Source organism: Rhinolophus ferrumequinum, chromosome 4 (genome assembly GCF_004115265.2).
Source record: "Rhinolophus ferrumequinum isolate MPI-CBG mRhiFer1 chromosome 4, mRhiFer1_v1.p, whole genome shotgun sequence".
NCBI lineage: Eukaryota > Metazoa > Chordata > Mammalia > Chiroptera > Rhinolophidae > Rhinolophus > Rhinolophus ferrumequinum.
The window spans coordinates 92,310,866-92,382,954 of record NC_046287.1 but is presented as its reverse complement, the minus strand read 5'-3'; the positions used below and the strand labels follow the sequence as shown (position 1 = coordinate 92,382,954).

At 36.2% G+C, this 72,089-nt stretch overlaps 1 pseudogene; it reads right to left on the bottom strand.

Annotated features, from left to right (window-relative positions):
* Positions 1 to 27,863: 27,863 nt before the first annotated feature.
* On the bottom strand, positions 27,864 to 68,394 carry LOC117021219 (voltage-dependent calcium channel subunit alpha-2/delta-1-like; annotated as a pseudogene).
* Positions 68,395 to 72,089: the final 3,695 nt, after the last annotated feature.

The following is a 72,089-nucleotide window of genomic DNA, read 5'->3' as shown; positions in this document are numbered from 1 at the left end:
CAAAGAAATGTTCTTGGAAACAGAAAGACGATCTATCACATCCCTTTCAGCTGGCAGGAAAATTGCCAGATAGGGAGACTTTATACGTGGGAATATGTTCAGAATACTTATTGGAAAATAGCCAAACTAGTGTCTGAATTCCTGAGAATTTATCAACATGTTAGTTTCTGCTCTGGAATAAAGCTGTTTCACATTCTGTAAACTTTACATGTATAATGGGAAAAAACCCCTTCCTCTATCACCCACATTTTTTGAGGTTACTCAAGGTTACATAAATAGAGCCAGTGTTGGCTTGTTTGTTTATGAGAGAAATAACTATAAAGGAAAGGAATCTTTATTTACTGTGCTAGAGACTCCCTTTTTTCTTTAACTGAGGAGTGTCCAGTGTGATGCTCTCATTCATTTATATCTGATCTGGACCTAATAACTATAAATCAAATAATTAAGTCAAGGCTTTTTGATTTTCTGTGCTGCCGTTTATTTATATTTGATAAGAAATAAACGAAAGGTTATTTTGATTTCAAATGATCACAGTAATTGTCAGGAAGAAATAGTTAATAACCTATGCCTCAGCTATATGGATCACTTAAACATTATTCTGAGAGAAAAATAAGTTGCCTATTCCTATTGAATCTTTTAAAAAATTTTTTAATTGATTTTATTGGGGTGACATTGGTTAGTTAAATTATATAGGTTTCGAGTGTACATTTCTATAATACATGATCTATAGAGGGTGCCAAAAATATGTATACACATTTAAGAAAGGAAAAAACTGTATTAAAATTGTAATACTCAGTATATACTGATAACAAAATGAATACAAGTCATGTGTATACATTTCTTTGGCACCCGTGGTATATACTGCATTGTGTGTTCACCACCCAGAGTCAGTTCTCCTTCCATCACTATATATTTGACCCCCTTTACCCTTTTCTACCACCCGCCTCCCCACTGATCCTCTGGTAATCACTAAACTGTTGTCTATGTCTATGAGTTTTTGTTTGTTTGTCTACTTCATTTGTTGCTTTCAGTTTTATATCCCACATATAGTGAAGTCATATGTTTCTCGATTTTTTTCTGACTTATTTCACTTAGCATGATAATCTCAAGATGCATCCATGTTGTCACATATGGCAATATTTCATCTTTTCTTATGGCTAAATAATGTTTCATTGTATATATGTACCACATCTTCTTTATCCAATTGTCTATCGAAGGATACTTTGGTGTTTGCATGTCCTGGCCACTGTGAATAATGCTGCAATGGAACTTATAGGTACATATATCTTTACAGATAAATGTTTTCAGATTTTTTTTTTTGGTAGATACCCAGAAGAGGGATTGCTGGGTCAAACGATATTCTATTCTTAAATTTTTGAGGAACTTCCATACTGTTTTCCACAGGGACTGTACCAATTTATATTCCCTATTGAATCTTAGCTTTTAAAACCTTTGAGAATTTTGAGTTAAAGGAAAAGAAATGCAGCTAGCACAAGAATTTTTATTTTGAATCAAAACAAAATTGCTATTCTCAAAGAGATACGGGAAAATAACCTAGAATATTTTAAAAGTAGAAGGAAAGTACTACAGACTAAAAGAGATCCTGGAAATGGAAAACACTAGGAAGAAATTAAAAAATTTAGTAAAATTTTGAACATTTTAATGAGTTTTTATAGTAACTAAAACAAAATGAAAAGGAGATAGAATATAAGAGCAAGGATAAAAAAATAAAAGAAGTACATGGTCAACTACAAGATCTAGTATACAACTAATTGCAGTTTCAAAAAGAGGACAGACATGGACAGAAAAAAAGAAGACATAATACAAGAAACTTTCACATAACTGAAGTCATGAGTATCTAGATTGAAAGGTCCTACCAACTATTCAGCACAGCCAATGAGAAATGATTTATGCTGAGCCTTATCATCATGAAAGTCCAAAATACCAAAGAGAAATTGAAGATCCTAAAATATTCCAGTTAGAAATAAAACAGAATGCATATATAAAGGAACAGGAATCAGAATAACTTAGACTTCTTCAAAGCAACAATAGTAATTGATTAAGTCTGTCATGGACCATACTTTTCAACCTAAACTCAATATTTAGTTAAATTATCATCACATATGCCGCTAGAATAGGACAATTTGAGATGTTAAAGTTCTACATAATTCTATCTTCCAAGCACTCTTTCTCAAGAAATGAACAGAAGATCTTTACAACAAAAGGAAGGAGAGGAAGACAAAAGAGGATGATCTGGGCTCCAGGAAATAGAGCGTGCAGGAGAGAGGCTTTGGAAATCCTAGGATGGTGGCAAAGAAAAATATTATGGCAACAGCTGAGTAGCAGGCATAGTGTGACAATACACTGTCAGAGGTGGGAGTGCTCCTGAAGCAACATACACAAAAATCAAAAAGAACTGATGGGTTAGGACATATGTGATTATATCAGCAGGTGTTTTATTGTTCTCTCAGAGAATTTGGGGAAGAATCGGGGAAGTGATAGATGTATAGAAAACAAGGCAAAAGAAAAATGGGCAATTCCAGGAAATACAAAATTTTAGTTCATGATGTGGTCTGCTGTGGATAATGTTTGGGACATGCTCCTGCTCTCATTTTTGCTGTGCTTCCTCTTCCCAGTATTTCAATACCACACATGACAATTGGTTTAACATTTCCCAGCAGCTGGCAACACTAAAGATAAGAGAGCCTTCAGATGGCTACACTGGGTTGAAGAGAATCAGCCTGAGAAACCTTGTCAAGTTGTTTTATTTTCCTGTGCCTCAGTTTCTCTCATCACTTTTTCAGTTCTCAGAGATGATCTGGAAATCCTCTCTTAGAGTTGCATCCACAGAAAACTTGTTGTCTGTATAGGAATGAAAAGACTTTGACAAATATAAATTTATCTCTCTGACTAGCTCCCTTCCATTGTGAAAGTGTGGTTATACCAACTTTGAAGACTTTCCTTGGAATGGTACAGGTTTAAATACTTCGAATATTTATTTGTATTATACAGAGAAGAGAAAAGAGCAAGAGGAAACATCTCCTTTCAAAATCCTAGTGTAGAATTTTAGATGCGCATTGAATTAAATGAATGAAAATTGTGTTAAGTAATATATGACTTTTACTTTTATTCTTCTTGATCACTTTGAACAATTATTAAATGGATAAGAAAATCTTAAAAAAAAAATAAAACAGCAGAAAACAATATCCTACTTGGGTAAGCATGGAAACTGATAAAATTACCACTACATAAGTATAATCTAGAGTTTATATTTGAAGTTCCTTCTAGGTTAGATGCACAAGCACATTCAACGAAATTGTTAAATTGCTGTTTTCTGCAGCAGCCTGGGATTTTCCAAAAGGGGAAGAAAGTCCATAGGAGAAAGTTTGAAGCTACACATCCTCAACGATGTTCTCTTTTTGCCAAGCACAGAAAATTAAAAGTTTAATGAGATCACAGCCAACAAATACGAAGTTAGGCCAAATTAATAAAATGTGGTAAGTAACTATGACTCATGCATCACCCCTGATCTGCAGGAAATAAAGAGGCAGATAAAGTGTTAAAATGAACACAAGAAGCAGCTGCTAATTGACAGGAAATGAGGGGCTGGGAGGTCTTTTTCCAGAGCCAAGACTTCTTGTAGTAGATGCAGGAACACGCAATCATGAACTTCTTTTTCTTGAAATTAAAATGAATATGACTTTAATTTTTTATTTTCAGTTAGCAAATGATTACTATGTGTGTTGAACATGAATATAATTTTAAAGTTTTTTTTATTATAAAAGTGTATTTGAAAAATGCTGATGAGCGAAACAGAAGAAAATCACTTCCAACCCACTGTGCAGATATAACTACTGAAAAATTTAGTAGATAACTTTTCTGAACATATTTTACTCAAAACCAATTTTTATCAAGATATATGCATGACTATATAGTATTTATTACTTTTACCTATCTTTTTTACTTTTGAATGTCAACTCTGTACTTTAAGAACAAAGCTAAAACACTACAAATGTGACATGTTACTAGAATATCATAAATGGCTTATTTATGAGGTTATTTGCCTTGTAATACTTCAGAGGCATTTTTAATTTTTTTTAGGATGGAACATATTTCTAACCAAGCATAATACAAGATTTCTTTGTGATTTGTAATACAAATAAGCCAAGAGCAAGCTATTTATCATTCCAGATGTGGGAGAGTTTCAGAAACATTTCTGAGATCTATCTTATGTGAATATGATACAAATAGCTTATTATTTATTCAAGTTACAAACTTGATTAAGGTTGTCTCTGCTCCTTAGTGGAATCAATTGGAGAAGAGTTTTTATAATCTGAAAATAAGTTTGATATATGAATATATTATTAAGAACTTAGAACATATGTGCTTTATGGACTCCCAGCATACAAATGGTTATTGCTTAGATATCAACACTGGGTGAATGTGTTCTCCAAACACCTCTTTCCTGAATACTGAGGCTCTTGATTGACCATTGTTTTTCTTTGAAATGAAGAGCAATAACAAGGACAATGTATTCTGGGATGCAAAAAAGCATTGATAAAAATCACATTTTTTTACTTACAGAGCTTTTCTGGTTATCCATCTTTACCTTCGTTTGCAGAGTGATATAGATGGCATTAGTGTGTTGTGTGCATGTGTGTGTGTGCATGTGTGTGTGTGTGTGTTTTTGTGTGTACGCATAGCTGAATGAAAAAATATCTCTTGGGTGATACCCTCTCTGTTTTCTACTATTTTCTTTCTCCTTTACCCAAATTACCTTTACTTCTCTCTGCATTGATAAGTCTGGATCATGTGTGATCATTCATTCAATTATTCATTCATTAATTTAACAAATAATGATTGAGGGGTATGTGCCAGGTGATCCAATGCTCCTTTGAAGGAAAAGAAAAATAGCCAAATAGAAAGATAGCACTTTTAATCTCTATTCTCCTAGGGTGGTGAAAAAAGAAACAGCATGCATTTATATTAAAATTAGTAAAGGAATTGACTGTGTGAAAATTTTCATTTTATATTAATAGCAGCAAGAAGTAGTTTAAATAAACTCTTCTTAAATTAATGACATTCTAGACTATTGGATTAATGAAATATTAATTTATATTATTTATATTTGGATTTTTATGAATAGAAGTATCAGAGAAGTAAATATGTTTTAGTTAAGTCTGATTTCAGTAGACTATATAATATATCTTTCAATCAGAACTACAAAGTTTAGTGTGAGGTATTGTTTATTAATATTAAATATATAAAGGACATGCATTTATTGTTTTAATCAGTTCTTTAAGTATTTAATATTTTTAACTTTTTTAGTATTATTATTTATTTCTTGTTTTATTCATTCTTTAAATTTATTTATGTCTTTCAGTTACAGCAGACACTCAATATTATTTTATGTTAGTTTTAGGTGTGCCGCATAGTGGTTAGACATTTATATAACTTATGCTGTGATCCCAGCGATTAGTCTATTACCTATTTGGGGCTATACATAGTTGTTGCAGCATTATTGACTATATTCTTCATATTGACTTTACATCCCTGAGACTATTTTGTAACTACCCAATTTGTACTTCTTAATCCCGTCACCTTTTTCACCCAGTCCCCAAACCCTCCCATTTGGCAACATCAGTTTGTTCACTGTATCTATGAGTCTGTTTCTATTGTTTGTTCATTTATTTTGTTCTTCAGATTCCACCTTTAAGTGAGATCATATGGTATTTGTCTTTCTCAGTCTGACTTATTTCATTTAGCATAATATCCTCTAGGTCCATTCATGTTGTTGGAAATGGTAATTTCATTTGTTTTTAGGGCCAAGTAATATTCAATTTTATATGTTGCACTTCTTCATTTTCCAGTCATTTATTGATGGACACTTAAGTTGTTTCCATATCTTGGCTATAGTAAATGGTGCTGCAGTGAACATAATGGTGCATATATCTTTCAAATTAGTGTTTTGGATTTCTTCAGATAAATACTCAGGAATGGAATTGCTGGGTCACAAGGTAGTTCTACTGTTATTTTTTTGAGGAAACTCCATGCTGTTTTCCACAGTGGATGCATCAACTTGCAATCCTACCAACAGGGCACAAGAATTCCCTTTCTCTGTATAATTGCCAATATTTTTTGTTTGTTGATTTATTGACGATAGCCAGTTTGACAGGTGTGAGATGATATCTCATTGTGGTTTTAATTTGCATTTCTCTGGTGATTAGTGATGTTGAGCATCTATTCATATATCTATTTGCCATCTGTATGTCCTCTTTGGAGAAATGTTTATTCAGGTCCTCTGCCTATTTTTTAATTAGATTGTTTCTTTTTGGTATGAACTTATATGAGTTCTTTATATATTTTGGATATTAACCCCTTATTGGATGTATCATTGGAAAATATATGCTACCATTCATTATGCTGTGTTCATTTTTGTCATGGTTTCCTTGGCTGTGCAAAAAATTTTTAGTTTGATGTACTCCCATTTCTTTATTTTTTATTTTCTTTCCTTGCTTAAAGAGACGTATGCAAAAAAATATTGCTACGGGTAATGCCAAAGACTTTACTGTTTATGTTTTCTTCTAGGAGTTTTATGGTTTCGGGTATTACATTTAAGTCTTTAATCCATTTTGAGTTTATTCTTGTATATGGTGTAAAATAGTTGTACAGTTTTTTTTGCATATACTGTACAGTTTTCCCAACACCATTTATTCAGTAGACTGCCTTCATGCCACTGTATATTCTTGCCTCCTTTGTCATAGATTAAATGACCATATATGTGTGAATTTATTTCTGGGCTCTCTATTCTGTTCCATTTATCTATATATCTGTTTTTATGCCATTACCATACCATTTTGATGACTATAGCCTTGTAGCACAGATTGATAACAGGTAGTGTGCACCTCCAACTTTGTTTTTGTTTCTCACTATTGCTTTGGCTATTCAGGGTCTTTTGTAATTCCATATAAATTTTAGGATTATTTGATCTAGTTCTGTGAAAAATGACATTAGTATTTTTATAGGGATTGCATTGAATCTGTAGATTGCTTTGGTGACTATGGACATTTTAACAATGTTAATTCTTCCGATCCATAGCGCAGTATATTCCGTTAATTTGTATCTTCCTCAGTTTCTTTCTTCAATGTCTTATAGTTCTCCAAGTACACATTTTTACCTCTTTGGTTAAATGTATTCTTAAGAATTTTATTTTTTAATGTAATTGTTAATGTGATTGTTTTCTTAATGTATCTTTGTGATAGCTCATCATAGATGTATTTCGGAATATTAATTTTATATCCTACCACTTTACTGAATTCATTTATTAGTTCTAATAGGGTTTTGGTGGAATCTTTAGGGTTCTCTTTATATAGTATCATGTCATCTGCAAACAATGATGGTTTTACCTCTTCCTTTCCAATTTGGATGCCCTTTTTTTTCCCTTGTCTGATTGCTGTGGCTAGGACTTCCAATATTATGTTGAACGAAAGCGGTGACAGTGGACATCCTGGTCATGTTCCTGATCTTAAAGAAAAAACTTTCAGCTTTCCCCAGTTGGATGTGATGTTAGCTGTGGGTGTGTCATGCATGGCCTCTATTATTTGGAGGTTCCCTCCATCCACCCTTTGCTGAGAGTTTTTATCAGAAATGGATGCTGGATTTTGTCAAACTTTTTTGCATTAAGTGATATGCTCATATATATATTTATCCTTCATTTTATTTACGTGTTATATCATGTTAATTGATTTGTGGATATTGAATCAAACTTGCATCCCAGGAATAAATCCCACTTGATCATGACATGATCTTTTTTTGGATCAACCCATGAAAAGTATGGTGATTCAGTATCATCAGTCTCTTTGAGGGAGAATACTAGACTTCATGCCCACGTAACATTTTTGCTACGGAATATGCAAATGTGGTTCTTCTACTTTCTACACATCAGTGTTCCAAAGTCGCTAAAACATTTTCTGAGTAGCTTTTTATGTTAATCGTTATCAGACTTCAGTGTGCATAAGATCACCTGGACAATTTTTTTAAAGTGCAGGTTTCTGTGATTCACTTAAAATTTTCTGTTTTGGAGTTTGAAGAGTGAGGCCTATGCATTCGCACTTGAACTCCCTACCTGATGCCATTGTTCTGTGAGGCAGGCATTGTGCCACGTCAGGTGGTGCACATATAATCATAAATGTTCCTTGCTCTCAAAGGACTTAAATAATTTCAATATAATGTGGCAACAAACTCCAGTATTTCATGTGACTCCAAGCAGAATATTTATTTTAAATTAAATTAAAATAAAATACACTGTGTAATATAAGTACTTTATTGCACCTGTATAAGCTTTTTTGCTAGACCTTTATTTTAAATGATTCTGTCATTATTATCAGTTGTTACTGTATTACACAGATGTGGGATTATATTACCATGTCATTTCTGAAGTTTTTCAGTGTTTGCACTAAATGAATTTGGAATCTCACATTTGGTGGCTGTCCCATTATTGTGCCTTTATTTTTTTATTATTGAAAAAAATTTAAATTTGTTTTTCAATTACAATTGACATGTAATATTATGTTAGTTTCGTGTGTATGACATAATGATTAGACATTTATATACCTTACAAAGTAGTCACCACTAAGAAGTACAATTAACAGTTATAAAAATAATCATAAGGATGTAAAGTACAGTATAGGGAATATAATCAATAATATTGTAATGACTATATGTGGAGTCAGATGGGTACTAGACTTATGCGTAGTGTGCCTTTTAAAACACAGTAATTTGTGATCTGTATTTGCTTACCGGTGGGTCTGATTGATTATTATCTTAAACATTCAAACATTTTAAGATGTCTCATTGAGACCTGGCTATGTTACAAAGATAGGTTAATGAAGACACAGAGTAGCTTGACAATTATGTATTTGATTTTCTTTTCCAGTAAATTAATTAGTTACTTTACCACCTGAAATCTCGTTATACTCATTCTGAAGAAATTTTCTGCACATTTTGATGAAAGAAACATTTTTGTTCTGTCATGACTCACTCAAATTGGAAGATGATAGAATGAGAAATTTCGGACTAAATGAGGTTTTAAATGCTGTTCATTTAAAATTCCATGGAAAAATGTTTCTATTCATTAGATACAAATTGATGATCTCATCACCAAGAAAAAAATTTCCATGTCTATGAGGCTTTGTTTATTTGTTTGTCTTGTTTCTTTGTTGCTTTCAGTTTTATATCTTACCTATGAGTGAAGTCATATGGTTCTTGACTTTTTCTATCTGAGTTATTTCGCTTAGCATAATAATCTACAGATCCATCCATGTTGTTGCAAATGGCAGTATTTCATATTTTTTTATTGCAGAGTAATATTCTATTGTGTATATGTACCACATCTTCTTTTTCCAATCATTTATCGAAGGACACTTTGATTATTTCTATTTCTTGGCCAATGTAAATAATGCTGCAATGAACATTGGAGCACATATGTCTTACAGATAAATGTTTTCAGATTTTTGGGGTAGATATCCACAAGAACTTAGTGGTTATTGGAGGGTTAGCGGGGACGGGGAAGGTAGAAAGGGAAAAGGGGTCAAATATATGGTGATGGAAGGAGAACTGACTCTGGGTGGTGAGCACACAATGTAATATATAAATGATATGTTATAGAATTGTACACTTGAAACCTATGTAATTTTACTAATTATTGTCACCCCAATAAATTTAACTTGAAAGAAAAAAGAAAAAAATTTCCTTAGTGGGAAGAAAAATCTATTTCTATTTCTGAGGAACTCTTCATTCAAATGCCTCTACAGAGGACCTGGCCAGCTTAATGCAAGTTGGAATAATGAAGTTTGATTAGTGAGTGAAGGTGGGTGATGGAGAAAAATGTCCAAACATCTGGATAAATGTGTCTGGGAAGTGAATAGGTAAAATAAAATGATAACAATAATTCCACCTGTTTAAGAGAGGAGAGTAGCAAGAGAGAGCAAATGTTTTAGAACTGATTAACTGCATTTTGATTAAAACTGTGTTACTTTCAGACATAGTGAGCTTTGTTCTTATTGGCAGAGTTGTCCAGAGGCTAGAAGAGAGCACTGGAGCCATTGCAGGACGGGCAGTGGCCTGCCTGACTCTGGTGCTCTGCGGCCTAGCGAGCTGTGGGTGAACATGTCTGATACTGAAGGATACACCTTATGTAGATAATCTGGAGGTAATTAATAGCATGAACCAATAACACATAGTCTCAGTTAGAATTCAATGCAATGTTTCTAAATAAGATATCTTTGAAAATTCATTATTAAATTGTCAGTCCTTTACTTGTTAATTAACAAGTTCACTATTGAACATGGAACGGTGTAGGTATTAGACATATTAAATTGCAATCGTCTCTCCTCCACCCCAGTATCTGGTTCTAAAACCCATTAGCTATAGAGTACAGGTCCATTTCTGCCCTTGCGTTGAGCTTCCCAATTGAATGTGTTGCTTGCTTCAGGGATCAGTGAAAAATGATGTAACAAGTCCTTGGGGATTAAATCTGTCCCACAACATTATTGTTAGCCTGGTTGTCTTCTTATTTTTACTTTGCTGGAAGCTTGGCCTCCTTTAGGTAATTCTTTGGCAGAAAATTCTGATTGCTTTTTAAATGCAAGAAAGATTCTAGATTATTATAATTTATTTTGTACTTTACATCAACATAAGATTCTTTCCTTGATGGGGAAGAATATATAACTAAGAATTGAGAATATAACTCTCAATTCTATTTTAGTCATTTTCATGGTGTGGTTTAATTATTGTTTTCAAGGTAGTGCCAATTCCAAAAATGTCAAGCATACATACAAAGGTGAGTACAAAAGGACATTCCAAATTACAGTGGGGTATCTGGCATTTTGGATTTTTAAAAAAAATGTATTGGATTTATTGGGGTGACATTGGTTAGCAAAATTATATAGGCCTCAAGTGTACAATTCTATAGTGCATCATCTATATATTGCATTGTGTTTACCACCCAAAGTCAATTCTCCTTCTATCACATATTGGATTTTTTTATGCCATGGCTTTTCTTCAGTAGTGTTTGAAATCTAGTCTTGGCCATAAATGTATATATACAAACTTTATGTATTTGTATTCTTTTAATATACATTACAGTGAAGCATATACGAACAGCTAATATATATTATGCAATTAACTAGTTACACAATCTTGCTCAAGTTACCTAATAATTCTATCAGGAAAAAATTTCAAAAATCTGTCAGTCATTCAAATATTTTTTTCAAATTGTTTAATATTGCCTATATTTGACTGGTGTGACAACAATTTTGGAATTATAAATATAGGGTATACTTTGAAGGGTTTTCAAAAATTAAGTAATTCATAAAAATAATGCTATTATGAGAGTATTCTAAGGGAAACTGAGGCTCAGAGAAATTAATATACTAAAGTTAAACACTGACAGTCTGAGACTTTAACACCTTTTTTTTTCTTGAATCAAAATGCTGTAATCTTTTCTATTTCTATCTCCCAGAGCTCTCCAGAATTTTATGAGCAATCAAATACTCAGTAAATACTCATGATACGGTATCTGTGTGACTTTAGGCTTAAATAAAAGAGCATGTTATAGCGAAAAGCATTCTTGATTATTTTGGTCGCCATTCTTATCAATCTCAGTATATCAGTCTCCTTCTAATTGTAGCTTACTATGGGTTTTGGAGGAAGACAGATTTTGGTTTGGAACCTCCCTAACTTCATTTACTCCTTTATAAAATGCAACTAAAAGGCACTTTGTACAGCTTTTGTGAAACTTAAGACATTGTTCATAAAATTATTGAATCGAACACCTGTTTTGTTTTCCTCTACCACTGGCTGCCATTCCCAGGTCCTTTCTCAGAAGCTCATTGCTCCTCTCGGAGCCTGAATTCATCTTAATAAGGCAAAGAGAAATCCATTGATACTCAAAGAAGTATTATAGGGAGTAATTTTCTGTGCTTTCAAGAATATTTGCATTTTAAAAGATGACAAAATGGCATGGGCATTTAAAAAAACAAAAACAAAATCAATTGGCAATGGTGGAATACCCTGTTTCTACGAAAATAAGAGCTAGCTGGACCATCAGCTCTAATGTGTTTTTTGGAGCAAAAATTAATATAAGACCTGGTATTATATTATATTATATTATATTATATTATATTATATTATATTATATTATATTATATTATATTATAAAGACCCGGACTTATATTATAATAAAATAAAACTAGGTCTTATATTAATTTTTGCTCCAAAGGATGCCTTAGAGCTGATGGTCCAGCTAGGTCTCATTTTCAGGGAAACACGGTAAGAAGAACCAGGGAGATGAAGTCATGTAGTGAAGTTTTGGTCAACGAGGGGCTGCATGTATGACGGTAGTCCATAAGATTATAATGGAGGAGAAAAATTCCTATGGACTAGTGACGTTAGTCATTATAATGTGGTAGCATGATGCATTACACATGGGTCTGTGGTGATGCTGGTGTGCTGCCAGTTGTATAAAAGTATAGCACATAAAATTATGTACAGTACGTAATACTGGATAATGATAATAAATGACTATGATACTGGTTTACGTATTTACTGTACTATACTTTTTATCATTATTTTAGAGCATACATTTTCCTACTTATAAGAACGTTTGCTGTAAAACAGAATGCTGTGTTATACCTCTCATTCATTTTGTGTTTTATTGTTTCTTGATTGCATATTTTTCTTGTGCTTAATTTAATCTCGTGTTGTTTTGTAAATTTAGTGTAGCCTAAGTGTACAGCGTTTCTAAAGTCTACAGTAGTGGACAGTCATGTCCCCTAGGTCTTCACAATCACTCACCACTCACTGACTCACCCAGAGCAACTTCCAGTCCTGCAAGCTCCACTCATGGTAAGTGCCCTATACAAGTGTACCATTTTTAAAAAATCTTTGTACTGTGAACAAAAAAGGAGCTACCTTAGTAAGCCAGACCAGCTCAGTAACTGAAAGTAACCAGACAGGATGTTTTAATCCTAAAAGAAAATTCCTGAGTTTTAATGGGAAGCCGTGTCCTAAGGCCTATATGATAGATTAATCATTATCAAGTTCTACCATTGTTTTTCTGCATCTAGAATAACAGACTTAAAATGTGAGAATGATCTCATCTCCAGACCTGTGAAGATAAACATTCCTGGTACTGGGACAAGATAACCCCAACATTCCTCATGATTATCTTTCACCTGCATACCTCTGTAAACCATATATGTTAAACGTTAAGAATTCTGCACCCACCAATGTAAAAGAAGTATTTCTCTATTTTACTTTTTATCCAATCCTAGAGGCTTCCCTTCTTTACTTCCTCCTTAATCTACCACAAAAGATTTAAAGATTTCATGTAACCCTTTTTACGTCTTCTCCTTTAATTCTAATGTATAAAATAAACTGTAAAACTGCTATTCCTCGGAGCACTTTCTCATTCCCGTGAGAGTTTGCTTCTAGGACTAGCTCTGAAACCTGCTCAAATAAACTCTTCAGATCTTTAAGTTTGGAATCTCTTTCATCAACAATACCATATTTTTTCTGTACCTTTTCTATGTTTTGGTATGTTTAGATTGACAAATAGTTTACCATTGTGTTACAGTTGCCTACAGTATTCAGTACAGTAACGTGTTGTACAGGTTTGTAGTCTATGAGCAATAGGCCGTACCATAAAGCCTAGGTGTGTGCTCGTATTATGCTAGACCATCTAGGTTTGCCTAAGTGTACTCTCTGATGTTCACGTAATGACAAAATCACCTAATGGTGAATTTCTCAAAACATATCCCTACTGTTAAGTGGTGCATGACTATAATAGGCCAGTTTTTCCTTTCTAGTGTTTTCTGAATACACTAAGCCAGCAACTGAGTCATCTGTCGGTACAAGTCAACCCTACTTGGGGTGTAATGACTATGATCAGGAAAGCAGCAAATTGATAGCACTTTTTCTTCAATTTAAGGAAACCAGAAGTTTAAGTGACTCTTTAAGTTATCTAAGTAAATGCCCACACATAGAAGCAATATAACAGTTCCTTCATGAGCTATATTCTTAGAAAATATTTTGGTTGTGTGATTCACTAGCTATTCAAACCTTATAAGATTATAAAATCTGCTACATCCCTCTCCCATCTGCGAATGTGGGCATTCTCTGATTCTGTGAGGCTCCCTGGTGATTTTACTAGGGCTACATTTCTGATATCTACTAATCCGTTATTCTCATGTCTCAGCATTTATTTTGGATGCTAAGCTTTGTGTACCATTCAGTCTGTTAGTGGTTGTTGAAAAATCCTTTCAGCTTTTTGAGCTTCCTTTCCAAACTTTTGGTGTCTCTTTGTGTATTTGGTGGTGTGGTTTACTGTTAGTAAAAAGGAATTCAGTAGTTTGGGGCACAACTAGAGTTGGAATATGACATTTGTTATATATAGATCTGGTTTTCTGGGCTGCCAAATACACTGTCTTTATCTCTTCCAAACATTGAATGTAATGGTAATTTTATGGAAAGCAAATAAATCCAGAAACCAGAACAAGCTCATGAATATGTAAGATAGGATTTTAGATGATAGTATCTATTGGTGAAAAGTGCTTATTTTAACTGGAAGCATTTTTTTTTTTTGCATGAATCATTTTGAAAAATATTGGAGTTACCATTTTTTTCCAAAAAATTTTCCAAAAGTATTTTTGCAAAAGTTCTACCAAGAACTTGTATGTGTATTATACTCATTTCCATTATGACGGGAAAGCACACAATGGGTTTGAAATCCAAGGCCAGTGGAAATGACTGAAAACTTGCTTTGAGTCAGACAAACGTGGGCTTACTTAGGACACTTGTATTTTTGCTGAAAGGTTTGTTTACAAAAATCTTCCTATTATAGCTCTGTTCTCTGAGTTAGAGAATTTCTAGGTATTCCAATCTGGTTTTCTTTAAAATTTTACCTTTACACAGAGCTCGCAGTAGAAGTCATAGAATCCTTTTCTTCCCCTAATTAGAGTCAAGTGTTCCATGTCATTTTAGTTATGTTTTGTGATTGGTGGAATCTTGGAAATGATATTAATAGAGGCAGCATATTTATGGCTCAAGGCCTTTGGAGTCAGGCAGCCTAAGGCTGAATCCCAGCCCCGTCTCTGATAAGCTCTGTCACCCTGGGCCTCATTTGGCTCATTTGCAAAATGGAGATAATATTTTGTACCTCCCAGGATTTTTATGAGAAGTAAATCAGATCCTTCCTGTCAAGTATGTTGTGACTGGCACACATTAATTCAGAATGTTAGGATGGTAATAATAATCTATATTAATATGTTAACACTATAGACTGATTACAAGTTTGTGGGAGCTATATTTCATTACATTTTCTGGTCTCCCAAGACACAGAATTCACTTAGGATGGTAATAGTGAATGATTTGCAAATGCAAGGTGACACATGGTAAAATAAAACATAATCAATTTGTTTTCATATATGTATAATAAAGGGCCAAGTCTTAGCTTTTATTTATAAGTATTTAATATTCAGGCTTTTAAGAATCTAGCATTATTAAGTAGTACACATAATTTCCTTTGTCAGTATAGGAAATAAGAAGTTTCAAGAAGTTAAAAATGTAAAGAAATCATATGAAGGTTTAAATGAAAAATTATTTTTTTTGCAAAATTAAACTTAGTTAAGAGGTTCAATTTAAAGCAGTAAAGGGGAGGGGAAGAATGAAATAATTACCCCTGAAAACAAAATCAAGTTAGTTCTTCAGGTTCCCAAATTGCCTTTGTTACTTAGCAGCTCTAAAGACCAAACAATACCGTCTGCCTTTGCAAACCAGGAAAGTACTGCTTAACTTTCTTTGTGTCGAAGAACTTGGATTAAACAAGAAAGTTACTGTTTAAGATCTGAGACAGAGACCTTTGGAGAGAGAAGTGAGTCCATATACCTGGGACTGCCACTTCCCACTAAGTGCCAGATATTTAGTATTGGTTGAATCAATTATAAAGTAGGGGTGTGGACAAAAAAAAGGGGTTCTTTAATGAAACTGACAATTCCAGTGATAGATGATCTGATCATAAATTCCTAACTGGGCAAGTCATGGTGGGTAGTCATGCTCCAAGCATACAACATTTTCAGTAAAAGGTTTATTTTTGCCTTAAGCAAGCCTGGTCCATTGTTCTTGTGTATCTAGGTTAACACACCTTGGAAAGGCCAGAGTAATCCTGTTTTTCAGACTCCTGAAGCATAACCACCCTTAAGAGAAGCATACAAGTGTATCCTCTGTTTGGCTCAAATAAACTCATAAAGTTTTCTACAGGTTTGGACATTCTTGTGTCCACAGGAGTGTAAATTTTCTAAAAAAATTAAAGCACCAGTTTGGTAAAAGTGGTTGAGATAATTTTGGGCAAACAGAGATTAAGAAACACACTTGCCATCTTTCTGATTTATGTGACAAGCCAATCCCGCCAGCATTTCTTAGGAAAATGACTGTTAAATCTGTAATGAATTAGTGATTGCAAAATGATTCTGTTTGGGTAGATAGTGTTTATTTATACAAAATGGTATTGCAAGTAAAACATAAATACTTTGTAGTGTAATTTATAATCCTTTCAAAAATACTTTATCTTAATACTCTGTTTCCTTTTGACCACAGGAAAATTATTTCCTTTACATATGGATAATATACTGGGTTGACTTACTTAGGCCAAATTTTTGTTCCTTGAAACTAAAAAAAAAAATAATTCATAACTATTTTTTTTGTCTGACTCAAAGCAAGTTTGTCTGACTCAAAGCAAGTTTTCAGTCATTTCCACTGGCCTTGGCTTTCAAACCCATTATTTGTTAGCATTTTGCTTGATCCAGGTATTGGAAGCCTGTTCTGTGAGACAATTGGTAAAGAAAACCCCATAGTTTCCAAGTCTCTGAAAATGCCTCATCATCTAATGCAATCACCTCCTGCCAATCTCGCCTCCATTTTGTGCCCAAAGCCAGCAGACCGAGCTTTCCATGCAACAGTGCACACATGTCGGACTTACGAATGTTATTATTTGTACCTCTCTTTTCCTTTAACGGTTTTCACACAGCCCCCTGCTTCTGCCAAAGTGGTTACCTGTGCTCTAGTTCTTGCTCTATACCTTGTTCCCACACCATTCCTCCCTCCCTTCTAGGATGTTGACATTCTCCCAGCATTCCAATCTGGTTCAAGGTTACTTCTTTCAAGATACTTTCCCAGATTTCCCCAGACCCACATGATTCATTTTTCCTGATAACCTCCTTTTCTAAATAATGGAAACCGTATTGTCTCTGCTACTAAATTGGTAACTAGCATTTGAGAGGGAGGGTGTCAGAAGGAGGACAAACATCTGGCAGGTATCTGTCCTGAAGCACTACATATGTGTCAGCAAATTGTCACCAATTGTGGAAACAGAGGCTCAGGAAGACCAGGTTTTATATGGACATAGAGCTGAAGTGGCTGAGTCAAGGTTTGAATCAGTGGCTGATTCAAAGTCAGTCATCTGACACTAAAAATCATATTCTTTTTATAATATATACCATCTTACCCAGTCACCCTGTTGCCAATAAAGTGGTGAAAGAATAGTTTATTAGAAGAGGTAGGACACTCCAAAGAAGTAGGAACGGATCCGAGCAGCAGAGAATGGCTCAAGGGCCGTTATTAGAAGAGAAGAGAAAGTACACTCCGAAGAGTTTGGAGCGGGCCCCAGAGCAAAGGCAAAGCTCAAGAGGCTCAAAGGCGCTGACCTGTGAGGACTTGGAGTTTTTCATCCCTTTTTACTCTAGAATGGGCTGTTCCTTTCCAGGAGTGATTGACACCTGTGATTGATAAAGGGCTATTACCTCATCTTTTTAAACTGCGTGTGTTCCCTCCCAGAATTCAGTCTGTTATAATGATATTAATGAACTTCTGGGCATATGCATTATATTATAATGATGGTATAATGAGGCCCAGGTGAAATGAAGGTCATTGTGGCCTTTATTGCACAGGTGTGAGTGACTGTTTAATCTAGTTGGGTATTTTGTACCCATTTTTTTCCTCATAGGGATAGATAATTACAATGAAAAGGGAAAGTTTTGGGTAGAAAAGGAAGGTCTTTTGGGTGGTCGCATTCTGTGGGTTGTGTTGGATGTGCAAGAATGCAGAGACCCGATGTCTATCTCTACCTGCCTGCCTTGTTTTCCCCTGAGAGATGTGATCTTCATAAAATCTCTATGGGAAGTTGACGGGCACAGGGGTCTTTTCTTCTGTATCTGCTTCCTGCTGGGCAGGGGCGTAGAGCTGTCCCTACCTATTGGGGGATTCATGGAACTCTCGCCCTATCTGGCCTTAGATGAGAGGAAGGGGTCTTGAGAACCGCCTGGAAGACTGTGCTGGCTTCTTTGGTTGGGACTGGCAATCTTGTTGGGGTATCCTCTGTATCCCCAAGGCTCCTAGATGAGGAGAGATAGATTTTGGTTAAACAGAGTTAAAAGTATTGGCTCAAGAAGCGGGACCCAAAGCCATCAACGCCAGGTGACTGTGTGATAGAAATTCTGTTTAGCTTCGTGGAGCCTGTGGTCTTTTCCTCTAGTTAATCCGGTCATTCAGGTGGCAGTATTCACCCAGGAGCTGGACCTGGAACGGCCTCAAGCAGGGGGCAGGGGACTTCCTAGGATTCAGGCTAGGAACAATCTTCTGTTTAAGATTAAAAAGCTGATTTGAAAGGTGATTAAGATCAGGAACCAGGGAGGTAAGAAACCGGGGGAAAGGAAACTTAAAGAAACCGAAACTTAAAATCCCTACAGGAAAGAAAACTTAAAAGATTTTCAGTTGGGGGGGCTACTCGCTTGGCCCGTATCTACCCAAATACCAAAAATTGAGAATAGGGGCTGTGCTTTTGATTCTGAATTTCCACTAATCATTCATTAAGCCAGTATATATTTTTTTCCTTCTTCCACCTCCCCACTCCGGTTCAAGCCATTGTTTCTCAGTCTAGTTGTGGACACAGCTCTCTGGCCCATGCTGGTATTCTGAGCCTTGCACTCCCCCTGGCTGAGGCAGTCGGTTGCTGGTCGTCGGTTGGCTGGCCAGTACATTTTAATGAGCTCTTATTATGTGATAGACACTGTTGTATATACTTTGGTGGGATTCAGATGATGAGGATGATAGTAGTAGTTAACATACATATGCCAGGTACTGTTCTAAATAATTTTCATTTATATGTAATTTCTTCTTTGCAACAATTCTTCTTTGCAACGAGGAAGAATCTAGCATTAACCTTTTTCTACATGAGGAAGCAGCTGTAGAGCGGTTAAGGGATTTGCTTGACATCACACAGCTCATAATGGGCAGCACTGGATTTGAACCCAGGAGCCTGGCTCCTAAGCATAACACTCTCTCAAGATGACAAGATAAGTGTGTATATGTTTATTCTCATTCTGTCCATGAATAGCTACGTAGGACACGAAGTAATAAGCATAGATGTTTTATTATTTATTTTGTAAGATTTGGATTCAAGACTTTCTTCATTCTTCTGTATTTGTTAAATAAATGATAATTTAAACAGGTGTCTTTTCCCTCAACCTCTAAAAGGCCAGACATCACATCTGAATGAGATGCAAACCGTCCCTAGGACATCATTTGTCCCATGCCCCTGGCAATGCTTGATTAAAAATTGGTTATTAGCTAACATCAATTTCCTTCAAGTTGGCAAAATCAACAAATAATGTCAGAAACAACCTGTTCTGTCATCTAATTTGGATTAGATCAATGATATTCATTAAGCCTTTTTCTGAGTATGACTGTGTATTCTCCAAATTGTTTGCTTGTATTATCCAATCCCAACCAAAACAAAGATTGACTAAAAAGGCAGTTTGTAAAATGCTATAAAATAATGAATAGCTACATTTAGCAAACTTTGTAGAGGACACATGCCTGGTGAGTTCTTTTTCTCATGGCTTGAAAGCTATTGAAAAGCAGAGAGATTTTTTTTCCTCTTGGCTGCCGAGAAGTCTGCTCACACATGGATAAGATGGTAGCCAGAGCACGACTCTCAAGGTCTGACTGGCCTTAGTCACATACTCCAAGAAATGTGAGAAGGATACTACTGTCTTTCCAAATGTCCTCAAAACCCTCTTCCCACCTCAGTGTCTGTATCTCAGACGCAGATGTTTGGGTGAAAAATATTTTTGTACTCATCTATATGGTAGTAACAAAAATACTTCCAGGAGAAAAATGAGTATTTTTGTGGGTATGTTGTTCTATATTTGGAGGCCATTTTATTTTTTGTGTTTTAGAGTTATGGCCCATTTTGAAGAATAGCCTGGCTGGGCTTTGAGCAGTTGGGCACAATATGGCACCCCCACCCCCATCCATTTTTTTTCTAGAAAGAACAGTCCTATCAGAGGTGCCATTTTTATTTTCACATCTACCATCAGGCTCAGTAAATGAAAGGGGCAAGTAACAATTGTTAAGCATAGGTAACTGCCATAAATCAGACCAGCGCTTAATGAACGTGGCTTTATTTAATTAGTCATAGGATCTTATGTGATAGGTATATTATTGTATTCATTTTATAGAGACACAGCATGAGTCTCAGAGAGTTCAAGTTGCCTAAAATCAGCATATTTGTGGCAACACAAATCTAATCCAAATTAATTTTCACCAAATTAGAGAGTTTGGGACTACGTGTTCCTGGCGAGGAGAGGGATGGAACTGAAAACAAGGACAAATTGATTCAGAGTCATGAATGTTTTCTTTCACTCTCATCCCCACTCTCCCTCTTTCTCTTTCTCCAGCCTATATCTCAATTGCATTTTCTTTGGTGAGTTGGCCTCGTTCTTTTCAACTACCGTGTTTTTCTGAAAATAAGACATAGCTGGACAATCAGTTCTAATGCGTCTTTTGGAGCAAAAATTAATATAAGACCCAGTCTTATTTTACTATAAGACTGGGTCTTATATAATGTAATATAATATAAGACCCGGTCTTATATTAATTTTTTTCTCTAAAAGATGCATTAGAGCTGATTGTCTGGCTAGGTCTGATTTTCAGGGAAACACGGTATACGTGGGCTTTCTCCATAAAGGGCAATTGATAAGGAAGGGGCTGGAGGCTGAGTTGCCATTAACTGTGTGAGACGTTTGTCAAAGCTCTCTGTTCTCTTAGGAGCCTTGTCTATAAGATGAATGATGGAACTGAGATGACCTTCCCGCTCTTATTTTTGGATGCCCACCCAGGGAGCATATACAGTTTTTTTTCTCATCTCATCTTGCTCCCATATATTTCCTCTAATAATTCCTGATTAATCTGTAACTCCAGGAACCAATGCCAGCAGAGAACTGAGCTGCAGTAGCCTGCCCACAGTTTCCTATTGAAATAAAAAAGCAAAGCTCCAAACCTGAAAGGGAAAACAAAATCCCGAATACAAAAGACTACCATCAAATACCTAACAAATCATTGCCCCACACATCTGTAATGGGGAAATGTTGAAAAAATGAAGACAAGTCAGACAGCTGAGCTGCAATTTAAATTTACTGCTTATTTCTAGGTGGCTTTGGCATTGCTCTTTGATAAACGGAAATGATAATTTCTGGGATTATTTCAAGTTGAGAAGGTGGCAAACGATCTACACCTCGATCGTCACCTGTTTATACCTTCTCCAACTGAGGCCATCTGGGCAGGTGGCCCCTTTCAGTTTGGCCACTCCAGAAGAGTGTTTCTCTTTTAATGTCTGAAAAAATCACTTCAGAGAAATGGCTCTGATTGACCTGCTGGAGTTACTTGCCTCTTTTTGGAGCCATCACTGCACTCAGGGTCATAGGCTACCGTGATTGGTCAGTCAGGCCTCGGTTAGGGTACCCCTGCTGGGCTGTGTTTCAGGGAAAGTGTATGTAAAATTAAGACTGAAGATAAATATTTTGAGCTCCAGGGACTCTTCGAAAAATAGCTATCCATAGGAAATGGATAGCTATCACAAAGTGTCTAAAGATAGTGATTGATTTGTTATAAAAATGACTGATTCCAGCCATAAGTTACTGCTCAAGGAAATTTTTAGAGTAAATAAGTTATCTCCTCAGGCAAATATGCTTTGTTTGGGATGCAGCACAGATCAACGCAGGAAAAATTCAAATTGAAAAATTCTTCTGAGAGGTAACCCTACTCTAATTTACAGGAAGAAAATGTTACTCTGTGGATCATTCATTATAACAAAGTACAATACATTTCAAAAAGAGTCATTATATACATATTTTTCAATAAAGTTATTTTTTTCATTGACATTTAATTTTTAGATAGAAGGACCTAAAGCATTTTTTTTTTTGGAGGAGGGAGAGTAATTTCGGATTATAATTACTATTATTATCGATGCTTCTCATGTGCAAACTGTTTTTATCAGAACCATGCTCTAACCAACTGAGCTAATCGGCCATCCTGTGCAAACTGTTTTTAAAAACGAAGTCCTTGGGGTGGCCGGTTAGCTCAGTTGGTTAGAGCGCGGTGCTCTTAACAACAAGGTGCCGGTTCAATCCCTTCCTGTGCCACTGTGAGCTCTGCCCTCCACAACTAGATTGAAACAACTACTTGACTTGGAGCTGATGGGTCCTAGAAAAACACGCTTAAAATAAATAAAAGTTAAAAAAAAAAAAAAGAAAGAAAGCCTTGTCCTAAGATTTCTTGTTCAGAGTATGTAATTGAGTATGAAAAGAGAAGGAAGGGACTGGTCAACATCCTAGATACTCATGTGTATCTTGAAAATAGGTTTGGCATCTTTTTAAGTTTTTTAAAAAGTACAATTCTTGTTTCAAAAGAATGTCATAAATGACCAATTTGATATGCTTTGATGTGATCTCAGTAAGATTAATGCAACATAAACTTCAAGTGCAGGAAACTAGTGGGTAATTAATGTAAAATAAATAAAAGTTTCCACCACTTTTTGTCAAGGCAGGATATTTTTCTGTAAAAAAATGACTCTTCAGCCGTGGTGAGGAGAGTGCTAGGAAACCAGACTCTGACAACTCAGACTGCTCTGAAGAAATCATTAACCAACCCCGGTTATAGTGAAATTGAAGATAGAGCACAGCTTTGTCCAAAACTTGTATCTGAGCTGTCTGACATATATTGTCAAGGGAGGGAGTTGTTCCTTTAGAGCTAAGATTCAGAATAGGCCTTGACTCTAAGCTATCTACACATACAAGCAAGAGCAAGATGGACTCTGACTTAGCTCTGTGGGATCTCATCTGGTTCTATTACTTTAATGGTCCCCTGAGTGGACTTATTTCTACGATAAATCAATTATTTCATTTAATAGATCTTTACATAGTAACGATTTGTACCAAAACTAAGCATGGGATATACAAAGGTGAATAATAAAGAGTGCCATGGATCTTAGTCAGTTCACACAGTACTATCAGGCTCTATTCTAGGAAAAAAAAAAAAAGAAGACCTGCTCTCACAGAGCTTATGTTCCAGTGCAGAGCAGTAGAAAGCAAACAAACAAATGATCCATATACAAATATGACAACATTTCAAGTGGTGATAAGTAATAAGAATTAACATCAAGCAGTGTAAAAGGATGGAAAGTGACTTGAGACAGTGGTGTTTTAGGTAAGGTGATCCCATGAGGTGACATCTGAATTCAGTGAAATGAGCCACATTAACATTTGGGCAAGACCCTTGACAGAGGAGAGAACAAACACAACAGCCTTGAGGCAGGACCTTTTTGGGTGGATTTGAAAAGCAGCAAGGAGGCCTGCATGATTGTAGCAGGATCAATAGCAGTAGAAGGGGAAGAGGATACCTGAGAGGCAGCCAGTGAGCAGATTGTGTAAGGCTTTGTAGACTGAGGTAAGGGCTTTGGTTTTATTCAAAGTGAGATGGAAAAGCATGGGAGGAGAGAACGTGACATGACTTAGGTTCTGCACAATCTCTGTTGGGTGCGATGGGGGTGGGGAAAGTGGAAGTAGGATGAACATCTGGCAGCCATTATCCTGGTACAGGCTAAGATAACTCACTTGTATTAGCAGGATCAATGCTGGAGTGGGAAGACGTGGTTGTATTTAGAATATATTTTGAGGGTAAAGCAAGATTTGCAGATGAGTTGGATAAAGGATGTGAGCAAAAGAGAGGATTCAAGGATGACCCCCAGAATCCTTTTTTGTCTGAGATGTGAAGTTATCATTTGCTAATGAGAATAAGACTGAAGAGAGGCAGGCTATGGGGGGATAATTAGAAATAGAGTTCAGTTTTCAATACATCATTTGCTCACTCTCATGTGCACACACACACATGCATACACTTAAGTAGAGGTGTTTGCATGACCGTTGGATATTTAAATCTGAAGTTCAGGGAAGAGGTAGAGCTGAAGTGGGAGTGGTTGGCATGTAAGTGGTATTTAAGGCCATGGGACTAGATTAGGCCACTAAGGGACCCAGAGGGTGAATTTTGCAGGACCTTCAGATGCAATGCACTATAAGTAAAATAACATGAGAAGAATTTTTACATCAAATCGAGAATTCATTCATTCATTATCCTCCTACTAATATTTATTTTACAAATATATACTTAGTGTCCAGCTAGGCACTATACCAAGTACCAAGACATAGTGAGGAAAAACAGTGACATACTTGCTTGGGCAATTCTGTGCTATAAAACCCATCTATAATGTACTTCAAAGTAGCAAGATCATTATGATACCAATGATAAGCTTTTAATAGATAATTTTACTTCTAATTCCTATTTCTTACTGTTAATCTATTTGTTCCTAAATAATAATGGTAAATGCCATGTTGTTATAAATGCAAAAGCAGGCATTTATAGCCACGTATTAAGTATCTGATATATGGCTATAAATGCCTGCTTTGCTTATATAATAGAGATAGCCCTAGTAACTGGAGTGGAAATAAGATTTTTAAAATTCAAATTTTAAAGCTCTGAGGGAATTTTAGTTTTTAAAAAAATATTCCTGGTACTTTCAAATCTTAGAAAATGGCATATACTTCTTTTGGTCTCTCATATAGAGAATGCTGAGTTTGGAATCCTTTACTGAATTCCTTTACTGAGTTTGGCTATCTTTACTGAAATAAAATTCAGGGGGAAAAAATGAATTCATTGTAGTGTAGGCCAGAAGTGTCTAAAAATATGTTAACTGGAAATTTTCCACATAGTTTATAAAATATGGTTTCATGACTCATGTGACAAGGTAAGTTCTAGTAAATCCACTGTCTTGAATAAACATGACTTTCTAGAAGAACGGAGTTGTGGAGATGGAGTAGGTGGAAATGCGAAGGAATGAGAATAGTGATGTTTGTACCTGCAGTTTCTACAAGTTTGATTGAACTTGACCCATACAGCTTGATCTTTTTCTCCTGTAATGAAGATGGTTTCTCTAGGGATACCCGATCTGGAAGCCAGAGTCTCTCCAGTCAGAGCTTTGTTTCCTGGCTCGGAGAGGCTGCCATCCTCTCCAGTCCGGAAAGTGAAACATTAAAGGCTCTTCCTTTGAAAAGTTATGAAAATTACTGGAAAGAGAAATTGGACAGATGTTCGTGTCCTTTTCACATGTTTACAAAACTGAAGTCCAGTTAAGACTTCTCCAGCAATAAGTTCTACTGGATAGGTTAGAAACCACTTTCATCTGATTTCAGCTGCAGGCCATGTATCCCTAATTTTCTGTGATTTAAATCAGTTCAGGCAGCCAACCAATCATTTCAGTGAGGGGAAAGAAACACAGCATACACACAAATACACAAAACAAACAAAAATGGTCATGACAGTTTTGATTTATTTGCTTGGACATTTGTTTAAGTTTACCTGTGTGCTGCAGGAGGTTACAGTCTGTCCCTGTGGTCAATGTTGTGAGGAATAGGTCTCCAGACTTCCTGCCATCCAGATGATTCTATACCATTCTGCCAGAATAATGGTCCTAGAATATTGTCAAACCTAAGAGACACCAACTAAGAGATCTTTGGTTCTTCCCCATTACCTACACAATAAATTTATACTTCTTAGCCTGGCCCCTAGGTACTTTTTATTTATTTAACAATTTAGTTCTTGAGCCTCTACTATATACTAGGCATTGTGCTTGGAGCTGGGTATAGAGCAATGAACTAGAGTGACACGTCCTCACGGGATTTTATAATCTACTGTGGAAGAACAAGAATTAGACAAATAGTCATACAAATGATTAATTACAAAGTGAAAACAAGAACATACAATGAAAACTGAAAGGGGCTCTACATCTGGTAGATTGCTTGTCTCCACTTTGTTTAGTTCTTTTTCTGGAACTTTGTTCTGTTTTTCTAATTTGGGACATGTTTCTTTGTCTTCCCATTTTGGTTTTCTCCCTGTGTTTGTTTGTATGTTTTAGGTAGGGCTGCTATGCCTCCCAGTCTTAATAGAGCGGCCTTATGTAGTAGGTGCCTGATGTGGCCCAGTCGCACAGTCTCTAGTCACCTGAGCCAGGTGCTCCAGGTGTGTCCACTGTGTGGATTGTGTGTACATTCCTGCTGAGACTTGGTTGCTGTTTGCATGTCAGTGGGAGGGACCCTTGGGCTAATTGGTTGTGAGGACTGCCTATGACTACAGTGGAGGAGGTTGTGAAAGGGTTTACCCTAAAGAGCAGGGTTTGCTTTAGTGGGGCTCCGGTGCCTGCCTAGTCTGCCCTTGGTGTGTATCATTCTTGTAAGAGGCCAGATGATACTCTGGGTTGGTCTGAAGCTGGCCACCAGGTATGCCAGTCCTGGGGTCTTCTGGGAGGGAACCCTCTGCAAGCTAGATTTAGCTGCAAACTGTGCTCTGCCTGGGGCCTCCTGGTATGAGCCACAAAGCAATCCACAGATGGCAGTTGCCCACACTAGGATTAGGGGTACCCTGAGAGGCCAATCTGTGAATCAAGACTTGCTGTCGCTAGTGCCAGCCTTAAGACTTCTCAGCCAGATGTATGGGACACACTGAAGCCAGATGCTGCTTGTTTGAGTTTTATGAGTCTTTGTGAGATTTTATGAAAGCCCACAGCATGAGCTAAAACAGTTTTTATGGAAAAGCCACTGGAAGCAGCTTTTGTGTGCTAGAATGTTGGGTGGGGCATGGTCTCAGGGAATCACTAGGGTGGGGCAGATGGAAGGTGATAACCAGTTTGATGGAGACTCAGAGATGGAATCTGCCTATGTCTGCATGCAGGGAGTGGGAGGGCTCAACAAAGAAACAATGGCTTCTGACAGCTCTTCGCTCCTGGAGAAAGCTGCCCATCCCCCCAGCCCTCATTCTGAAGCCAGACAATTCAGTTTCTTCCAATATGTCCCTGGCACCTTTTGAGCTGCTGATTCAGTGCTGGAATTCAGAGTGAGTGAGTCCGTCATTGAGTAAGTGCATGTGGCAGTACTTTTAAGAGACTTGCCTCGGACATCAGCTGCCCTGGTTTCAGTTAGCCACAATCTCTGCTGGGAGCCTTCTTTTCCTGGCACTGGGACCCTGAGCTGGGGAGCCTGGTATGGGACCCCTCACTCTTCAGGGGGAGCCTCTGCAGGAGAGAAATCCCTCCTGATTTTTAATGGCTACATGTGGGTTTGGGAACCAGCCTGTTCAGTATCTCTGCCCCTCCTACCAGTCTCGAGGTGACTTCTGTATGTTCGTACCTGTGGGACTTTTGTTTAGCTAGACTTCAGGTGATTCTCAATGATGGTTGTTCTGTAGTTTAGTTTTAATTGATGTGGTCCTGAGAGGAGGCGACCACAGCATTTACCTACTCCGCCATCTTAACCAGAAAATCTGTGTTGATTTTCTGAAGGGCAAATCTATTTTCTGGACTAGTATGATCACAACATCATTTAGTGACTTTTGAATCATGAAAATGTACTAATGATTATTTGAAGCTACAACCAAAAATTGTCATCTGATGTGGTTTCCATCATTTTGGAGATGGATGTTCAGATCAGTTTAACTTTCAATTCATAACACTTCCACTCACATCAATCAGAATAAGCATGACTTTAGGAGATGCAGCTCCTTGGATATACCAAGGTTTTCAGCATACATCATAAAGGTCGATCTTGTTTGGAATTCTGCTGTTATCAACCCATGAGAAACTGGGTAATATCAGGTCAGGCTTGTGGCACTGCCAAATACCTGCCACAATAATGAAAGATATTTATCTTGATTTTTTTTTGAAAACTTTATCTAAGGCACTTGTCCAGTGGAGTTCATTTAACACAGTTGTTGAGATGAACTGCTGCATGCTGATTGGATATTTGTCTTCCAAAATTAGCATCTTTGATAAAAATGGGTTTTATCTTCTGATTGCCTGGCTCACTGTCATTGCTTTCAGGATAGAGATCATCTTTTGCATTGTGATAGACAACTTCATTGCTTTCAAAATCCTCCCTCCACTGGTAGGCTGCTTGAACTTTCTCTGCTTACAAAGCCAGGTGCACCATGGCTTTAGATCTGTTGCATAGAAGTTGCTCAATATCCCTGGATGCATTTTCCACCAGCTGGAGTGCGTTATTTGGTTCTACAGTATACAAATATTGGTATTTCTCATAAATATCAACAAGCCGATTGACTCCATTTGCTGTTTTCACCAAGGTGACAAGGTCTTCTTGCATCTTATCCAGCCATGACTTGATAGTGACTGCTGAAGGGAACGGCAACTCTGACCTCTACTTATTTGTTTTAATTTGTTTGTTTTTGTATGTCCTAACCTGGCCAAAAAAAAAAAAATAAAAATAAAATGCAGCTCATGTCAGTTCCCTCATTTTCTTTATTTCAATATTTTGTTGGTTCATGTATTTAAAAGCATGGAAATCTCTGATGTATTGTAATACTATGGGTATATGAAAAATCTCTCTGTTGAAGTTATTGTTCTATATCTAACTGGATGTATGAACTTGGGCTCATTACTTATCATACAGCAAGTGATCTGTGAAATAAACAAAAATATATACCCCCTTCTCGGAATTAATATGAGATAAAAAAATAAGATCATATGCTAAACCACTTAGCAAGGTGCTTAGCTCAATGTAGATTATCAGAGATGTTAGTTTCCTTTCATTTTTGAAATGCATAATAAACAGTAAATATCTTAACCCAATCAGTATGAGTCAGTGCAACTATACCGCGCAGAGAAACTCATAATAAAAAGTGCCTAATTATTAAGAGCTGGGACATTGTTTTCAGTTGACCTGGTTCAGCCTAAGTCCTGACTCAGCAGCTTCTTTGTTGCACAGTCTGGTAAAATGGGACAATAATAGCACTCATTTATAGAAGAAACAAATAATTGAGTCAATCCAAATCAGAACTGGCTCTCTCTTTTGCCCAAGCCAAACCTTCTTTTAAGGAAACTGCTGGTTTTGGTGAGTAGAGATAAACACAACCTCACCCCCAAGCTTTAAGATTGGACACTTGACACAGGCTGTCCAATTGTGAAATTCCATCACGCTGGCTACAGGGATGCTGTGGAGTCCTGAGCAGGGGACAAATCATACATCTTTCTGGGCTGTTTTTATGTAGAGCTGGTAAGGAAAGATCGTCTGGTCAAGTTGCTAAAGTATGTGATTCTAGAGAAAGCCTGTATGTATATTTTTTATAGTCTGGAGAAAGTCTCATATAAGAAAAAGAAAAAGAAAGTAACTGTTAGAAAAAGAGAGAAAACATGAGAAGATAAACTGACAGTCATGGAGTCCCTCTTCTGACCCCTGAGGTCTCCAGTGCTGCTCTTGTTCCCATGACTCTTCCTTCAGTTCTGGGCTGTGATAACATCCTTCCAATCATCCTCAGTGTTGTTTAAATGAGTGCTCCCTGAGTTTTAGACACTTGCCCTGAAAGTGTTCAGACTGAAACATTACTTCATATAATAGTTTTGAGGACTACATGGTGTAAAGCATCCATAGGATGGTAGATGCCACATGCTGGGAATGTGGGAGGACAGTACAGTGGTTAAGAGCAGTGACTTGAGAGACAGACTGCCTGGGTTCAAATCCCAGCCTCATCACTTACTAGGTTGTGATGTTAGGCTAGTTACTTGACGTGCCTGTGCCTAACTTCAGCATTTGTAAAACAGGTTTTATGATTGTACCAACCTAATTTTTTGGTTTTGTTTTCTGAATTAAATATGTTAATACTTGTAAAGAGCTTAAGCCAGTTACTGCCAAATAATAATAATATAAGTGTATATTAAACAAAGTACTAAAAACAAATAATATAAAAGCAATAAGCCAAGTGCTTGGTTCAATGTAAATGCTCAGGGAATTATTATATATTTTTTACTTACAGGAAGTGGTTGGTGGGTTTCTTTTCAATATGCTGGCTAACTTAGAAATGATGGTGACTACATGATGAAAGGCTCTACAACTATGAAATGTTAAAAAATGTGTTTTCACTTTAAGCATTGGGTAAAACAAGTCCTTTTTCAAGTTTCTCATCTCAGAAAAGAGGATAGTGATGAAACCTGCTCTCACCTCCAAACATAGGCCTGACATAATCTTTGTGAGAGAGAAAAACAAGTGTAACATGAACATAGCTTTTAGAAAGGCGGTTTTGTAACTTAGAAAAAAGGAAAGGTTCAACCTTATGATGTACATGAAGGCAAGGATGGAAGGGAACAGAACTGCTTAGAGAAGCTGAAAGATGATTTTGTGAGTGTAGTTGAAGTTAAAAATCTTCCTGTAATTTTAATTAATTAATGATATTATTTAATTATTTATATTTATTTACTCCGCCCTGTAATTTTAATTTATTCTTTAAATATAGTACTTTGGCAACTAAATGCAGAATGGGAGAATTCTCTTTTCACATTCCTGTGGGGACTTGCTTCCTGTCTTTCTATGCAGTTTTCCACATATATAGCTCTACCAATTATCTGTAGTCTACTTTAAACCACCACTGTACAGCAAAGCAAAACAAAATAATTGCAGTTTGGAGGGACTTGCTCATTTAGCTGTGGGTATGCAATTTACAGAGATATTTGAGTGAGTATGGCCACATTTGGGCCATATGCTGATAAATAAACTGTGGAACCAAGATGGAGGGAGACAGAAGAAAAATCAGACAGAAAAGAAGCAGAAATGAGACATTTGGCTAAAGAGAGAGAAAAGTAGAAAGTAAATGCCTTGGTTCCCAACCGTTTTATTTCTTGATTCTAGTTCCTCAGTTCTCTTCCTTCCTTCCTTCCTTCCTTCCTTCCTTCCTTCCTTCCTTCCTTCCTTCCTTCCTTCCTTCCTTCCTTCCTTCCTTCCTTCTTCCTTCCTTCCTTCTTTCCTCCTTCTTTCCTTCTTTCCTTCTTTCCTTCTTTCCTTCTTTCCTTCTTTCCTTCTTTCCTTCTTTCCTTCTTTCCTTCTTTCCTTCTTTCCTTCTTCCTTCTTTCCTTCTTTCCTTCTTTCCTTCTTTCCTTCTTTCCTTCTTTCCTTCTTTCTTTCTTTCTTTCTTTCTTTCTTTCTTTCTCCTGTCTATTTATTTTGATTTACTGGGGTGACATTGGTTAATAAAATTATATAGCTTTCAAGTGTACAATCTGTAATATGTCATCTATATATTGCATTGTGTGTTTACCACCCAAAGTCAAATCTCCTGTCACCGTATATTTGACCCCCTTAACCCTCTTCTACCTCCCCCCTCCTTCCGTACAGTCTGCTGCATTTTATTCCTTGGGTTCTAAGAGGTACCCATTTAGTCTTCCAATAAATTAATTTTTATGTAGATTTAAGTTATTTGCATTCAGTCATCTCCTGACTAATATACAAGAGAAATCTAACCACAGACAGGTCAAGTATTTGAAAAATACAAAAGCAAGTTATCAGAAGAGTGAGGAACAGACCCCCAGACTTGAGATCTGTATATTTTGCAACCCATGCCAAGGGAGCAATGGGTAAGATGAGAGGCAGTGTCCATCTGTACACTTATGTCAGGGCTCTCGGTTTCCTTGAGAGTTATGTGAGTGACCTTTAACTTTCTATATACATTTTTTTATGTTAGTATTTGGTATTCAGGTTATTGATTCTTGAGCCTAATATATTTTGGATATTAAATTTGTAATCAGAAGTGGAGATGGCATCCCTCTCTTAAGTGTTTAAAGTACATATATTTGTAGAATTAGTAATTGGATCAATGAACATCATAAAACTCAACTCTATTACTATAGCAGTAAAGTTTCTAATGATATAAATACCATATATTCTGGTGGAATATGAGAGGACAGTAACAGTAATTTTTTATATATAAAATATTTGTATTTTCTTTAATATATATTCCTCAGATTTTCCATATTAAAATAAACATTAAAGCAAGGCAAAGTTTAGTTCTATTTTTCTACCAATTACTTAATGAAAATCAAGTCTACCAAGTCTAATTTAGAAAATGTCATTACGATCTAAATTTGTATTTAGGATATTTAAGAGCAGTTTTGAGGGCCGGCCCGGTGGCTCGGGTGGTTGGAGCTCCGTGCTCCTAACTCCTAAGGTTGCCGGTTCGATTCCCACATGGGCTAATGGGCTCTCAACCATAAGGTTGCTGGCTCAACTCCTCGACTCCCGCAAGGGATGGTGGGCTGTGACCCCTGCAACTAACGATGGCAATGGCAACTGGACCTGGAGCTGAGCTGCGCCCTCCACAACGAAGACTGAAAGGACAACAACTTGACGTGGAAAAAAGTCCTGGAAGTACACACTGTTCCCCGATGAAGTCCTGTTCCCCTTCCCCAATAAAAATCTTAAAAAAAAAAAAAAAGAAAGAGCTGTTTTGAGCATAAAAGTACAGCAAAATTACTGTTAGAGCTGACAAATAGCTATGTAGAAAAATAATTTATTCAAAAGTATTTCTTAGGACTAATGAGAAACACACTTTTAACAGTAAAAATTATAATCATTCATTAAGACAGTTTCGATTATTTCCTAAATCAGGAACAGAAATTTAACAAATTATTTATTTTCATTTGTTTGCAATTGCTAATTGAGTTAGACTGGCTTCCCATTCAGAATAATATCTTTTTTCAACTACATTAAAGACTCTCTATTTCACTCATAGATGAAAACACATGTGTGCACGCACACACACGCATATATATGTGTACATATATATATATATACACATACATACACACATATATAGGTAAATATAAAATTATATAAATATATTTTAATGAAATATGAACAAAATTTGTTTTACTTTAAAATATTTTTAAACATTGAGTTTTGTTTTCTATTTTACTTTTAATTTATTTTAAAATTTTAATCACTGAATTTTTTTACTGTAATTTAGTGAAGTATTAAGAAGAAAACAAAAAAGTTTCACATAAGTTTGTGTCTCAGTAAAGCCTCCTGACATGAAAAAAAGCAATTAAGTTTGTGGCCAAAAACTTTAAACAGTTCACAAAGGATTCATTTATTTAAAACCCAAGGGAAGGTCTGGATGTAACCATGGTGTGCCTAATATGTAGTAAATTAAAAAAAAAACAAAACTCACAAATGAATGTAAAAGAATTTTTTAAAGCCTGGCTGAAGTTGTTCTTGAAAAAGAATTAAGACCTAAATGTAAGAACTGAAACAATAAAATGCATAGAAGAAAACATAGGTACTAAACTTATGGACCTTAGGTTCAAAGAACATTTTATAAATTAGACCTCAAAGGCAAGGGAAGTAAAAGTTAGGACTATATCAGACTAAAAAGCTTCTGCACAGCAAAAGAAACATCGACAAAAGAAAGAGGCAACCAACTGAATGGGAGATTTTTTAAAAACAACACCTCCAGTAAGAGGCTAATATCCAAAATATATAAGGAACTCATACAACTCAGCAACAACAAAAAACAAACAATCCAATTAAAAAATGGGCAGAGGACCTGAAGAGACATTTCTCCAAAGAAGACATACAAATGGCCAACAGATATATGAAAAAATGTTCAACATCACTAATCATCAGAGAAATACAAATAAAAACCACAATGAGATATCACCTTACCCCAGTTAGAATGGCTATCATCAACAAGACAAATAATAAGTGTAGGAGAGGCTGTGGAGAAAAAGGAACCCTCATACACTATTGGTGGGAATGCAGATTGGTGCAGCCGCTATGGAAGGTTCCTCAAAAAATTGTGGAACCTCAAAAAAAGTGTGGAGGTTCCTCAAAAAATTAAGAATAGAATTACCCATATGACCCAGCAATCCCTCTCCTGGGATTGCTGGGTATCTACCCACAAAATCTGAAAAACATTTATCCGTAAAGATATATGTGCTCCAATGTTCATTGCAGCTTTATTCACGGTGGCCAAGACATAGAAACAACCAGTATCCTTCGATAGATGAATGGATAAAGAAGTTGTGGTATATATACACAATAGAATACTATTCTGCCTTAAGAAAAGATGAAATAGTACCATTTGTGATGACATGGATGGTTCTTGAGATTATTATGCTAAGCGAAATAAGTCAGACAGAAAAAGTTGAGAACCATATGATTTCACTGGTATGTGGTATATAAAACTGCAAAGAACAAAAGAACGGGACAAACAAGTGAAGAAACAAAAGCTCATAGACACAGACAATAGTTTAGTGGTTGCTAGAGGATAAGGGGGCAGATGGGGTGGTAGATGAGGATAAAGGGGTCCAATATATGGTGATGGAAAGACAACTGACTCTGAGTGGTAAACACACAATGTGAGATACAAATGATGTATTACAGAATTGTACACCTGAAATCTATGTAAGTTTATTGACAATTGTCACCCCAATAAACTTTAGTTAAAAAAACAAAAGAAAAGAAAAAGAATTAAGAGGAAACTTATATTGTTATATATCAAAATATCAGTCCCTCTTGATTGGATCATTTTTATCATGAAACTTACATATTTTTTTAAAAAGGCTAATGTACTTTTTATTTCTTACTAAAGCTGCAATAACAGTCACAATAAAACTTTTCTGTCTTTGCAGAATTCTCAAGGAACTGGCCCTCTATCTGCTCCCGTTACATTTCTCCATTCCTATTACCTCTACTCCCTATTCATCTGTTCACTCTTTGCCCACTCCAGTCTGGCCGCAGTGCTCATTACTGCATCAAAAATATTCTTGTCACGGTTATCAGTGACTTGTCCAATGAACACTCTTTGGTCATTATTTTACTTGACTTCTCAACATTTCCTGGTATTTATTTTCTAATCACTAGTCTCTTCATAATCTTTTTGGCCAGCTCCTCCTCTTCTACAAAATGCTAAATGCTGGCGTTCCTGAGGGCTTGGCTCTGGGGTGTCTTCTTAACTCCTGCTGGGAGATCCCATTCATTTCCACAGCTTTGACTATCACGTATATTCAGATAGCTCCCAAATTTTATAAATGCCACTATTATTTCTGATCTCAGGTCCAAATTCATTTATTCAGCTGCTTAAATGACAGCTTCATGCAGGAGTTTCAAATTTAACTTGTCTGAAACAGAATTTTTTGCTTCTCTCCATTATACCTGGTCTAAGTCTATTCTTTTCTATCTCAGTAAATGACACCATTTACTAAAGCCAGAAACTGGAATTTTCTTTGACACTTCCTTTGGTCACCTCATACATTTAAATACTACTTGTAAATGTAGCCTATCAGCCAGAAACATACACTGAATCTGTCGATTTCTCTACTTCACTGCCAGTATCTTGCTCAGGCCACAGCCATCTCTCAACTAGTCTTTTAAAATAGCCTCTTGTATTTAGCTGGGATGAGCTAGGTTATGCTATGAAAATGGTTCTAAGAATCTTGTCACAATGTATATCAAATCTTCTTGTTGTGTCCTTCAAATATCTTAGAATTTTCTCAATAAAGCTGGAAAAAAATCATGGTCCCGAAAGCTTCTGTCTGTGACAGAAATTCTGGTCTGTAACAATAAGGACTTAATGGGGCACGCCCCTTGTCCATCACGAATAGGCTGAAATTCTGCCCATCTCTGGACTCATCCTAAAAAAGGATCAGGCATCATTTCAAACATTGCCAGTTGTTGCTTAGAGGGATGATAGTGAACCCTGGATAGTCTCACATTGACAATAAATGCTTCACTCTGGAATTTACAAGGGATATTTCTTTTCATGACTCAGTGACTAGAGCTAGTTATATGATCTCTCTAACCACAAGAGGTCCTGGAAGTGTAATCATCTCATTCATGTGGCAGACAGTACTAATAACTGCCACACTTTCTAACAAACCTCCCCACTTCCAACCGTGCCCCCTTATAATCAATTCTATGAATAGTAGCCAAAGGACACCGTTCAGTTCCTCTTTATGCACTTAGAATTAGATCCAAAGTGTCTGTGCTCTCTATAAGGCCCTACATGTGCCAACCCTGTCTATCCTTCCAGCCCAACCTCTAGGCACTGAATCACACTGAATAGATGGCCAATCTTAGGACATGCAGAAAAGCTATCTGTCCTCTGCCTGGTCCCTTTATCTTAGCTGCTGTCCCACCCTTGGGTTCTCAGCTTAAATGCCTATTCTCAAAGAGACCTCCTCTGGACTTGCTATTAAAAGATGTCCTTTGTATTTTCATTTTTTTTCAGGTCACTACATCCCATTTGTTCCTTCTAATGTACTGTTCTACCTTCTGAAATTATTTTACCAGCTTATTTATTAACTATTTTAATCACCAGAATATAACGGTAAAGATATTTTCTCATTATCCTTATCACCTAGCACTGTAACTAACTTGTATAATATTTTTTATTGAATTAACAAATATAAATCTAAACCTATAAAAACAGTAATATTTACACAATAGATATAGTACAAGTGTTGGAATAGTACAAGATATAGAATAAATGTTGGAATAAAAATAGAATATATAAGGTTGGAGCATGACCAGATCCCAAAATACATTCCAGATAGATTAAAATATTTTAAAATGATGTCATTAAGAAAAACTATGTTAATAAAAGATGGTGGATATAAAAAAGTTGTACAAAATAATGTGTAAAAGATGTATAAAAGAAACAAAAGAGGGTATCAGATATGACCACATAATTGATGTTAGAAGTATAAAGTCAAAAAATGGAAAAGTACAAACTGAAAACGTATTTACAACTGACAAGATAAAATAGTAGTTATTTTATATATAGTAATATATGCATATAAGTATTTGGAGGGCCCTTTCTAACGCTACCTGGCAGGAAAGGGAACACGGAGTGCATAGTAGAAGAAGGAAGTTATAAATTATATGGCTTTGTGACCAGTTGTAGTGCTGAAATTAGGGTATGTTTTCTCTTCCTAGTCTGTCACATATATAGTTATATATGTAAAAATTTCCCTCCTTTCTCTCTGTTTTCACTAGTACTTTATATAAGTGTAGTGGTGGTAATGATCTGAATAATTACAGGATGATATATAGTTACAGGAAAGTGAGAAAGCAATGTGACTGAATTTGAGGAGAGCTGATCATCAAGAAATGATCATAATGTTTGATGAAATTTTGGATCTCCTCCTTTGAGAAGATAGTCTGCATATTTTCATTTATGTGAGGAAAGTTGCATTATGATTAGGCAAGAACAATGCTGTTTTTATTAGAAAGTTTAAGTATAAGAGTTAGTGACCCTATTGATGTACAGTAGCCACAAGGGTGGGTTGTGATACGTAATGCAATTGGTTTAGTGCATCCCCACTGCCACTCCTTTGGAGTCCCTCTTCCCGGAAAGATCAAAGGCAAGAGACTAGAAAGATAAAAGCTACATTTATCAGGTTGCCCTTCAGCTTTGGTTGTGCTTATAACCCAGGTTTTGGCCAAGTGGGTTTTTCCATGGTGGTAGTCATGAGTGAAAAGATGGGATATTCTGGTAAGAATGGTGACAAAAGGAATTGGTTCTTCTTGCATCTAAATAGTTTCAACAGCTTTCTTGTTTGGTTGCTTTTAGATCATGGGGCAGGGTAATGGCAGCAGCTGCTCTTTTACCTGGAAACGTTTACCATGTGGTTCTGGGAATTATCGAAAAGTGACTCTCTATTTTTTCTCTTCAGTTGTACCAAAGGTAAAAGGGACAATTTCATAACTTTTCTCAAATTAACTAGAGTGGATTCTGTTTTCTTCAAGAATGTTGATTAATATAGATATTCTAGCCATGTTCATTGAACAAACATTTACTGAGTCCCTAGTATATGCCAAGAAAGAGAGCAGTAGACAATAAGTATGATAAGTAAATTAGAAAGCATTAAATTATATTGAAAAAAAATTAAAGTAAAGCAGAGACAGGAGAAAGGGAAATACAGAGGAAGACAATAATTTTAAATTAGCTTGTCAGAGTCACTCTCATTTCAAAGGAGGGATTGAGCAAGCACATAAAATAAATAAAAGATGAAATCATTCCAAGGCAAGAGCCTGTGCTCAGGCCCTGATGTGGCACATGCCTGATTTGCTGGAGAAGCAGCAAAGAGGCCAATGTAAAGTGAGCAAGGCAGTGAGATCAGAAAGGTAATGGTACACCCTTCCCTGTAAGGAATTCAGATACTTCTTTAGTGAAATAGGAAGCCTCCAAAGGATTTTGACAAGTGTGACAGCATCTTACTTATGTTTTGAAAGAATCCGTCCAGTTGCTTTGTTGAGAATAGATTGTAGTAGGACAAGGATAGAAACAGGAAATCAGTTAGGAGCTGTTGTAGTAATCCAAGTGAGATATGATGGTGACCTAAGTCAAGGTGGAATCTGTGTCTGTCTGAGAGCTGGTAGAGTCTGCATGTATTTTCTTACAGCCAATAATATTTTCTGAGAAACTGGGTATAAGAAGTGAGAAAAAGAGAGGAAATAAGAATGACTGTAAGAATTTAGGCCTGAGGAAATTTAAGAACAGAATTGCCCTTAGTTATGATAGGTGGAATAGTTGATGTCCAAAAGCTCTGTCATGGAGGAATACAGGTGGAAATCTTGAGTCTGGATGAGATCACCAAAGGAGGGAATGAAGATGGAGAAGTGGTCCAAGGACTAAGCCCTGAGAGACTCCATCAGTAGCAATGGGAGAAGAGGAGCTAACCAAGGAGACAGAAGGAGCAATGGGCAAGGTGTCCATGAGAGGCAAGTGAAGAAAGTCCCTGAGAGGCCTAGGAAGAGGGGGGTGAGCACCTGTGTCAAATACTACTGAAGAAAAATGAAAATTCAGAATTAGCTATTATATTTAATAACTGGGAAGTCATCGGTAACTATGAAAACAGCTGTCATAGTGGAGAAGTGGGTGTGAGTGAGTTTAAGAAAAAATGGATGGGGAGGTATTAGTGATATTGAATATAGCCAAATCCTCAAGGATTTTTTAAGGATTTTTTAAAAAGGAAAAAAGAAATGGGGCAATAAACTGCAGGCAGAGGTACTCGGTCAGAATAGATCAGTGATTGGAGGTTGGAAACTAGATCATGAAATATTGTTTTGCTTTAGTGATCTAGAAAGGCTTGGTATACAGAGTAGGTATGTCAGATATTGAGCAAAGCTGGGCATGGGTACCAGTCAGATGATCTGGAGATGCCAAACGAACCCGTGATCACAAGCAATGGTCAACTTAGTGTCTCAACAGATAGAGACTGCAGGGGACATTTTTGTACTGGTTACTATGAAAATCAGGTAAAAGAAATGTGACTAATATAAAGCTATTTAAAATAACCAAAGGGAAAAAATGGTAGTGGAAAACTATATATTTGAACTCAAATTTAACTCAGAGCTTTATCCTGGTAGTTGGTGTATCATAAAACTCTCATTATCCTAAAATGGGAAGCTTAGAAATTTGTTAAGTATATTTCTTTTTTAAATCTGGCCCCGAGATTAAAGAGACACTTTTCATGTGATGGTTTTCATAAAGGACAAAACGGCGATGTACTTGATAATAATTTTACAACAATTGGAAACAGCTTATATGAAAGCTGAAGGCATAATATGAGGTCAAGCATAACATGTTCCAATTTTGTGGTTTTATGGATAACTGGTTTAATGTAAGAATCAAGCTTGGAGTCTTTAGAGGAATATGTGGCTGCTGCAATGATCAGATATTTGCATCAGGAATTTGCTAAACGCGGAGTGAGGTTCATTTGAAATAGATATTGCTGGTAAGAAGCTAGAGGAAGTAAACTAGAGCTTCATTTTAGTGGTTTAGATGGCAGAGATGATACTTTGATGTGGAAATTCCAGACCTGTTTTCTCACCTTTCTAGAGAGCTATGCCAGCTCTTCATGAAGGTGTGCTGGAGAAATGCCTACAATCACACAGCACTTTCCCCAATAACAGTGTTAGAGTCTTATACATGGTTGAAAAAGAGGCACAGTTTTGTATCTAAATAATCTCAAATGCCTACACCTACCATTGCACAAACGTAGTATGATTCTTATAACACATTTGTTTCTAGCTATAACTGTGTACCAGAACAGGATTGTAAAATAATCCTCTTAATAATTAATGTTAACATCTGAACAATAGTTTTCTATGTAGCTAACATAGTGAATCTGCTAAAAATCACCACCACCACCATGTTTGTGGCATAATTTATGACTAGATATTTTTCAGGTAACAATTAATCCTTAGTTGACCACTTAGTGTGTGCCATGAGTAATGTGGAAAACTTTATAGAGACATGTAATTAGATCCTTATGACAACTGGAAATTGTTTAATTCTCTATTTTACAGATGAGGTTAATAAAAACTTGCCCATTGCCTCACAAATAGTAATTAAAGGCCAGACATTCTGACTCTGGAGCTTAAATTCTCAGTCACTAAACTATCTCACTTCCTGTTTCACCTACTCGTGGATGGTTCTGGAAATATGAAATTTTCGATAGTAGTGGCATTTTTATCTTCTTATTTGCTATGGCTGAAAAACTTACAAAGAACTGGTCTAAGAGTGATATTCAATAAGTTTGATACAGATTAAAAAGTTGTATGTGTGTGTGGAGAGGGTGAGGTGTGTTGTGGAGTGTTTGGGGTAGGTGTCGGGGAGAAGACAAAGAAGCAGGAAATACAATTTATCCTTGTTTTACTCCCTCTTAAAATAGGAATTAACTCTAAAAATACTTTTAAAATATATAAATCCTTATTCAGTTGAGGCTTCCTAAGAGTGGAGATCTGTTATTGAATTGTACTATCAATTCGCTATAAAAAAAATTATTTATATTACAGCACAAGGAAGTGAAGAGTGTAATAACCATGCGGGGGAATGCTGAAGTCAAATTTCCTAGGCTGAAGTCCTGGTTCTGCCCATTCTTTAAGCCCTATCAACCTTAGTTTTCTCTTTTCTTCCTAGGTCACATGATCATGAGGATTAAATGAAATAGTTTACACGAGGCAGTTATCACGTTATCACTTTTAGCTTTTACCATAAGGAATTTTGATTTATAGTGGGAAATCATTTCTGGTGATTTTTAAAAGCTAGAATTTGTCAGGAAGGATGGTTGTGGAGTCTCTTTTGTTAGATTTATTTAAAAGCAAAATGCACTCCATAGTCTGAAGTGATTGTGCCTGGATCTGGGTGGACAGATCAGAAGAGCTTCAGAGGTACTCTTTAATCCTGTTGGGTCTGTTTCTTTTTTTCAAGTTACCCTTTTTCTCTATTCCTGCCGGGTTTTCTTCAAAATATGATTATGTAATCTATTTCATTTAGCTCAACCAGACTTAGGTCATCTTTCTCTCCTTTGCTTTCTAAACACATGGAACTCTTTATGACACAGATTTAATTTGATAGAATAATTCTTAAAAGGCCTCATCCTGCTTCTCTCAAACTGAAGTCATTGTACTTCTATTTGGATGAATTAATTGGAGGCAAAGACCAGAATCCTAGTTAATATGAAAAGTGGAGATACATACATAGAAAATATACATTTTGTGATTTGGAACTTGATAAGACTTCCTCTTTTATCAGTGATCATGTTGAATGAAGTTTTTGATGAAGCTGATTATCTCCATGAAATATCAGAAAAATAAAAGTCACGAATGCAGAGGAATATAAACTTGTTCATTTTTAAAATTCATTCACTAAATGAAATGTATGCTACTATATGCTAAGTCCTGTGTCAGGTACTACTAATAAAAAATAATAAAGGTGATATATTTCTCATCCTCAAGGAAATCATGCTTCAGTGTGACATACACACAACAATGGTTATATGTGTTAAGTAGTATGGGGAAAAGGAACGATCAACTTTTGGGGGAGATTGAATATTTCACAGAAAATGAGATATGCTATGCCTTGGAGGAGTGTTTGAGGACTTTGTTGCCTTTGTCCATGTTTGAGTCTCCTCATTCCCTCCTCTAATAAATTAACGTGGTCTAGGATGCTTATATTGTTCATGAGTGGGATTAAAGCATTAACTTCAGAAATCATTAAGTAATAAATATACATGGTAAAGTTCAAGAATTACCTCTTTTGTAAGAAAGAAAGGAAGGAAGGAAGGGAGGAAGAAAGAAAGAATAAATTATATACCTGCTAGAGAGGGAAAAAGTAGAATAAGACAAAAACAAAGAAAAACTCAGTTAACACGAAAATAATAAAGAAAGGAGAAAAGAGGAGAGAGGAAGTGGGAACAATAGAAAGTAAGAAAGAAAATGGTGGGACATAATCACAATATACATATATGGGCTAAATTCAGCAGTCGAAAAACAAAAGTTATCAGATAAAGTGCATATTTTTGCCATATGTTGTTATCAAGAAAAACATCCAAAATGAAAATAAGTTGAAAAGCTGTATGTAACAAATAAAAATAAGATTTTTCAGGGAAATACTAAGTAAAAGAAAGCTGGAACAATTATATTAATGTCAAAAACAGTAGACTTCATGCTTAAAAAGCCTGGTAAGATATACAGGAAAGCACTGATGACTAACATTTTAATTTATCAGGAAAACAACAATTCTAACCATGTGGTCTTTGGAAAACATCTTCAGAATGTGTAAATTAAAAATTTACAGAAATATTTGTAAAAAGTAAAAATCTATCACCATACTCTTCTCAATGCTGATAGGCTATACAGACAAAAATTTTCACAAAGGTATAGAAGAATTGAACATACAATTGTAAAAGTTCACTTAATATACATATATAGAATGGAAAAATAAATCATGGTATATTTACACAGTCACATACAGCAGTGAAGCAATTGTACAGATAGCAAAATTGTATCTGTACAATTAAAATTAAAATTGTAATATTAAGTGAAGAAAAACAAGCCAGAAAAGACTATCTACTTTATGATAGTATTTTATAAAACTCTAAAACAAGCAAAATTAAAATATTGCCTAAGGATACATATACATGTGTTGAAGTGTATTTTTTAAAAAGCAATGAATAAAATGGCACAGCCATGTTGGAGAATAGGTTTGTAGTTTCTTATAAAGCTAAATATACACTTATATTGCTAAGCAGTTCTACTCTTAGATGTTTACATGTGAGAAATAGAAACTTACATCTAATATAAAGCCTTGTAATCAATGCTCATATCAATTTATTCATAATAACCCCCAATGGAAATAATTCAGATCTCCATCAACTGAGGAATGGATGAACAAATTATAGTATATCCATACAATGGAACACTGCTCAGTAATAAAAATGTACTGCTGATACACACAACATGGTTGAATCTCAAGATCATTATGCTAAGTGAAAGAACTCAGACACAGAATGCTATATATTATAAATTCCATTTATAGAAAGTTCTAGAATAGGCAAAACAATAGTGCCAGAAAACAAGTCAGTAGTCGACAGGTTGTAGAGAGTCAGGGAGGAGACTGAATGCAAAGGGGAAGAGGAATGTTCTCAGGGTAATGAAAATATTCTTTATCTTGATTGTGGTGGTGGTTAAAATTTGTCAAAACTCTTTGAATAAAACTGATGAATAATATTGCATGTAAAAACTACTCAATAAAGATAACAAAATAAAGAAAAAAATGGAACATAAAAAATAAAATTCAGAATAGGGAAGGGGAGGATGGGCGAGAGAGAAACAGAGATGAGCACATAGGTAGATTCAATGTCCCAGATCTTAAATTGGGTGATGGGTTCACAAGTATTCATTTAATTATTTGTATTCCATAATAAAATTTTAATAAGATAATTAATTTTATATAAAATGAATTGGAGGGGATTATGTAGGAAAGGAAACATGAGATATAAGCAGGCAAATATATTTAGTAAATTGTAACCCAATAGTAATTGCATTTTTAAACTCGAGCAGGAATTTAGATACAGACATTTCTACTAGTGGATAAAATATATCTTGTTCTTTTGGAAATATTTCACATAATTCATTTTCAAACAACACGCAAAAATTCAGACAAACTGTAGATGGCTTACTGTTTGTTACTCATTGACTATTCCCCATACTTTATACCAGGTGTTTTAACAATTGTTTTCATAAAATTCACAGAAAATTTTCACTAGCCCTGTGGTACCCTGGTAGTTTGACATTAAAAGGAAGAATTTTAAGAAGAATTACTTTAGCATTAAAGTGATGTTGATGTCAAATTATTAACTTTCCTCATGTCAGCTAGACTCAGGTCACGAAAGAGGAGAGTCAGTAATATATTGAAAACAAGAACGCAGAAATAAACATCTATCTCTCCTGAAGTTTTTCCATGGAGTCACAAACACTCCTGAGTCAAGGATTTAATACACAACTAAATTTTCATTTATGCATAAATTCAACAGAAAGGCATCCTCAGACTTTGATGGCATAAAACAACTTATTTCCCATATATACTAAATGATGAGTAGATTCAATATTTTAAGAATTGAGGTTTTGCAAATTTATAGGACTTAAATGTGAATATTGAAACCAGTTGAATATAGAGTTATGCTTTATTAGTAAAGAATATTTACAACTCTAAATACAAATAGAAAATCTTTGATGGCTGAATAACATTTGACACAAAAATTTTCAGTTGAAAATTCCAGATAATATTAATAAACATTGCACAGTAAGACTAGTTTATCAGTCAGGGTTCAATCAAAGAAGCAGAACCAGTATGTTGTCTATCTATATCTGTCTATCTATCTATCTATCTATCTATCTATCTATCTATCTATCTCCGTCGTCGTCATCGTTGTCATCATCATCTGTCTATCACCATCTACCTATCTGTATTAAGGGGTTTAACCTTATGTAATATTGGGAGCTGTTTAAACAGTCTCTGCAGCATTGCTGTCTTCTTGTCTGAAAGCATTTAGGAAACAAAGACGGATGTAAAATGAGAGAGAGCCAGAACAGGCTGGAACAGAGCTACAAAGAAAATTCAGTGGGGAAAAGGATAGAATTTACAAGTGTTTCTGGAACAATTGGATAGTTATTTGAAAAAACAAAAACAAAAACAATTTATACCCTTACCTCACATCATAAACAAAAATTTACTCATAACCATAGAGCTAAATGTAACAGCTAAAACTTCTGAATGAACACATAGACTCTAATCTTAATAACCTTAGATTAGGCACAAATTTCTTAGAATTGAAACCAAAAACACAGACCAAAAAAGAAAAATGATAATTTGTATATCAGGAAAAATTGAAAACTTTTATGCTTCCCAAAACTCTACAGATTGGAGAAAACATTTGCAGATCACATATATGATAAAGGACTTGCATCTGAAATATATAAAAAACTCTTACAGCATGATCATAATAAGAAAACAACCCAATTTTTAAAACGAGGAAAAGGCTTGAACAGATATTGCATTAAGAAGACATACAAATGGCTAATAAAACAAGAAGAGGTACTCAATGACTAAAAGCCATTAGAGCATTGCAAATCAAACACCCAAGGTACCCACTAGAATGACTACAATAAAAAAAAAAAAGTCAAAAGCAACTATTGGCTAGATATGGAGAAACAGGAACCCTTATGCAATGTTGGTGGAAATGTGAAATGATGCAGGCTCGTTGCAAAACAGTTTGGAAGTTTCATAGATAGGTACATATAAACTTACCTACCATAGAATCCAGCATCCATTCCCATGAATCTAATGAAACTAATTTCACATAAAGACTTATATGTTCTGTTCACATATGAACAGAAATGTTCATAGCAACATTATTCAAAACAGGCAAAAATTGGAAACATTTCAAATGTCTATCAACTCATGAATATATAAACAAAATGTAACATATCCATAAAATAAAAAAGAACAAAATACTGATATATACTAAAACATGGATGAACCTCAGAAACACTATGCTAGATGAAGTGTGTCAGATCAAAATGACTATATTTGCATGATGTCATTTATATGAAATGCCCAGAAAAGGCCCATTTACAAAGAAAGTGATTACCTGAGGTTGATAGTGGAAGCAGGGACTGTCCGCAAATAGGTTTGAGGGAATTTGGGGGGAAGAGAGAAATATTCTAAAACTGGATTATGCTGATGGATGCACAAGTATATAAGTTTACTAAAAATCAATAAATTGTACACTAACTATGGGTGAATGTAATTCATATGTCAATAAAGCTGTCTTAGAAAAAGAACACCCTGGAATCCACAAGCATGAGCAGGAGCTACAAGGATGGTGTGAACCCTGTTAGATTTTGGTCCTCTGAACTTGATCGTGTGTGTGTCCTGCAGGAGCCAGGGCCCTTGACATAGAGCTAAACACACACACCTGGCCTAGAAGTTGGAGAAGCTGAGGAAGGATCAAGGAGAAGGTGAAGCATTTGCAGGCTCAGCCTCTTCTCATCACACCAGTGAGATGAGTTGGCATGCTTGTAAGCTACACAATGGCTGCCACTTCAGCTCTGCCCGGCGTACCTCACGAGGATCCCACCTTAGCCTGAAACATAGGGATGGGATTGCCAGGAAATACTGTTCAGCCTCACCAAGTTGGTACTTTATGAAGCCACCACAATAGGAAGGGACAGAGGGAGCCTAAATGTTCTATTTTTTATTATTATTATTATATAAAGGGGTGACTTAAATGATGTTCATTTTTTCTTTATTTTGATAGAGTAGTACTATAGTGAAATTATTTTGGAAGACTTTAAATTAACTGCTATCAGAAGATATTTTATCAAGAAACTTAAGGAGTTAAAACTAAATAAAATATAGTCCATGTAGCAAAGGAGAATATTAGGAAAGCAGAAAACGTCTTGAAACATGGAAAAATGCTTATGATATAATTTTAAATATCAAATATATTAAAATGTTAAAAATATTAAAAATTATAAAATATATACTGTATAGTAAAGTATATATAAAATGTATCGGAACATGTTTTTTCTTAATTTCTATGAAAGGATTACAGTGAATTTTATTCTTTTTTGCACTTATTTGTATTTCATACATTTTTAAAACTTTTTTAAAAATTGAGATATCATTGACATATAACATTATACTAGTTTCAGCTTTACAACATAGTGATTCAATAGTACAATTTTTTTTCTTTATGTGTTTTTTATAATAAGCAAATATAATTCTGGAAGACAATCATAAAATACCTGGTCTTTAACTCAACTAAATAATTAGGTTTAGAGTGTTTATTAAATGAGGGTAAATTTTATGTTGGTTGAAGGTTAATATTACTTCCCTTAAAGAACAAAAATAACTAGTGAGAATTATAATTAATATAGATATGTACAACTGAATACTTGTATTTTTAGTAAGTTGTGACATATTCACTGAAAGTTGTTTTAAGTTTAGCCCTTCTAAGTGTGTAAAGTACATTTGATAGGTCATAACAGCATTATTTGTGGGCACATGACCAAAGAAGTATGCTAGTCAAATGAAATCTTCCAAGTAGTGCTGCTTGTTTTTCTTTTCATAAAAATGCCTTCTGTAGCAGTTCATTTTCACTTCAATGGAACATACAAATTATGTCTTTGAAAAAGAAAAAAATGTCAAATGCTTGGAAAAGCAATTCTGTTAGATGAGCAGAATTGAACTCTCAACAGACTTTAGAGCATCTTTTAAGTTGGCCTTTTATAATCAGTTTTTGAGGGTATTTTCAAGAAGATGGAGGGGAAGCCTTTCTTTGGTGCTGGAGGGCTGATGCAAGTATCTAGGCGCTTGGGTGAGGGGCTGGGGTAACCTAGGAGTGAGCAGGAAGGGCCTGTTCCACATGGGCAGCTTATTTTCCTCTTTCCCACCCCTGCCCCTTGAGTAATAGAAGGGAGTACGTGTCTCTTATCATCCTTGGAGTCTCTCTGCCTAATGTGTAGGTATTATAAATTCTCAGGCCCCTGGGCAGATGTTGTGTAACTCCGCTTAGGAGTGTGGTATTGAACTTTCTGCTACCTAAGGCATTATCCATGTGTCAGCATCTTTGATTTCCTGTTTTCCTTCTGAACAGTCGGCATAAACCTAAGACTAGACCACAAGGTTACTTTGTACAGCAACAATGACCTCACTCTCAACTTGTCTGCATGCAAATGCAGCCCTTATAATACACATATTTGAAAAACCATAATGAGTCTCATGTGATTTGGTCCTGCTTTCCATGAAGCAAGTCACTGAGGATGTGCAATTAGGGATGTGTGGGAGAAAATGCTTCTCCAAGTCTCTAAGATTTGAGACGAAATATTCTGAATTAGATGAACAAAATAAAGACATTAGATGTAGCACTGAGCGGTAAATCTACGTGAGCATCTAGTACTTTTCTTCTCTTGATTAATATACCCCATGGGCCTCCGCAGTGGCTCCAGCAGATTCGTCCCTCCTGCTTCATCCCATGGAGAGCCAGCACATTTTAGGCTCAAATCAATTTCTTGCACGTACCCCAGAATTGAACTCTCAACAGACTTTAGAGCATCTTTTAAGTTGGGCTTTTATAATCAGTTTTTGAGGGTATTTTCAAGAAGATGGAGGGGAAGCCTTGCTTCCCCATGCAAGGAATGACTACCAACTCAAAGATGTGTCTCTGACAGCTATAAATACCCCACGCTTTATTTTAGACACGTTTAATTCACCATATTTGTTTATCATTTTTCTGTCACTTTACTTTGCAAAGTTTGGAGAGTGGATTTGAACGTTCCCTCTGTGGACAGATTAGATTATCGTTAGTATCCCTCCCAACCCTGAGACGCCATATTTCTATGGCTTGCTCCTTAACGCATAAATCCCTCAAAATACATTTCAATTGTTTTTCCCTTTTCTTCCTTAGATTTTCCTTACTCGTCAGTAAATAATTGAGAAATAAACATGATGACAACTTGGCTATATGTAATAGAGAACCAAAATAACAGAGGTTTAAGTGGAAGTTAGGATTTAGAGTTCAGGAATGGCGAAGTGCCTCGGTAGCAGACTGGGTGGGACTCAGGCTACTTAGAAATTTCCACAATATTATCCCTAGGGAATGGTCTTTATTCTCCTGCTCTAAATCATACCTGCGGCCACCACATCTGTGCTTTAAGCAGGGTGGGGGAAAGTGAGAAGAATTAGCTTGCTCTTGTCCTTGAGACACTTCTTGGAACTTATTTACATGTATTTACATAATGTATTTACATGTATTTACATGTATTTCTCCTAATCCCATTGATCAGAATTTTTCACAGAGTCACAGACAGATAGTTGCAAAGAAGGCTGGAAAGATACCCTCCAGCCCCCATAACTGTCCCGTGCTCCCCAAGTAGACACGTGCTCAGCTTAAACTGAGGATTTCTGTTGTTGAAAGAAAGAATGCTTATGGAGATACGCATGGCACAGTCAGATACTACACACGCACACACACAGGTTTTCCGGAAAATCTCATTATTTTGCACTCTTTAGCATGGCAAGAAGATATATTTTGCAGATGTCAATTAAAATTTGAAATGAATTGCATGCCTATTTTGAACTGTAGCTTAACCCAGTGTGTAAGCACATCAAATTTGCTGTAGATGGCTAGGGTTTTCAGTTACCACTGTTTGAGGTGAGCAGGTAATAATCTCTGTCATTCTCTATTTGTTCACCTGAAAACGGTATAATAATATTTGACTCGTGGCCGTATTGTCATATTTATATGATATCATTTATATAAATCTTTTAAAATAATGTTGGACACATAGCAAATATGCAATAAAGTTAGTTTAAATTTCAAAAAATTCTGAAGTACTGTGGAAATAAATGATAAATGAGCCATAGTACCTTCACTAAACGATGCTATATGCCATCAGGTCAGCTATTGTGCAGAGAAGAAAAGAGTAAAAGTAAATGGTAATGTATATGACCCACTGAAAGCTCAGGAAGAGTATTTTAAGGTTCGTCATTATATAATAGCTGCTACTTACTAGTATTAATTCACATCAAAATTGTGCTGAAAGCTTTATACATATTATCTCATTTAACCTGTGTAAGAATCCTATAACATGGGTATTATTAATGCTACTTTCGAATGAAAAAAAAAGACTTAAAGTTCCAAGATCATATCACAGTTTATTGGAAGATAATATGGTAAAATTTGTAAGATATTTGTCAAATTTTATGGTGATTCTAACAATGGAGTGATTCCGTGAGTGGGAAAAATGTGCTGGGAAAAGCAGATGGTTTAATTTAGCCAGATCAGAGAGAATATAGTGCAATAGTGGGAGTTCAGACTGGAAACTAGGCTGGAGACACTCTTTGGAGAGCTTTAATGTGAGAGTGAGGGCTTAGTGCTTGAAAAAGAAATGAGGAATTATGGAGGATTTTTATGAATATAGAAGCTGTGACGCAGAATGGAATAAATGAATTAAAGAATGGAGAAAGAAAACTCAGGGAGATGACTAAGCGGCTATTTTAACGCTTTTGTTGTGGACTAGAACTGGGGCACTGGTCATGGGAATGCGACTGCTGAGTCTGTGTCTAGGAATGTTCAAGTGCTCACATGCCCTTTGCTGAGCAGTGTGTTCCAGAGGAAGTTGTTAAGGTGCTATTTTAAAGGCAACTTTCCCTTTAGCATGAGGGCACCAACATGATATCACCATCAGAATTCTGTATTTGTATGAGTTCTACCTCAGCCAGTCCTTTGCCACATTCTCCCGACTTGTGGCTTATCTCTAGTTTCCTCTGGTTTGCTTCAAATCCATCTCTCACTCTGGTACCTTTATTTTTCCTGACCTTTGACCCCTGTCTTGTAAAATCTGTTTTATTATCATTCAGATATGGTGAGGCCAACAGATCAAAAGAGGATTTCCACTGGAAACAGAGTTTATTACTCAAAGATCCTGAGAGGAGGGGGCATATCACGCTGTGCAGGGCCACATGGGAGAAGCACCAGGGTTGGGTGGGGGGCAGAGGGTGCAAGGGGAAAATGTGGGTTCGAACTTATATTGTGGTTTCCTTAGGTAACAGGCAAGACGGGACAAGCACGTTTAGGATTGGCTAGTTTGAATCATTTCGGTGGGCCCTGGGGCATAGAAGGTGTCTCTATTCATCTGGTTCTGGCCTTGGGGTGATTAGGGCAGGAGTAATGGCCCAGAGTGTGAGAGCCAGAAAAGGAGGTGGTTGGAGTGTGGACTCTGGAGTGGTTGGTTTGCATAGGAACAGCGCACCTACAGGCCAGTCCTTTACTCTCTCTAGGAACTGGCTTGATCTTGGAGGGGCTGTACCTTCAGGTTCTCTAAGACATTGTAGGGGGAAAAAAAAAAATTCCCTCTGCCCTTTTAGATTCTTGGCTGATACCTCCCTATAATAGAAGATGGATTAACAGGAGATTAACAAGCAAAAGTTTACTAACATGTATCCCTCCTGTATACCCAGGAAAATGGAGCAACTCCCTGAAATAGCCCAAGCCACCAGCTTACATAAGTGGGGTAAAGTAGTTCCAGTGAACAAAGTCCTAGATCAATGTAATGGCTAAATACTTGGCTCCACAATGGTGAAAACAGTGAGAGAGAACTCAGATATATTCAAAATGGTGTGTCACAATTTGTGATATGTGGTACTGATTAGCTATTAACGTACAAAATCAGTGTATGTCCTGTGCAGTCCTTTGTGCAGTAAAGGAATGATGTGTTAGAAGTCGGGACACTTCAGTCTGTTCTCTGTGTTGACGCTTTCTGTGTGACTCTGAGTAAGTCACTTTGCTTCAATGGCTTTCAGTTTTCTCTTTTGTAAAGAAAGGGTTGGATTAGATGACCTCTAAGGCTCTTCTAGCTTTAGCATTCTATGATGTTAACCCTTAAAACTTAACTTATAAAAAACATATGGTACACCACTTCTAGGGTTGTCTTTTCATTTTTAGTTTAATATGCCAACTAGACAGACTCTTAGCTTTTGGTACAAAATATTCTATTACATCCCTCATCCTTCCCTTCAAAAGAAGTGCAAAGTTAGGGAATTTATTACACATAACATCACATGTGTTTATGGTTCAGTATAAGAGAACCCACTGTTCCCTCCCTCTGGCCCCCACAACACCCCCCTCGATGTTGGGTAAAACAGCAGCTTCATCAGTGATTACAAATTCTGAGCTCAGCTTTCCATTTACAAACAGTGAGACTGAAAGCTATAAACATTCTGACTTCTGCCTGTGGAGAGTTGAGTTTTCCAGCAAATGTACGTTACACTGAAAAATCCAGGACTGGTTTTTCATTGTCTCAGTAACAAGCTCTTTCCATAATTACATCTCATTAGCAGAATGTCCTCAGGATTTTGAGTGACACTGTGCCCTGCTGCTCTTGTACTGCCTCCTCAGAGCTGGACACATTGAAATAAAGCTCCTGGGGAGTTAAGAACTTGTTAAACATCCTCCCTCACCCCCATTTTTAAACCTTCTTTTGGTTGACATCAGGTGGGCAAATGCTTTATTGCCTTGGAAAAGCTTTTGCTGTTGTTGTTTTTGTTTTAACACTTAATACATATTTTTGCATTTTTGATGAAGAGAGCCTGCTTCTTCGTACCGGCTGAGGAGCAATCTTTAAATTCATATTACAATTTTAATGGCCAAAACAGGGGAAGGGAAGTAGTCAAGTTTGTAAATGGTAGTGATAAGAAATAGAAGGAGGGAAGAAGAAGTGGGCCTAGTTGAATTCTCCAGAGACACTTATTTGCTGATATATTTTTACCTTTAATTATAGGAAAACTCAATAATATTACTCCTTTACTTATAAATTGTTAAGAGAGTGTCTTGAAGATCAAGTGTTCAGAAATGCAAATTAACAGACTTTTAATGTTTATTTATGAATGATCCAGTCCCATGTTTCTCAATACCTCTAGGGCAGGATGATGGATTACTTGACGCTAGACAATAAACATACTCATTTCCCTGGAACATCAGTTTTTACTTGAGGATTATTTTTATATTAAAATAAAAATTACGAAAATAAAATGCTGCCTATGTTTAAAATAAAACATAAAACCTGAATGCAATTTCCACTAGTGAGACTGTTGCTGGTTACACTCCCTCATCCCCTGAGAATAATTTTTTTCTCTGTAAATAGCTTGAATCACTGACCTAGACTGTGCCATTTACTTTAGAGTAAAGGAAATTGTGCCATGACGATGTTAAGTTGCCTCGCAACCCAGATCTGCAAATGCTGATGCTGTTCATTCATTTGCCCAATACATTTTCAGCGTTCACTTACTATGTTCACAGCAATCTTCCTTGATTTTGCTGACTGATAAGCTCTACCCATCATGGTCCCATGATGATGGTAACCAATGCTTCAGACCTTACTACATCTCATTTTTATATTCAAAATGAGAAATGAAATATACCATATTTTGCTATGTATAATGCACACTTATTTGCCCAAGTTTTTGAGAGAAAAATAAGGATGGGTAAAAAATAAGGAGAAAAAATAAGGAGAGAAAAATACATGGGTAGTACTAATTCTGTGTCTATATAAATGTTTCAAATTTTTTTGTCTATGCTTATGAGTTAAAAGTGTAACTCTAGAAATCAATAACAATATCTATATGCAAAATAATACCCTGGGATATGATAATCAGTTTTGTGGAACTTACGGCGAACTTGCAACATTGAAGAGTTCTTGGCCTTCTATGATGCGTACATATCGTGAATTTGTCACTGGTACAGAAAATTTCTTGTACCTTATACCTGTTCTTGTGTGTTGTAATTATTTGTTACATAAAATTTCTTGTACTTAACAGGTTAAAAAAATCAAAGCTAAAATTCCTTTATAATACAAAAACAAGTACCTAAATGTAAACAAGTAAAAATTTGAATTAAAAATTAAAAGCAAAGATGTTTTTCCCCTGAAAGTTTGGGCCAAAAACGTGGGTGTGCATCATACATGGCAAAATACAGTACTTTCCATAAATAATAGGAATTGCTTATTCCATCTCTTTAGGTCTGATTGGGTCGTGTCCATCTTATAAAGCCAATCGCCCTTTCCGAGGAGGAATTATAATTGGCTTTTATTGGCTCATACCAAATCAAATGCTGCATCTCTTCCTGGGATGGCAGATCCCATTCAAAGCACATGGTCAGAAAATAGGAGACATCCTTCCTCCATGTGGGGACACAACCAACAATTATCTCTGAAAAAGAAAGCAGGTCCTTACTGAACCTGCCTGCACCTTGGACTTCCAGCCTCTAGAATGTGAGAAATAAATGATTGCCATTTATTAAAAAAAAAAAATAGGGGACAGATTGGCTGTTCAGAAGGAAAAGTGGGTTATGATTATAAAAGGAAGAGAGACTGGATTCTGGGTGGCAAAAATAAGAGGTGTGCAAAAGTAATACACCTATGTCCAATAATAATGTTAATAATAATTATTATTTTTATAATTAAAAGAGCTTAGTTTTTCATAATACTGTGGCAGAGGTTGTAATTTGGCAGATTTGGGGCCAAATTTAGCCTACATAGTGTTCTTAACAAAATAAATTTGAATGGCTTCAGAGAGAACCTGCTCCCACAAATCCCTCCTTGTTTTCTTCTACCACCAGCAGCTTCATTCACACACATGACTCCACTCAAGAGAGACTCCAGGGACTCTTAAAGATTATAATTAACTCACAGTGATTTTAAGAATGATTCTCATTCCACAGAAAAACATATGACCCTCTCTGTACCTAAGTGATTTGCTAATAACCTCTCCACTCTCCCATGACCTTTTGTGTTTCAAGGGTCAATTCTGTTTTGAAGTTTATAAAACTTTTAGCACAAGCTAACAAGTGGGCCCACGGGAAAGACTCAAATTTTTGTAGCAGTGCTTGCTCTCATCACCCATATGTTCATTCCCCATAACTTTGACAGCTTCCCCGGGCAGTCTGTCCCTTCCTGCCACATCCCATTATCCTTGAGTAAACACAGGCCATGCCTCGATTAACTCATAAGTGTGCTCTTTCTCCAAGTAACAGTGCTCAATGTCACACAGAACTCAACCCTAGTAGAATGTCAGCACCGTGTGAGTAGAGTCTTTCTGACCATTCTTTACTCAGCTCCTAGAACAATACCAGGCATCCAGCGAGTGCTCAATACTTAGTAAGATGAGTGAATGAGGGACATATATGTAACATATGAGACCAGAGTAAAGAGTGTGGGAATGGCCTCCCTTCTTTCTTTACTTTCTTTTCTAAGTTCTCACTGTGAAAACTTATCAGTGTTGTCTTCTTGCTGATCGTCTTCCCCTGCTAGCCCAAATCTCGGAGGGAACTGACCCTTTTTCTTGTTCCATACTACTGGTTTCTGTTATACAGTTGGGTCAGTCGGATTAATCTGGGGAGGTGAGTGTCATCAAAAAGAACTGTGTTCTTGTGTAAAGGTATCGTACCACACTGCAGTCCTAACATTTTTTGCAAAATTCTGATATCAAAAGGTGCACTAAGACCAAGACCAGATGAAGTGGGCTTTTGTATATACTTAGAAGTGCTTATATGTTGAATAATTTCACTATATAAAAACATGATATATGTTTATAAAGCTGGGTCTTATATACTGGAAGCTGGAAAGTCAGATAAAGACCTTATTATTTCAGACACTTTATTCCCATCTGTATAATTCTGGTGTGGATTTTGGGGTTCAGAAGCTTACACCTGTCTCTATCTTAGACAGCATGACTGATCTCTGCTCTGTACACTGATGGTTCTGTCTTTGCTTTGTGACGTTATCAGTACACTCTATCCAGTTTAACTAGATTGTGTTTGGTAGTTCTATCAATCTAAGTCTACAATTAATGTTTTTAATGCAGTGGCTGTATAGTCTGGCTGTGGTGATAAGCTTAGATGTTGATGAGCTTCTTCCTTTCTTATATTCAAGCAATGTGTAAGGACTTAAAGTAATATAATAGTTGATGTAGACTGAAATCAGAAGTACTTGGTATGGGTTTCTCATTTATAGACAAAGAAAGCAAGGTTAAGTGGCAGAAGGAATTCAAACAGGTCATTATGATATTCTAATATAAAAACATAGTTAAAGTAGGATATTTGGATATACTTTTAATATTATGGGTCAATCACTCCGTTTTATTTTGGCAATTAACACAAAGTTACTGCTCATAGAAAATATATTTTCTTCTAAAGATACTATAATACTTTTCATATTTTAGTGGTAACCTTGAAAAAAAGGACATGTCTTTTAGTGGGTTTATAACCATAGTATCTAAATAATGATATTTTAAAGGAAACAAAGACAAAAATAATTGACCACAAAGTTGACTACAGAATTCCTTTCTGATATAACAAAGCCACTTCTTTGGATTAGTGGGGGGAAAAAGTCACAAAACAGTTTTTGTCTCCGGCTATTATGTTCTATTAAGTTAAACATGCAGTGATTTCCTGCTCCAATGAGAGTACCAGCCTTATGTGGAAGTCCTTGCTTTGTTAGCTATATAGTGAGTCACACTCTGCAGAAACCAAGAAGCAGGAGGCTCTTTAGATCAATCATGCGTGGATATAAAATATGGTCTAAAATTAGCTTTTGAGAAAAATACTTGATCACAAATATAGCAGATAGTCATAAAGCTGACTTTTAAATATAGTTTTATTTTTATTCACTTATTTTTAAAAATGTACCTTTAAACTAAAGCACACTTATTCCTTTCTATAACACAAAGACTTCTACTCCAAGTTGAAACTTTAATTACGTATTTTCAAGGAGGAGATATAATACAAGTTTCTGAATAACGTGATTTTAAATCCAACTCATAGAAATACGTATGACTGCCAATTAACAATTGACTGAGCTCCCACTAAGTGCAAAGACATGACTTAGATTTCTGGGCATCTCATGTTGGTTGTTATTTCCAAGAGAATTATCCCCCTCTAGTTTAAAAAGTTTACCAAGAAATGGATACAAATGGGGTCACTTCTGTAATGAGGCACCTCTAACTTCAGCATCTGAGTTTGTTTTCAAGCTAATCATGTGTTCTTCCAGCAGTGGCTTGGGTGGAGAGTGAGGAAGGGCTGTGGGTTGTGGAAACTGTGGAGATTGTGGGAAGAGAAATGCACAGAAAGGCAAGACAGAGTTCCACAAAATTAGAGATGGCAATAAAAGGAGTTGGTAAATTTGGGGGCAACCCCTCCTGGCATGTGTGTTTCCTTCCACCATGCCTGGGTCTGGGCTTTGTGCTCTCATCATTCCCACACAGCCTTGGATAACTGTCCCTCACTTAAAGAAAAGACCTGATTCAAGGGAAATTCTAGATGAGCTTTGATGTTCCAAGTACATTGCTAATACTTTTTGTCCCACCATCCTTCATTTCATGTTCAATATTTCCTCTGCATGTAAGTGTGGTTGAAGGGCTAGATATCTACTAAGCACCAAATGTATGTGACTGCAAATGCTCTTTTCCTCAGGGCTGGTTTTAAGCAATGCTGTTTCAATTTGGTCTATGAAGGTATATAACAATTTCACAAAAAGTGAAAAGTTTTGTCATTACTCTTATTGTTTTGAAATATGGAATTGTATTTCATCTTGTAGCCCAAATACCTGCATGGTGGGCTGTTTTTTTCCCCCTTTTCTTTTTATGTATTTTTAAAGTTCAGTATGTATAGCTTCAAACTCACAATTGCCTCTTAAGTCTTTGCTCTAATCATTCATTGCAGAATACTCTACGATTTCATGACTCACATCCAAGTAATGTAAGAACTTGTATTATTGATAGTAAAAAAAATAAAAAATACATTGAACCTTATTCCACTTGCACAACTTGACCTGTATTTAACTCTAGCCTAAGGTAGAAACCAGTTCTTCCAGGGTAGTATCATTTGAAGTCAGTATCTGTGCGTTGAATTTGATTGTGTTCCCAGAGAGTAAGAGAAATTGGGATGTTAGTAATGGGAAAAATCAGGGGTAACATTTATTCAACGTTCTCAGCACAACGTAACCAAGCAAGAAATCCCTTGGTTCTCTTGGGGGAATTTCTTGACTTCCTTTCTAAGTTCACAAAGTTATGAGTCAAAGCACAGAAAAATATTCTCACTTGGCTCGTCTGTGACTCTTGCCTATGTCCCTAGCTTGCTATCCAGAAATTAAGATGTCATTCTAAGAATTATATCTATTTTTCTCTCACCAAGAACTATATATACACTCTCTATTTTAACTCTGCCATCTGTATTTTCCTCTCAATATCATCATTTTATGATAATGCTCAATAGCATAGAAGTTGCATTTGGTTGGGATGTAGGGGTTTTTGCATGAGGCACAGAACTACAGTTGCAGGTAGCACCCAGCTCAGGCTGCATTTCCTTCTAGAAACTTTGGCCTACGGAGAGAGTGATTCTTTTGTGACGTGTGCACTTAATACACATGTCACAAAAAAATGGAACTTTTCATATGAACACAAGATATTAATACATAGCCCATTACTTGAAATAGTACAAATAGAATAGTTTAACCCAGAGCTTAATTAATAATACAATAGATTTAGAAGAACGAAGAAACAAGATATGATTTCAATGGAGAAGTAAGTCTTCATTGAGAGAATTGATGTTTTTAAGGAGAATAATGAATTTAAGTGTGGGCAAGTGAAAATTGGACGTTTGTGTCTGTGCCTGAGAAAAGAGGTCAGAGCTGGAGAAGTATACTTATACATAATGGACTTTGGAGTTGACAACTGAAGTGTATGAATATTGTCCAGGGAAATAATTTAGAAAATGTAAATCAAGCTAAGCACAGAACCCTGGGGAATGCCAACCTATGAGGAGAAGGCAGAGATATGAATTGGCCAAGGAAGCCAACAAATAGCCGTCAGAATGTATGGGAGGAGAGCAGACAGACTCCAGAGGGGTGACAAAAATTTTAATGATGAAAATCATAACTTTTATATCTGTGTATGCTTTACAGTTAGAGAAGGTTTGGAGAGTAGATTTAACCATGTTTACTTTAGAATGGAATTCTGGATGACCTTTCCAGTTATGAATGTTTGATATTTCTTTTTGGAGAGTAAATAATTTCATTCCTTAAACAAGTTTACACTCAGCATGTACTTTGCATTGAGCGCTGAGATAAGCCACACTGAGCATGTAAAATTGATGTAGAATGAGCTGTTGCCCTCTAGGGACTTAAAATCTTATCGAAAGTCCTGGAACATAGCACAAGGCAATATATATAATACAAGATAAACTGGATATTTTTAAATGATAAAATATATGTCTTAGAGAATTCTATTGTCAGTCAGAAAAAGGGAGAGACTAAGTTTTACACGGAGACATAACAAAACATGCATCAAGCTCTGTAGCTCACAGCACACTAGAATATATTAAGGCCACCTCAAAGAAATATTGCAAACATTTCTTTTGCCTGACAACAGCTTCTTTCCCAACACAAAATTTGAAAAGCATGAGTTAACTGTGATGTGTGGAATGTGAAGAAGAAATCTGGACAGAGACACGCACACGGGGAGAACTCCAGGTCAAGATTGGAGATATGCAGCCACAAGCCAAGGAACTACCAGAAGCTAGGAGGGAAGCCTGGAACAGATCCTGCCTTAGAGTCTTCAAGGGACCTGCCCCTGCCAATATCTTGATCTCAGACTGCTAGCTTCCAGGATTGTGAGACATTAAACTTTTGTCATTTAAGCACTTTGTGATGGCAGCCCTAGCAAACCAATGTACCGTCTTACCCACATCTAGAAGGTTTTAACTACCATTATAAGCCTACTGTTTGTCAGTCAGGACATTTCCAAAGTGTGTGCCTGTGAACACTGGTCCTGGAGAGACTCCACAAAGAAGGGCCTGCATCCAAACACCTGGAGCTCTCTGCAGCACACCATAAAACACCATCTCTTAGGAGGGGTTCTGCAGCCAAGAGTGCAGAATTCCTCCCATTATGTGAGCATAGGACACTTTTTCATTACAGTGTATCTTCAGAATTTTGTTCTGGGCATATACAATTCTAGTGCAATGAACTGGAGCCTTTCAAATTTTTATTGTCATTTCATTTAATAAATCTCTCAATACAAAGCAGTTGATGTCATAAATATATGTTTTAAATATACATTATTTTAAATATTTGGACAATTTTATCATCTTTTGTGATAAATTGTAATGCTTTTGAAGTTCCTCAAATACATTTGCTAATTGCTGTTCTAGAGATGGCTTAACAGATATGATTTCAAACATGGCATGCTGTATTCTAAAATACAGAATTGCATATTTTGGATCTCCAAAAATGTAATTAATAACTTTTATGTAAAAAGTGACTTGTCTCAATTTATTTCTGTAGATAAATTGGAGAATTGAAATAACTTGGGGTGAACACAGTAACCTAATAATTGCACCTCTCCATCTAATTTTGTTTTGTAGACATTGCTTTAAAATAAACATATTATTGGGAGAAACCTCAAGTATCATTTTCCTTTCTGCAGGATAGCACCAACCTCTCATTAATATATATATTTTTTTCATCATGATTCTGAATATCAACATTGTAAAACATCAAATGTCTTTTGGGGACCATTTCCTTTTATTTGCAATAAGACAAAGTTTTCCCTAATCAGCATCTTAGAAGTCACTCAGTTTTCCATAACATAACTGGCGATTGTCTCATTTTACATTCATTTTAGATAGTTATATTTTTCTGTCTTAGTTTGCTGTTTTTGGTTTGGTTGTTTTTATGTTTATGTGAGATATCTGTTATATTCTATCTGCTTAAACTTATTGCTAATTCGCTCCATTGCCCCATACGCATCGTGTGGTAACTGAATCCACCGCTCGCCAGATGTTTCTTCAGCTACACAGATGCAACTTCAGAACAGAATAACAAGGCAAACATGACCACACAGACACTGAAATTGTCGGGCAATAATAATCACTCCTTAAATCAATCAGGGTTTGCTCCTTTAGGACATACCTTTTGCATTGTGTCACAGTAATAATTTGGGAGAAACATTTGTTCCAGAAATGTAAGGAGACGCCCATAGCTTTGAATACTTTGTAGTTCATATGAAGGCTTTGGCTGTTGAAGTCCGCAGATTTGGGTTTACTGAAGGAAAATTGCTGATCATCACCCCATTCTTTTCCTAGATAAGTAAGATAGCTGCAAATGAAGTCTACTATTGCCTCATATACAGCAAAATAAAGCCAACAAGAACAGAAAAATAATTTCTAACTTTGTACGTGACCCTGTGGATCCCATGTCTATAAATGTGGATGTTTCAAAGCCAATAAAAACAAATACCACATAAAATTCTTGGCATTTTATGCATTAGTACTATTGATATTTAACCTTTATTATGAAGAAGAAGCCATTGTCAGGAAAGAATATGGAGAAACAAATAGTTTCCCATAGGAAAAGGAGTCAGGCAATGGTGCATTTTATTTCCCTATTTGTTTAATCTGTACAGAGAACATATCATACAAAAAACTGGTCTAGATACAGAGGAAGGAGGGGTAAAAATTGGTGGAAAAAATATCAATAACTTAAGATATGCAGATGACATCATCATACTGGCAGAAAGTAGCAATGATTTGAAATGACTTCTGAAAGTGAATGAAGAAAGTGCCAAAGAAGGACTGCCTTTGAACATCAAGATGTGGTATATATACACAATGGAATACTATTTGGCCAAAGAAAAAGATGAAATAGTGCCATTTGCAACAACATGGATGGATCTGGAGACTATCATGCTAAGTGAAATAAGCCAGACAGAGAAAGTCAAGAACCATATAACTTCACTCATATGTGGGATATAAAACTGACAGCAACAAACGAACAAGACAAACAAACAAAAGCTCATAGACTCAGACAACTGTTTAGTGGTTACCAGAAGGGAAGGGGGGAGGGAGGTGGTAGAAGAAAGTAAAGGGGGTCAAATATATGGTGATGGAAGGGGAACTGATTCTGGGTGGTGAACACACAATGCAACATATAGATCATATATTATAAAAATGTACACTTGAAACCTATATAATTTTACTAAACAACGTCACCCCAATAAATTTAATAAAAATTAATTGAAAAAATGAGAGGAATCTTTTTTAAAAAGACAAAAATTACGACAACAGAAGAAATACACAACTTTAACCTAGAAAATGAAGACATTGAAATTGTTAAAGATTTTACTTACCTTGGCTCAGTCATCAATTCAAATAGAGACTGCAGCCAAGAAATCAAGAAAAGGCTGAGATTTGGAAGGGAAGCAATGGAATACTTAGGAAAAATCATCAAGAGCAAAGATGTGTCGTTAGAGTTCAAAGCTAAGATCAACCACACCCTTGTATTCCCAATTACTCTGTACGGATGCAAAAGTTGGACATTGAAGAAGGCTAATAGAATAAAAAAAAATGATTTATTTGAAATATGGTGTTGGAGGAGAGCTCTACAGCTACCTTGGACTGCAAGATATATCAACAAGTGAGTCTTAGAGCAAACATTGCTAGAGGCAAAAATGACAAAACTGAAGCTTTCTAACTTTAGGCACATCATGAGAAGGGAGGATTCTTTGGAAAAGACAATAATTCTGGGACAACTAGAAGGCAGCAGGATAAGAGCAAGACCAATATGAGGTGAATTGACTACATAAAAGAAGCTATAGGCATGGAGTCTACAGGAGCTGAGCAGTGCTGATGGTTAATGTCACTCATTCATAGGGTCACCACGAGTTGGAGCTCGTGGCATGCAACACACACACACACACTATTGACTATTATTTAAGAAGGAAGAGCATAGCAAACTAAGTTTCTAGTAAACTTAGTGCACTTTATCACTAAATGTTCTGACACCAAGGTCTAATATTTTTTTAACCAAACGTCTTTAGACTAAGTAGTCCTTCCTAATCCCTATGTTCTGCCCACGAGGTTGCTTTTCTCCTTCTCAATCAAGACATGGTTTAGGGTTATAAGGTGTAAGAGGTGTGCTTGAGTATTTATCATTATCCTCTCAGCACAGAGGTGATTTCAGTAATGTCTGTACTATATATATGGCTCATGAAGTCCGCAGATTTGGGTTTACTGAAGGAAAATTGCTGATCATCACCCCATTCTTTTCCTAGATAAGTGAGGTAGCTTTAAATGAAGTCTAATATTGCCTCATGCACAGCAAAATAAAGCCCACAAAGACAGAAAATAATTTCTAACTTTCTGGCTGTTAATTTTGTGTGTTTGGAGTTCCCTCTAGTCTATTACATTCTTTAATCAGCTCTTTGATTGCTTTGCTACTGTGGCAAACTTTTAAACTGCAGCTGTTTCTAAACCAGTTGGTCAGGGGCTTGGCAGCATTTGAAGGTCAGCCTTCTCAACCTCCAACTCAAACCCATTTCGCAGGTTCTCACAAAGAGTGGTCCAAGATTTGGGGGCTGCACGTGATGGAGTGAGAAAGCAGGCACTTTATCTTGCCTATGGATTCATGTCACAGTTTTTGTTGAGAGGGATGAATTCAACATTTTTTTTTACCTTCCAACCGAGCTCCTTTCCAAGAAATGTTATAATGCTGGGCATGTAACCGAGCATCTTGCTTCATAGAGGGCAGTGGGCAATCTGAATGAATTTTACTAGGGGTGTCTTTATGTATATGTGTTTAGGGGTGTGTGTGTGTGTGTGTGTGTGTGTGCACTTGATGAAGTGAATGAAGGAGGGAAGGAGACAGAAGGAGAGAGAATGAGAGGGAGGGTGTGGTAGCTGTAGTAGGGAGTAGAAACTGTGGGAAAGAGATGCTTAAAGGGATATTTGGGAAGTTTGCTCATACACAATATATTTCTTTCATCTATTTGCTCAAAACAATAAGTAGAAATCTTTTTCTTTATTTTCTTCAGTTTTCCATTTTGAAAATTGAACATAAAAACGAACACCTGTATACCCTTTATATAGATCCATTTTTTTTTTTTTTTTTTTTTTTAATGACTTTGCCTCATTTGCTTCTCTTCGTACACACATTGTTTGGTGAATCATTTAAAAGTGAATTGCAGAAATCGTGACACCCCAACTCCAAATACTTTAGCTTGTAACTTCTAAAAATAAAGATTCTCCTGTGTAACCATTATTACACATAACAAGTTTAATAATAATTCAATAATATCAAGTTATATACATCTTATATTCATATTTCTCCAATGGTCCACCATAAAAAAATCTCAAGAGAATGTTGAAAGAGTAAGCAAAATGATTTGATCAGGCAGGCAGTTCATTATTATGAAAATTTATGACGATCTGAACATCTCTTATGGCTCCATTCAAAGCATTTTAACAACAGATTTGAACATGAGGTGAGTGAGTGCGAAATTTGTTCCATTCATTTTTGACTGTCAAAGAAAAGCAACAGCATTTGTCAATTTCGTTGGAGTTGTGTGATTGTACAGCTCCATATTCCTGCTTTTTAAGACATGTCATCATGGGAGATGAAACTTGGATCTACAATGGCTATGATCCTGAGACTAAGGTTCAGAGTTCTCAATGTAAATCACTGAGTTCTCCTCGTGAGAAAAAAGCACATCAATCAAGATCTAAAATCAAGGTGATGTTAATTGGGTCTTTTGACATTGGTAGAGCTGTGCAAGCTGAGTTTGTACCCAGGGACACTATGGTGAACTCTGAATATTATAAGGGCTTATTAGAGTGTTTAAGAAATGATGTGAGTAGAAAACGGCCTGAGAAGTACGCAAATGGTTTCATCCTCCATCATGACAATGCTCCATGTCACACATCACTTCTGGTATGGTAATTTATGTCAAATAAAAACATTACAGTGTGTCCTCATTCACCTTATTCACTGGATCTGGCACTGTGCAACTTCTGGCTCTTCTTCAAAGTCAAAATTACCATGAAATGTAAACGTTTTGAATTGATTCAGGACATCGAAGCAGCCACCACAATGCAACTAAAGATACTTATGAAAGAGGACTTCCAGAACTGCTACATAAAGTGGCAAGAATGATGGGTTTAAAGCAAGGGGGAGCATTTTGAGGGAATCAAAATGTGTCTTTTACTGTAATGTGTCTTTTGCTGTAATAATTTTTATAATTTAACCACTCACCATATTTTGTGACCTGACCTCATATATTCTGCTGCTTTGGGTTGAAATATCTAAAAATATCAATTAAATCCAGCTGATATAGGGTGTTTCACTGATATAGGGTGTACCTGCTGTTTCACTGTTGATTTTCTATCTGGAAGATGTGTCCATTGGTGTCAAAGGGGTGTTAAAGTCCCCTACTATGACTGTATTACTGTTGATCTTTCCCTTCATGTCAGTCAACGTTTGCTTTATATATTTAGGAGCTCCAATGTTGGGTACATACATTTTTCTAGGGTTATATCCTCTTGTTGGATTAATCCTTTTATCATTGTGTAATGTCCCTCTTTGTCTCTTAATATAGCCTTTGGGTTTTTTTATTATTAAATTTATTGGGGTGACAATGGTTGGTAAAATTACATAGGTTTCAATTGTATATTTCTATAATACAGCATTTATATATCACATTGGTTGCTCACCACCCAGAGTCAGTTCTCCTTTCATCACCATATATTTAACCCTTTTACCCTCTCTACCATGCCCCCCCCTTACCCTCTGGTAACCTCTAAACCGTTGTCTGTATCTATGAGTTTTTGTTTCTTTGTTTGTTTGTCTTGTCCCTTTATTGCTTTCAGTTTTATATTCCACGTATGGGTGAAGTCATATGATTCTTGACTTATTTCTGTCTGACTTATTTTGCATGATATAATAACCTTAAGTTTAATCCGTGTTGTTGCAAATGGCACTATTTCATCTTATGGCAGAGTAGTAGTCCATTGTGTATATATACCACATCTTCTTTATCCAATCATCTATTGAAAAACACTGGTTGTTTCCATGTCTTGGCCACCATAAATAATGCTACAATGAACATCTGAGTATGTACATCTTTACAGTTAAATGTTTTCAGATTTTTGGGGTAAATACCAAGGACAGGGATTGCTGGGTCATATGGTAATTCTATTCTTAAATTTTTGAGGAATCTCCATACCATTCTCCACAGTGAATGTACCAATTTACATTCCCACCAACAGTGTATGAGGGTTCCTTTTGCTCCACAGCCTCTCCAACACTTGTATTATTTGTCTTGATGATAGCCGTTCTAACAGGTGTGAGGTGATATCTCATTGTTGTGTTGATTTGCATTTCACTCATAACTAGTGAAGTTGAGCAATTTTTCATATATCTGTTGCCCATTCGTATGTCTTCTTGGAAGAAGTTTCTGTTTGGTCCTTTGCCTATTTTTTATTTAGATTGGTTGTTTTTTTGTTGTTGAATTGTATAAGTTCTTTATATGTTTTGGATATTAGCCCCATATCGAAGGTGTTGTTTTCAAATATCTTTACCCATTTTGTTGGTTGCCTGTTCATTTTGTTGATGGTTTCTTTGCTGTGCAGAAGCTTTTTAGTTCGATATAGTCCCATTTATTTATTTTAGCTTTTACTTCCTTTGCCTTTGAGATCAAATTCATAAAATCCTCTTTGAATCAAGGTCCATGAGTTTAGTACCTATGCTATTTTTATGCAGTTTATTGTTTCAGGTCTTACGTTTAGGTCTTTGATCCACTTTCAGTTAATTTTGGAATATAGTGACAGATACCAGTTTAGTTTCATTCTTTTGATCATGTCTTTCCATATTTCCCAGCAAAATTTATTTTCTCCGTTGTATGTTTTCGGCTCTTTTTTTTTTAAAAAAATGCGGTGGCATGTGCTTGTAGTCCCAGTTTCGGGAGGCTGAGGCAGGAAGATCACCAGAGCCTAGGAAGTTCTGGGCTGTAGTGTGTGATGCTGATTGGCTGTCCGCACTAAGTTTGGCATCAACATTGTGACCTCCTGGGAGCAGGGGATTACCAAGTTGCCTAAGGAGGGGTGAACTGGCCCAGGTCATAAATGGAGCACGTCAAAACTCCCATACTAGTCAGTATAGACTTTGTTTTAAAATCTATTTTGTCTCATATAAATATTGGTACCCTGGTTATTTTCTTGCTTCCATTCACATGAAATATCTTTCTCCATCTCTTTACTTTCAGTCTGTGTGTGACTTTTGATCTGCAGTGGGTCTCTTGTAGACAACTTTAATGTAGGTCGTATTTTTTTATTCCTTCAACTACCCTATATTTTTTTAGTGGAGCATTTAATCCATTTATATTTAAAACGATTATTGATAGATACATAGTCATTGCCATTTTATTTATCTTTAGGTCGTATTTTTTTATTCCTTCAACTACCCTATATTTTTTTAGTGGAGCATTTAATCCATTTATATTTAAAACGATTATTGATAGATACATAGTTATTGCCATTTTATTTATCTTTATATTCTCCCCTTTCTAGTTCTTAAAGAAGTCCTTTCAACATTTTTTGTAATTCTGGTTTGGAGGTGATGAACTACTTTAGCTTTTTCTTGTCTGGGAAGTTCTTTATCTCTTCTGCAATTCTAAATGGTAGCTTTGCTGGGTAGAGTAATCTTGGTTGTAGGTCCTTGCTTTTCATCACTTTGAATACTTTGTGTCAATCCCTTCTTACCTGCAAAGTTTCTGTTGAGAAATCAGCTGACAATCTTATGGGAGCTCCCTTGTAAGTAAATAGTTGCCTTTCTCTTGCTGCTTTTAGGTTCTCTCTTTGTCTGTAACCTTTGACATTTAAATTATAAAGTGTCTTAATGTGAGACTGTTTGGGTTCCTCTTGTTTGGGACTCTGTGCTCCCTGGACTTGTATGTCTATTTTCTTCACCAGGATATTAAATTTTCCATCATCATTTCTTCAAAAGGGTTCTCAATTCCTTGCTTTCTCTCTTCTCCCAGTAACCCTATGATGCAAATATTTTTCCACAGGTCTCTTAAACTATCCTCACTTTTCTTGATTCTTTTTTTCTTCTTGTTTTCCCTTTGAGTGTTTTCTACTACCTTGTCTTCCAAATTGCTGATTTGATCCTCTACTTCATCTAGTCTGCTGGTGATTCTTTCTATTGCATTCTTCATTTCAGTTTTTGTATTCTTCACTTTGGACTAGTTCCTTTTCATAGTTTCTATGTCCTTTTTTATACTTGTTATCTCTTTGTTGAAGTTCTCACTAAGTTTCTTGAGCATCCTTACAACAATTGTTTTGAACTCTATATCTGGTAAGTTGCTTACCTCCATTTCATTTAGCTCTTCTTCTGGAGTTTCCTGCTGTTCTTTCATATGGAACATATTTCTTTGTTTCCTCATTTTGGCTGCCTTACTGTGTTCATTTCTATGTATTATGTAGATATGCTATGTCTCTCAGTCTTATGCAAGTGGCTTTATGTAGTAGGTGCTCTATGGGGCCCTTGCACTGTCTCCCTGGTAACCTGTGCCAGGTATTCCAGGAGTGTCCCTTGTGTGGGTTGTGTGTGCCCTCCTATGAGCCTTGATTGCTATTGGCATGCCTGTGAGTGGGATTGACTCTCAGGCTAACTGGCTGTTAGAATTGGCCATGTTCACAGCTTACCCCTGCTCTGTGTGGATGTTACCCTGCTGAGTGGGATTTTCCCCAGCAGGCTCCTGTGCCTACTGAGATGGCCCTTTGGTGTGCCACTTGGGCTAATTGGTGGTGTTCTGTTATGGTTTGAAGCTGGCCACCAGGTATGTTGGTTCTGAGATGTCTTGAGAAGGGCTTCTGTGCAGGCCCAGGTGAGCCACTGCCTGTTCCCGGTCAGGTACTATCTGGTAGGAGCTACAAAGAGATCCACAGTCGGTCACTCCTTTTACTGGACCTGGAGGTGTATGGGAGAGGTCATGCTGCCAACCAAGTCTGGCCATCACTAATACTTGGCTTGGAGTCACTCCACAAAAATCTTAGGGCACCCTCAGGCATGCTGCCACCGGATGGTTCCCTCTAAGTCTCAGCTGCTGATGGAGCCTCATGAGAAATGCAAACTGGGTGAGGCTATATCTCAGGGAGTCACCAGGCTGGGATGCGTGATATTCACCAGGTTAATGTAGATTCTAGTTTGGTGACAGTAGAGAGCCTGGAGCAGTACTAAGCAAAAGTCTCAGAGCACACCATGGCCAGCTGCCACCCACCTGGGGCCCATAGAACTCTGAGAGTTGTCCAAGAAACAGTATAGTGCAGGCAGGGGTGGCTAGAGGATAAGGAAGTGCTTTCACCATTATGAGAGTTGGGTGAAATGGGATCCTAGGGAGTCCAGGGTGGAGTGAGTGGAGTTCACCAGGCCAATGCAGATTTAGATTTGTCCTGTGGGGGCAGGCTTAACACAAGAAAGATGGTACCTGCCTGTCAGCTACTCAGGGGGAGGATTCTAAACAGGGAAAATTTCCCTCCAGTTCATGTATGAGAGAACAGAAGATGACAAGTAGGATACATGCCTTTCAAAAGAATGGAATTAAAAAACTATATTTAAAAATATGGAAAGTAGAAAATATGAAAGAAAATCATACAATAAAACTTATTGTAGGATAATTACCCTCAATAAAAATGTTAAATCTAATGGTTTAGTTCTTAAAACAGATATAAAATATGTTTTTAAAACTTAAATAAAAGGGTAATGATAACTTGAAAATAAAGGCATGGAAAATATGTACTTACTATCAAATCAATACCCAAAATAAAATCAAGGTAGCAAAGTAGCACTTTTTTTAATCTGACAGGGAAAAATGTCATATGGTACAAAAGGAAGTTATGCTTTTTGTAAAAAAGGCACAATGGAATAAGATGATATATCAAAGGGGAGACAGGCAGAATTCTAAGGTGATCCCCTCCCAATGATCCAAACCTGTGTAATCCCCTCTCCTTGAGAGTGGCCAGGCGCTGGACCTTAGAATATAGCAAATGTGAAGGAATTAAGCCCTATAATCAGTTGGCTTTAAGTTAATCAAAATGGTGATCATTCTGGGTGGGTCTGACCCAATAAAAGAGTGTCCATGCCTTTCATGAATTCAGCAGTCTGAATACGCAACCTTCTTCTTTCTCTGTCAGTTTCTCTCTATCTCTTTTTCTCCTTTACTGGCTTTGAAGAAACCAGTTGCCACGGATGCTACAGCTATAAGAAAATGAATTCTGCCAACATCCTGAGGGATCTTGGAAGCACATTGTACTCTATTCGAACTTCCAGATGAGAATGCAGCCTGGCTGACACCTTGGTTTTAGTCTTGTGAAATCCTGAACACAGAGTTCAATTAAGTTATGACTAGAATACTGATCCACAAAATAAATATGTGTTGTTTTAAGCCAGGAATTATGTGGTAATTTGTAATGAACCAATAGCTAACAAATACAAAATTTGAAAATATGCAGCAAATATTATACCCCTAAATCTATAATGTAATAACTGACAGAAATATATGGAGAATAGATGAATCAATAATTGATCTGAAGAATTTTGATATACTTTTTACCAAAAGTGAACAAAATTAAAAAAAAATAAGCAAAGATGTAGAAAGTTTAAATATGATCAATAAACTAATACAGTTGACCCTTGAATAACATTGGGGTTAGAGGCACTGTCCTACCTCGTAGTGAAAAATCTTTGTGTAACTATAGTTGGCCTTCCACATAGGTGAATGCCCAACCATAGAATTGACCCTCAGATAACAAGGATTTGAACTGCATGAGTCAATTAAACTGTGGTCAATTGAAAAAAAATCCTCATATAAGTGGATCCATGTAGTTCAAACCAATGTTGTTCAATGGTCAATTGTATTATGTTAGGTTGGTACAAAAATAATTGCGGTTTCTGCAAATATTTTTTTTAACTTTTTAAACTGCAATCACTTTTGCACCAACCTAATATTTAGGTCACAGTCTTTTATCTGAAACCCAGAAAACCAGTAGAATTTCCGAATTTAGATTTGTTTTTTGGTAATAAAGTAAAATTATATAATACATATGCTGTATATTATATATTATCCCTGATGGGATTTAGCACAAGACTCCATAATCAAAATATTAATATTACAGCAGCTAAATAAATAAAGAATAAAAGAAACATTAATTAGCTGTAGGTGTTCGTGATAGGTTTTTGTCACTGAATTCTTGCAAGTCAGCTCAGTTTTCCCCACCAAATGAGTTAAAAAGATCTTAACTTCGGAGCCTTTCACATTTAAGAATTGCAAACAAAAGATTACAGATTTGTATTTTATATGTAACATTACAACCCAAGACATGAGAATCCATATTTTTTTTGAGCACACATAGAATATTTATGAAAACTGAAAATATTTTTTTGAGTGTGTATTAGGCTTTTAAAAAATCCTCAATATATTCTAAGGCATCAGCACCAAATAGACCATATTTTCTGACCTCAGTGAAATAAAAGTAGAAAACAAACAAAAACATAGCTTAAAAAATCTTTGGAACTAAAATAAACTATTAAATAGCTTTTGGTAGAATAGAAACTTATATTTATGAAATGCAGCGTAACAGTACTTAGAAGATGATTATCTCAAATGTACTTACAAGCATATAAATATATTGAAAAATAAGCTACAAATTACACTAAAAAAACGCTGAAGGGTAACAGAAAAAAGGAGAGAACAATACACATGATGGCCGAGCAATCAGAGTATTGCCTGTGCTTGCTGAGTAGGGGGTAGAAAATTGCCTTCCCACTTAGCCCATCTGACACTATCCCAGCAGAGAAATCAGAGCCCCACCTGCTTCTGCCAGGCAGGGGACAGAAGGTTACCTCTCTGTCTGGGCAGGGTGATGGAGCCTGCTTCCATGAACTTGGGGTGTGTGGTGGGGGGAAGAGCAATTCCCCACTTAGTTCACTGAACCTGCAAGAGATCAGGGGGTGGAGGAGGTTTTTGTTGGTGTTTGGCTGGAGTAACACAGGTACTACCAAAATCGTTAGGCCATTCTTTCGCAGTCCCTTGGCTAGGGGAAACAGGATTTGGTTGGAGCTTATTTTGCCTGTGTTGCC